This window comes from Quercus robur, chromosome 6 (genome assembly GCF_932294415.1).
Source record: "Quercus robur chromosome 6, dhQueRobu3.1, whole genome shotgun sequence".
In the NCBI taxonomy this organism is placed as follows: domain Eukaryota; kingdom Viridiplantae; phylum Streptophyta; class Magnoliopsida; order Fagales; family Fagaceae; genus Quercus; species Quercus robur.
Window position 1 is genome coordinate 43,560,654 of NC_065539.1, and position 69,098 is coordinate 43,629,751.

The 69,098-nt window shown below is 34.8% G+C and overlaps 4 protein-coding genes, 1 non-coding gene and 1 pseudogene across 7 annotated transcripts; 2 read left to right on the plus strand and 4 right to left on the minus strand.

Moving 5' to 3' along the window:
• The first annotated feature begins 1,209 nt into the window (after positions 1-1,209).
• LOC126690685 (U6 spliceosomal RNA) lies at positions 1,210-1,312 on the plus strand. Its single transcript, XR_007644722.1, has one exon. It is a non-coding gene; the product is annotated as a U6 spliceosomal RNA (small nuclear RNA).
• An 855-nt stretch (positions 1,313-2,167) lies between these two features.
• LOC126690237 (glycine-rich cell wall structural protein-like) lies at positions 2,168-2,860 on the minus strand. Its single transcript, XM_050385360.1, has one exon. It carries the CDS (start codon positions 2,858-2,860, stop codon positions 2,168-2,170), a length of 693 nt encoding a protein of 230 aa, XP_050241317.1.
• A 7,798-nt stretch (positions 2,861-10,658) lies between these two features.
• On the minus strand, positions 10,659-17,460 carry LOC126688899 (uncharacterized). 2 transcript variants are annotated; one of them, XM_050383825.1, is made up of 13 exons: positions 16,405-17,459; positions 15,374-15,782; positions 14,636-15,296; positions 14,330-14,370; positions 13,909-13,977; positions 13,575-13,675; positions 13,332-13,410; positions 12,949-13,047; positions 12,767-12,835; positions 12,590-12,639; positions 12,382-12,463; positions 11,953-12,047; positions 10,659-11,238 (listed from the first exon to the last, which is right to left on the minus strand). In XM_050383825.1, the coding sequence occupies exons 1-13, from the start codon at positions 16,878-16,880 to the stop codon at positions 11,121-11,123; spliced, it is 2,349 nt and encodes a 782-aa protein (XP_050239782.1). In that variant the 5' UTR covers positions 16,881-17,459; the 3' UTR covers positions 10,659-11,120. The 2 variants fall into 2 exon arrangements, 1 of the variants encoding a protein (XP_050239782.1); XR_007644365.1 differs by having other exon boundaries at positions 11,127-11,238; positions 11,953-12,058; positions 16,405-17,460.
• A 4,082-nt stretch (positions 17,461-21,542) lies between these two features.
• Positions 21,543-29,272, minus strand: LOC126688900 (phytochrome B). Its single transcript, XM_050383826.1, has 4 exons — positions 26,819-29,272; positions 25,110-25,917; positions 23,686-23,979; positions 21,543-22,410 (listed from the first exon to the last, which is right to left on the minus strand). Exons 1-4 carry the CDS (start codon positions 28,893-28,895, stop codon positions 22,191-22,193), a joined length of 3,399 nt encoding a protein of 1,132 aa, XP_050239783.1. The 5' UTR covers positions 28,896-29,272; the 3' UTR covers positions 21,543-22,190.
• A 2,218-nt stretch (positions 29,273-31,490) lies between these two features.
• Positions 31,491-38,420, minus strand: LOC126688901 (ATP-citrate synthase beta chain protein 1). 2 transcript variants are annotated; one of them, XM_050383828.1, is made up of 17 exons: positions 38,253-38,420; positions 37,244-37,372; positions 36,973-37,075; positions 36,230-36,295; positions 36,018-36,141; positions 35,808-35,942; positions 35,054-35,114; positions 34,870-34,946; positions 34,374-34,529; positions 34,132-34,260; positions 33,869-34,001; positions 33,646-33,773; positions 33,203-33,308; positions 33,022-33,098; positions 32,842-32,912; positions 32,421-32,705; positions 31,491-31,928 (listed from the first exon to the last, which is right to left on the minus strand). In XM_050383828.1, exons 2-17 carry the CDS (start codon positions 37,341-37,343, stop codon positions 31,853-31,855), a joined length of 1,827 nt encoding a protein of 608 aa, XP_050239785.1. In that variant the 5' UTR covers positions 37,344-37,372; positions 38,253-38,420; the 3' UTR covers positions 31,491-31,852. The 2 variants fall into 2 exon arrangements, with proteins under 2 accessions (XP_050239785.1, XP_050239786.1); XM_050383829.1 differs by having other exon boundaries at positions 37,244-37,390; positions 38,253-38,387.
• A 9,730-nt stretch (positions 38,421-48,150) lies between these two features.
• On the plus strand, positions 48,151-48,291 carry LOC126690672 (U2 spliceosomal RNA; annotated as a pseudogene).
• Positions 48,292-69,098: the final 20,807 nt, after the last annotated feature.

Genomic DNA, 69,098 nt, shown 5'->3' on the forward strand with positions numbered 1-69,098 from the left:
TTTTTTTTTTTGAGAACACAAACCATAATTTTCATTATTCAACAAAAACTTCTGTCACTGAGAACAAGTTGGGTTACATCACTTGGGATGTCATGAAACCAAATACGTGGGGAAGAGAAGAGCTTTGCTATCTTAGCAAGTTTGTCAGCTTCACCATTCGCTATCCGTCTTACATGAGAAAAAGAGATAGACTCAAAGTACAACGCCATGCTTTGTGAGTCTTCGATGATATGGCCAAAGGGTTTAAGGGTGCCAGGCACGGTGGGTCCATATTCATGGACTTTATGACCTTTTCAGAGTCTCCTTCCACTATCACGGACTTGATTCCTAGTTCCTTGGCAAAAGACACCGCTCTTCGACACGCCAGAGATTCAGCAACGTCTACAGTGGATGGCAGAGGTATTCTTTCCGATAACGCACGAACTGCCTTACCTGAATAGTCTCGTATCACCACGCCAATTCCAACCGTTTGAGAGTTGTGGAATATGGCGCAATCAAAGTTTACTTTGAGGGTGGGACTCCTAGGAGGTATCCAATGGGCCGGCTCTAGCAGCGGGACCGAGGTGGCTGGGAGGTCCTGGCCCGTTTGAAATTCTTGTAGTCTTTCTAGCATGTCTTGATATATCATTGATAGGGGTAAGTGGGTGTAGTTCGCTCGTGCCACGTTGCGATTGTACCAAATGCTCCAGGCTACATAGGCAAAACGTTCAGCTAGGTTGTGTTCTTTATAATTTAACGCACCTGTCCATAAGTCCCTGAAATCCACAAAATGAGTTGTTAGCTGACTCCTGAAACACTGTTCTTCCCACCAGATTTCTTTAAGCGGTTGGCAACCCCATATTGCGTGGACTGTATATCCTCTGTTTCACAATGGCATCTCTCACATAAAGTACTACTATAATATTTTAGAAAGGAAAATTAATCATATTTTAATAAACCATTTATAAGGTAGCGGCCCAGCGGGGAAAACAATATATGTACCAAGTTCAACATCAACCTTAAATTTGTCTCTGTATTTTCCAATAATGATTTCTCATTCAATGTTCAGCATTAACTTTATTTATTTTTTTTCTTCAACAATGCAGAATGAGGCCACCACTGGGATCGCTATACCTCACAAAATCAATCAGTGGCTGCGGTTGTTGCTGCGCTGACCAAATTGCATTTTACCATTGCACATTCTTCAGTACACATAACACTCTCTTTGACATCCCTTTGGGGACATCCGATGAAATTGAAACGATATAGAGAAGATTAGCTTGGCCTCTGCGTAAGGATGACATGTATAAATTGAGAAATTGTCCAAATTTTTATCAAAAACAACACTCTCTTTGATTACAAAGGCAGGCATTACTATGACAGTTGTTACATCCAAGGTTAAATTGACTTTATCTTTGGCCGTGGCAGATCTGTCTTCCATGTAATTCATTAAATTCACTTTCTTTTCGTTCTTTATATCATGAATTTTCGCTATGAGTGATTTCTGCAAAGACATACCCTCTAAAGACCATTGTACCACAAGGCTGGACCAACTGGAGTTATGATGACGCTGAGTAAGAAAGCTCAAGCTCCACTGGCCCCAATTGGATCTCCAATCATACTTGATTTATAAACAAGAACAAAGGAATTAGGATATCAAAAAAAAAACAACCAAACTAACATAGATGGTGTGGTCCAAGATAACACAATTTCAAGGGCGCTAATCTTCTTTTTTCTTTTCTGTGCAGCAAACTCTTTTTTGTGTGTGTGTGTGTATTCTAACATCGAGAATATTGTAAATTAAACAGGAATCTAAACATGTGGACTAATTTAAGTGCCATGGAAAGTCATAAGAGCGAGCTCCTTTGTTAAGAAAACTGGCTGAACAAAGAAGTTGCACCCTTCGTATCCATAGATTACATTGATGGCACCAAATGGGCAAATGGCTGCCAGTGTGGCTATGAAGTTGGTCACTATTAGCAAGTAGAAGAAACTGTTGGGGGTGTGCTTCACAATTTACGAATGATATGGAACTTAAGAATTATAATTTGCATGGACGAAGTGAAGGAAGCTATTGAGAAAGCTCTTGCTCTTCAATTTATTTCAATTGTTTTATCTTTAAATAAGCAACATCCATGCACTAGCACGGTACTACATTACATTACATTCCAAGATTTAAACTTTTGGTTTAAAATCCACCGCCAATACCCCCTCCAGCACCACCACCACCTCCAATGCCTCCACCTGCACCCCCACCAACACCACCACCACCAGACCCACCTCCAATGCCTCCACCTGCACCCCCGCCAGCACCACCTCCACCTCCGATGCCACCACCTGCACCCCCACCAACTCCTCCTCCAATTCCTACACCACCACCAGACCCACCTCCAATGCCTCCACCTGCACCACCACCAGCACCACCTCCACCTCCGATGCCACCACCAGCACCCCCACCAGCTCCACCTCCAATTCCTACACCACCACCAGACCCACCTCCAATGCCTCCACCTGCACCACCACCAGCACCACCTCCACCTCCGATGCCACCACCAGCACCCCCACCAGCTCCACCTCCAATTCCTACACCACCACCAGACCCACCTCCAATGCCTCCACCTGCACCGCCGCCAGCACCACCTCCACCTCCAATGCCACCACCTGCACCCCCACCCCCACCAACACCAACTCCAACTCCTCCCCCAGCACCACCACCTCCTCCAACTCCCCCTCCTCCACCACCCCCAACGCCTCCTCCACCTCCTATGCCATCAGAAAATGTATCTTTTTCAATTTTCCTACATTCTGTTGTCCCTACAGCTATCACTAACAATACCAACATCACACCAAACACACCACAGTACTTAGAAAGCTTCCCCATCTTCTTTTCTAGAATAAGAGGAAACAAATACTGGTACAAGAAAGAAAGGATATGTTTGCTGAGTTAACAGATTAGCAAAGAGTATTAGTAGCCTTTATAGTGTCAAATACGGAGGACGACATTAATGCACGTAGTTGAAGGGGTTCTCAGTTTTCTTCACATTTCTGTACGTTCGATTGTGGCCAACTAAGAAATGCTAAATCAAATGGCTGAATATTCAACTGGTTTGGGAAAATGAATGCTTATTGGCATATTGGCCGGTGAACTCATTAATATCGAAGTAGCCAATGGCCTCATATGCCAACTACTTCTGAATCGTACGTACATGACGCCCACTGTCACTGACCGGACCTAACAGACAGACTCTAAACAGTTGACTTTAAGCCGAGATTTCTATTCCCAAGCCCAAACTCTCCGAAGTTAGAAAAACCCATCCCAACTTTCCTGAAGCCTGTTGTTCACAAACAAATGGAATTAATTTTAGACTCTAAAGATTCATAGTACAGAAGGTATATATACATATAGGAATTATTAGAATGAATTGTCGTTGGTTTGATTGGGTTAATGAATATGAAATTGAAAACCCCGCTATGGCTATTAACTGCATTCTTAACAAAACTAAACCAAAATTTTCGAGTCAAAGTCAACTTATTTTGCTGAAATTGAAAACTGAAAACTGAAAACACTGTAACAAAATAATTTTTAAATGTGTGAATAGTACCGTGGGACCCATTTTTAATGAAAAAGTTGCTGAAAAGTGTAATTTGTGAGTCCGTGAACAGTGCACAAATGCACTGTTCACTGTGGAAAAGTCAATAAGTGCGGCTTCCAAAAAAAAAAAAAAAAAAGTCTGAAACGCGTTGAAGGCAAACGTGGACGCAAGATAAGCCGAATCCAAACTCCTCCTTAGTATTTTGAGTTTGTTAACTATATTTCTTTCTAAGCTCCAAGGCACTTGGCCTAAATTGTGAATAATCAAGCCTTAGTTATTCCAAAACTTTGGAATCACCTATAGATTTTCAATAGACTAATGAGAATTAGTCATATATAATTTTGTAGGCGATGCCCTAACTTGTATATGTTGTAGATCTATTCATGATAAAAATAACTAAAATTTTATGCTAGTCAACCTACCTACTTTCTTTTTTCAAGCTTTAAATCGACTGTGAAAAAAATATATGATACGGGTATGTTTGGGATCCGTTTATTTTGTTAAAATTGAAAACTTTTTGTTGAAAGTACCGCAAATAAAGTTAAAATTTAGTTGAAATAGTACAGTGGGACTTATGAATAATACCAATGAATAATACCAAAAAATGCAATAGGATCCATAAATAGTAACAAAAATAAATTGAATAGTAAAATAAATTGGTAAATTTCATCATGCCGCACACTAAGTAAAAACACAAGTAAAGGTTTTTATTTTTTTTTTGGGTAACGAAAGAGCTTCATAGATTAAATAAAAGCAATAACATGGAGATGTCCATAGACTGACTATCATAAACAGCAAAATCATGTGCTAAGTCTGGTCCTTTCCTGGCAAGGCAACACAAGTGGAGTTAGGATATATAAACCTTGCTTATGTGATTTGATATCTCGAGACACTTATAAGTTTGTGCGTACACATGCCACGTGTGTGTGTGTTTGACTACAACGGCCCCTTCTATTCTTTGTTAATGGAGTTTGTTCTCTGAGTAATTTTGAGTATTTGCTTTGCCTCACATGTTCATTTTTATGCATACTGTCAAAGTTGAGCTCTATAATTCCAATATCCTTCCGCGATTACATGTTAACATTTTTTAAACGTGTAATACAGGTCCAAATCGTAACATGGTCAGGGCATTCTTGATGTTACTTTAGCTTGACATGCTTGAATGGATATGATAATATCGATGTTTTATTAAATATTTTTATTTTTCTAAAGGAGTGTATGCTTGAATGGATATGAAAATATCAATGTTTTATTAATAAGTTTATTTATTAGAAGGGGGACACTGTAGAAGGAGTAATTAGACCATTAGTATTAGGTTCAATAGAGTTTTCGCGAAATCTAACATAAAAATTCCGCTTTTTCTATCATTATTCATATATATAGTATATTGACATCAACCTCCCTACTCAATCTCTATTTCATTTAAATATTATTTCAGTTTTCACTACACATTTACACTCCAAGACCCAAAATCACAACTCGAATTACACTAATTTGATTTTTCCATTCACCCCACATCAACTCAAAAAAAAAAAAAAAAAAATCCCAATCTTTCCCATACAACCTGCATCAATTCAATTTGATTTCCCTGCTCTACTTGCATCAATCCAGAAAATTCACAATTCACTCAATCACGTATGGTGTTGGGAACTGCTGTATGCGATGACGACATACATGAACAAAGACAGTGGGCTCACCGATGTAACGAGAGTCTTGAGAACGTCTACTAGGATCGCTAGTGGTTGAATTTTGTGGTGGTTGAAGGTGTTTCAAATTGAGGGTGGATTAATTGTGGTCTGTGGTAAGGGTGGATTGTGGTAGTCTAAGGTGTGAGAGAGAGAGAGAGAGAGAGAGAGAGAGAGAGAGAGAGAGAGAGAGAGAGAGAGAAATATAAAATTATTTGTTGGTGTTTTGTTGATGAACAATGTCTCAATACTTGTATTGAGATACTGTTCATAAATAAATTTGGCCTACAAATTGTTGAGTTTGATGCAAACTGGTTTTAGGTGAGTTTAGCCATGTTTATTGTAAAAGTTTTATTTGTTGAGCCTAATGCTAATGCTAATATTAGTGCATACTGCATACCATTTGTTTTCTTTTTCTTTTTCTTCTTCTTTTTCTTGAATAGCATTTACTTTTATTAAAAACAAAAAAAAACAAAAACAAATCTTCTGAAGTGTGTTCAATCACTAGGTAAACTTTTTAAGTTTTGCTTTAGTTACATATGGGCCAAACTATGGTGCAATTGTTGACTCTTGTCATAATCATAAGCACATGCTAAAGCCAATGTCATAAGCCCAATCACATTCTTGAGACCACCATATCTGTGTTCGCAAAAAATCAAAAATGGCATGTGCTTACATGCTGCTGTCTACAATTAAAATGGATGAACTCATGTTTGGCAAAAACCATCTTATGTGCCCACTTTATGAAGCAGAACCCACATGTTTGCGAGTGGCCCATTCCATAGAGAGTGGGCACGCAAGATACCTTCTCCATTTTTGGCCATATCATTTTGTTACAATCACAATATTGTTTTCCCATTCTTAAATAGACTTTTTTTTATTTTTTATTTTTTATTTTTCTTCAGGTCTGGAGATGGGATGTTTATTTCCACTGTGTTTGCCACGTTATCGTAGCTTTAAGTAATATCTTAGAATCGCCAATGAGCTCTAATTCAATTATTTTTTACTCTCCTTATAAATTTTAGATGAAGGGTGAGGTTATAAGTTCAAAATCCATTAAGATCGTGTGTGACTTAACAATAATAATAATTTTTTAAAAAAAATAATATAAAAAAAAGATTCATCATCCTGGAATTTTGGGCATGTTGATAATATGATTGTAAATTAAACCCTATTTGTTTCTAAACTCGTATTCACTACTTGATACAGGTCAAATCTGGAATTTTTATTTTTTTTACTTTGTTAATTGGGGATTGCAGCACGAAGTTTTATTTAAAATTTCGTTTCACTCTCTTCTATTTTATCAATTTTTTTGTGGCTGTATTTCAAGCAAAGATGGTATTTTATTTGTTGGAGGGAGAAAGAACTTGCTGCTGTTAAGATCAAGGCAGTTAATGTTGACATAATTGCAAATGAGCTAGAGGTTAGTGCCTCACTGCCTCTGCCTCCTATTTAAATCCATTCTCTAATATACATATGCCTTTGGCTTCCAAAGGCTTACAATATATTTATTTTTCAATATCTAGAACAGATAGACCCAAATTGGGCTGAGCTGCCATTCTACATTTGCTTCGATAGAGAGCCATTGGAGGATTTTACAGGAATTTGGGTTTTCAAATTTGGTTAGAAACATTTGCATGCTATTGCAATATGAAATGGTTAATGCTTACAGAGATAATTTAGTCAGTGGAAGCGTCTAAAACTACCAAAAAAAAAATGGTGTCCTATAGTTGCGTTTTTAAAACGCGGCTATAGCCCCTAAAAACACGACTATAGCCCCATTTGACCTATAGTTTCTATTGCCACATTTGAAGATGCAGCCTAAAGTCTGCAACTATAGGTCTGACATGGTTTCACTACAAAAAACGCGGCTATAACCCACGTTTTTTTTGTAGTGAAACTATGTTTCTATGTAATGAATCGTGTTTGCATAATTACATGCTATTTTTGTTTTGGTATTGATGAATCTTGTTTTACTCAATACCAAAAGAGAAGTAAAAATTCTAAAGTGGGATGCCAATATTTATCATTTCAGGCACTATACCCCGAGGGGCTTTGAAACAAATCTCATAGTGTTAACAAGGTTAATCTTGTTAGTATTGCCTAGTTTAAATTTGGTAGCAAAATGATTGGCCTACTTAGAATTTTTGGTGGCATAACCTGGTCTAGTCCCCCTTATGGATTTGAGATTGAACCCCACTGCCCCATTAATATCTTCTCTTTAGAAACCAAAATAAAGGCCCAATAAAACTTCCAGACAGTGCGTATCAAGATTGGCTGTTGTCATTTAGAAGCCCGAGGTGATGTTGGCTGTTCTCTCATTTTTGAAAACGTTCCATGTTCATTAAGCTAGACCATGAATGGGGTCCAAAAATATTTGTAATGTACAACTAAAAAGTCTTAAACTTACGTAGACACTCCATCCATTGAAGTTCAAGAGTGAAATTTTTCTAAAAATGGATTTGCCAAAGAAAATCAACTTCTCAACTAATATCAAAATTAACAATTTAATAGCTCTAAATACTTATCCTTCTTTCTTAATACTCTTGCAACCGCTCTCCCCCCTTCTTCTCTCTTATCAACATCGATGCCATCTCATTAGCAATAGTAAAATTTCTTCATTAGTCCCAGCTCAACCTAACTTGTGCCCACTTTGAATGGATTTTCTCTGCCCCAAGGAGGAGACAAGATGGGAAAGAGACCTTTATGATCCGATCCGGCACCACCATATTGGCATCTCTATCACTAATACCCCTACAAAATAGTGTACCATACAATTGTCCTTTAACATGAATTTTTGTTTTTTTTTTTTTTTTTGGTTAAAACAAAGATTCATTGAAAACTAAAAAACCACATCAAGTTCAGGACATAGCCTATTAAAGTACATTCTATTAAGATCTTGCTCAAAAACACTAAAAATGTCCACAGGTGGACTTTCAAAAGACACAAAATTTAGCTCCTAGCCAGCACTCTTCTTTGCGAGCACATCAGTGCACCTATTCGCCTGGTGGTAGTAGTGCTTAAATTGGATCCGATGAAACTGGGACGCCAGCAACCTACAATGATCCAAAATTGGGGAAACCACATTATTCACATAACCTGACCTATTTAAAATATCCACAATAGCTTTAGTGTCAAGTTCAACAAGAAGGAAAATGATATTTAGATTGTTGCACAGAATCAGCCCATCCCTTAAGCCCCACAATTCTTCCACAAGGCTATTAGTTATCCCTATATGCCTAGAAAACCTAAATACCCAACTTCCATGGCTATCTCTAACAAGGCCTCCACAACCAGCTTGTCCCAGACTACTAGCAGCACATCCATTAGTATTCTACTTCATCCAACCATCAGGGGGTTTCTCCTAGCGGATCCTTTTCACCCTATTTTGGACTGGATTTCTTGGGGGGTTGACACAACACATGAACTCCATTGTTTGATTCACAATCTCCGATGACAACTTGGATTTTGCACTTTCCTGGAAATCACAATCTGGTTTCTGCTCTTCCAAATCAGCCAAACAGTAAAGGAATATAGCACACTCCACAGCACTCCCCCATTGCTCATCCTGCTACCTGCTTTCCCATTTATACCCAACCAATCTTGAAGGTTGCTCCCCCAAAACACTTGATTCAACTCCTTAACACCCAACTGAAACCACACGGCCCTAACCCGAGGGCAATCTCGCAAGGCATGCACTATGGATTCCAGCTCACTTCGACATATGGAACACACATCCTCATCCCCTATTCCTCTTCTAGCAAGGCAAGTCTTCACCTTGATACTATTACGAACACACCTCTAAATAAAAGTTTTGATCTCGCTTCGACATATGGAACACACATCCTTGTCCCCTATTCCTCTTCTAGCAAGGCAAGCCTTCACCCCGATACTATTATGAACATGCCTCCAAATAAAATTTTTGTTCTTTTCTTTTTCTGTTTCTCTTTTTCGGTGTTTTTTTAATGTGCATTTGCTTCGGCTGTTTGCTAGGCTTCTTTAGTTGTTGCAATTGCACCTTGTGATCCTCAACATTTTAACTTGCTTTTGCTCTTCTTTTTTAGAATAGATAGTCAAGGAGTAGAAGGTGATTTTTGAACTATAAACATGAAGCACTACAGAAGATACCACAACACTATTCTTTTTTTAACTCACCTGACAAAAGAAAATAACTGCTTATTTTTTCACACCTTGCTCATTTCTACACCACTTTTAGCAAATTAGCAAAGTAAACCACCCAACAAAAGCAAATAAACAAGGGCTTTATTTTATTTTTTGTACTTCCAACTTATTTATACACCACTTTCAACAAACAGGCCAATTCAAATGCACATTAATGTAGGGAGGATTAATAGATTAATACCATATCATTTGCTACTTTGCTAGAGAATCTGTCTTCTTTCAACAAAGCACATTGCCACGTCCCAGCACCATTGTGCATTTAATGGTAACCATGATTGTCAAAATCCCGATCTGGATCCTACGATCTTACAATTTTACAATCCCACCTACCCAAAATGATCCTGATCTTTCAAGGATCTTTGCAATCGTTCAAGATCGGTAGGATTGTATGATTCTAATAATCTCAAACGACTTTGATTTCTTGTAATCTTTTTTAACATGATAGAAGGCTTAATTAGACCCAAATGAAAAATAAAATCTCAATAGACCAAGTTTTTTCACTCTAATGTAGAGAGAATGTCATTTAGGCCCAAATAAAAAATATCTCAATAGAGTGTCACATTTTGAGATTTTTGACCTCTTTAAATGGAATCCAAATCTTCTGTCTCACTTTTCCTGCTCCACTTTATACTCCACCAATGAAAGCTTGCTACGAGTTAACATAATTAATTAAATACTATCATTATTGACTTATTAATTTTATCATTATTAATTAATTGTAGTATTTAATTAATTAGGTGAATACGTGGCAAGCTTTTATTGGTGGAATATAGAGTGAAACAGGAAAAGTTAAACAGAAGATTTGGACCTTTAAATGATGCTTACAAATAGATATAGTGTTGTATGATAATTATATCAATTAATGTATAATTTATGTAATTATTTAGCATATCAATGTATATTTTTTGTTTTTTTTTTTTTTCAAATAATGTAAAATTATACAATTCACAATCCAATCTTATGATTGACAATATCACCTACCTCTCACAATCCTACATAAAATCCCGATTTTGACAACCTTAACTCAATTTAAAATACCAATGGTAAAATGTAAAAGCTGACTCTGGAAGGAAGCATGCGTGCCCATCTACTATTCCATCTGGCAAAAGCCAAAAGCTAGCTGCTGTTGATTCAAGACGACAAGGCAGCTAATTCACCCTTTAAACAGTGAGGTGGCAAATTAGAGACCCAACAAGATCTAAACTAGTAATCATAAAAGTGAAGAAAGTAATTGATGGCACTCTATCTACTAAAATGTAAAATTGTGTTTCTTTTGTACAGCTTTTGTTTAAGTGGTCCTGACATTTCTCCATATAAACACAAGTTGGGTGACATATAATACCAACCAACATGATTCCCACTACACAGCATTATGAAGATTTCTTTATAATGTCATGTAAATAAACAAGCATCACACAATCAAACCCATATCACCACCAAAATTAGGTAGCTCACATGGATGACAACCACTCTTTCTCCTTTTGTTTTCACCCTTCATCTGGCCTAGTGGTAAGCAAGGATGGATTTGACTCTCAACTATGTGGTTCGCAAGCCACGGGCTGGTCAAGGCAATCTGTGGTCACCACGCGCCAATAATGGGTGCAAATATTTGTGAAAAAATGCCACAGGTGTCAATATTGCACACGAAATCCAAAGCCACTATGAATTGGGTCTACAATTCCTACTGAGCGCCATCTCCAGCTGCAGAACGGGCTGCCTGGAATTGAAGGGCATATTGTCTCTGTAATTCTCTAAGCCTTTCCAACAGTTCCTGGAATGCTGGTCGGCTTGCTGGATCACTGATTTTGACAAAGTTTTAGATCAGCATGTTCCCCAGATTTGCAAGTTGATAATGATAAAAAATGTTTTAATAACTAAAAACTACAGAAAATGAGATTAAGAAGAAAACAATGCTTTGATCATTGTCACAATCATATTCCTATCATAATCCATAACATCCTAACCCGAACATGCCAAGCTACTTAAACATTGAAAAACCAAGCATCTGACATGACCTTCTAAAGTTGTATAGGATACATAAGATATGTAAACTCACTAGTAGAATCCCAATCCAAATATTTTGTGCTCCAGTTATATGAATCATTTATTTAGCTCTAAGGGTCATAGCTTCTTGTCATGCATGAACACATTCAGTGGCTATGAAGCAAATTTCAGCTAAAAAAGAAATCATCAAATAATATTAAGGGAATGGATAAAGTGGCATGTCCTGTAGTTGACATAAAAGTAGGCACAAGCATCTATTCAGACATTGATCTAAATGTCAATTTAATCCAAGTTATTCTTTTGAAGGGTACCATTGCTTATGATTAAAGTTTATTTATGGCTCTAGATAAAGGAATTAGCCTCTCCAAAATTGGGGATAAGGCTACCCTACCAATCACCTCACCTAGACCCCACAAAAGCAAGAAAGTCTTGTGCATTGGGTATGACCTTTTTTGTGGCTCTAGGTAATAAAAATCAGACAAAGTGACAAGCATAAAGAGAATAAACACCTGTGCCAGCAGCTTTCAATTATAGAAGCCCACTGTGGATCCACATCCGTAGGAATCTCTAGCCGTTGGTTCATGAACCCTACAGCTCCAATCACCTGCAAGTATCCTAAAGAAGTTGCTCATATGTGCAGCACATTCTTGTTGTTTAGAAATGCCATATAAAAAACCCAACAGAGAACACAATTTTCACTTATTGCCAGGAAATTTATCTACTTTTGAGTGCTGAGGAATTTAATTTGTCACAACAGTTTGGTCACGTGAAAAAAGATTCTTTCACAGATAAAACAGAGATGAATATACTATAAACACAATATTTATTGCCTAAGAATTTGAAAAGTGGTTTTTTCTTCTTCTTTTTTTTTTCTTATTTTTTTTTTTTTTAATTTTCTTGGATAGAATGTCCTGATATTTTCTAAATGAAAACAATACCTGCATTGAGTTGAGATTATCCCATGGGATCTTCTCAGTGGCAAGCTCCCACAATATAACCCCATAGCTGTACACGTCAGACCTAAATGTATCCAAAATTAAGGCATCAACGTTTAATTTTGGAGATTTAAGAGAAGAAAAGAAACATTTCAATTGCAAGATTCAAAGTCAAGTTAAATGTTGACCCAGCTTAGAGATCATAACATACTTCTCATCTGAAGGTTCATTACGAAGAACTTCAGGTGCCATCCATTGAGGCTACAAAACATGAAAAAAGTAGAATGCAGGTCAACAGAAAATTTCTATGGAGATTCATGCAAGATAGTTTAGAAGGACTAGATTGATATAACCCATAAAGAAAAATTTGCTCAGTGCTAGCTCATACCGTTCCCTTCCCAGTCTTAGTTGTGAGATATGTTTCATGCTTGAGACGCGACAGACCAAAATCACCAACCTGTTCAGATGACAAACAATGAGATTATGCTTTGCCTTGATAGGGAAAGAAAAAAATATATATATATACATATATATATATATATATTATATACACCATAATAAAAGGCAGACCTTCACAGTCCAGTTCTTATCAACTAAAAGATTTGAAGACTTCAAATCTCGATGAATGATTGGTGGGTTGCAATGATGAAGATAATTCATGCCACGAGCCTGTAGAAGGATTGGACAATGTAACAGTCAATAAATCACTAAGGAGAAGATAATACAAGACCATAGACCAGCTTGTGCACACAAATTCATGCAACCCAAATCTAGAATAAAAGTAACAATGCAAACAGAATGCTTGAGAACACCACAAATGGGATCACTGAAAAATTAAAGCAATTGCACAAAACAGACGCAAACCAACACATCCACTATGCCCAACATACGTAGAGATCTTCACTATTTAAAAATAAGAAAAATGAAAAACCAAGAAAGTACTCAAAACTCACTATATCCAAAGCCATATGAACACGCCGTCTCCAATCTAGTTTGGATGTATTCCTTTGTAGTAATCGAAATAAACTTCCACTGCATTGATAGAATATATATATATACAAGAAATATCCTTCAGCACATACAACATTCTTGAAAACTTCCAAATCAATATGGATATAGTTACATGGATGAACATGAGAAATATGAATTAGAAGATTTGTAATATAGTATTTTGAAAGGAGAAGTTGAGGATGAACCGCGGGAGAAACTCTGTAACAATGCAGAGACGTTGAGCAGAGGTTACTGCTCCCATAAAGAGTAAAACGTTTGGATGTCTAAGTCTTTTCATAAGAGATACCTTGAGAGCAAAAAACCATACCTTGACATCAGTCTTCAACAAAAAATGTACTCACCAAAAATGGAAAAAATGTGACATGCATATGGGTGGGTGTGTAAAAGTTACAAACCAAAGAAGAATCCAGATATGGAGCATGCTCTATATATGAACAAGAGTCCAGAAAATATGTCATTTATGACTTTATGTCCCAATTACATGAGCAACTATGATAACAAGATAACTAGAAAACCAACCTCTTGTCTAAAGGAAACCAATATCTCATCTGAATATTCTTGCTTGGAGAATACCTTGACTGCAACATCCTGCAATAACATGGATACAATTTCAACCACACAAAGATGACAAGTCACAACTGTGCTTCTTGTTTTTGTAATTAAAACAGGAAAAAATATCTGAGTTCATGCAACAGCATCATCAGTTTATAGGAGTAGAATAGTGGCGTCTAGTAACCCACATTTAATGTAACACTGTATCCTCATGTGCATGACATGCAGAGATGAAATCTCAATGCGTAGCCTATGGACACAGGCCCCAGACTTGCCTATTTAGAAGTCAATGCTGCAGCATCTCATCTCAAATAATTGGAATCATGTTTTGTATTTATGCATCCACATGAAATTGAAGTTAACTAAAGCTAGAGAACAAGGAACATACTGATCCATACCACAGACCATGATATACAGTTCCACAAGAACCTGCAGAAGAAGAAAATTCAGTAAAAAAATAAAAAATCAGATTGGTATGGGACCAAGCAATATATCATGGTACATATTTTATGGACAAAGAAGCATGAATTCAAAGGAAAAATAGGAAAGATCAATAATGGGTAACTGCTTACACTCATTGACATTCTTGCCATTCAGTCACATGCTTTACCATCATTAACTTAAATGGCAGAATTTGAAGAGGGGGGGAATCCATATTTCACAAACACATACTGTTCACTTAATATAAAATTACCTTGCCCAATTTGTTCTCCAATTGTCAAGTCCTCCCATAGGATTTCATAGTCAAAGCAGTCAGTATCCAAGTCGACCTTATTTACAGTACTGCTGGTACTTCCGCAGCTGCTGGCACTGCTTGTACTGTTAACATTAAATGAGGACCAGGACCCTGATGCCTCGTTATTGCCAGGCCGGTTACTTTCACTTGCCTGGCATTCTGGTTTTGGCCCAGAAGAGGAAGTCTTCTGATGAACTGATTCATTCTCTTGATCATTACGCAACCAGGGCCAGGCAAAACGGGCAGTCCTTGCATCTGAACCTTCTCGCTCATTCCCTTTCCATGGCCATGATATCCCTTTCTTACCCATCCACGCTTCTGCCTTTGAGGTTATGATCTTGTGAATGGTAGGTTTCCCTTCACTCTCATCACCAGAATCTCTGGAGGGTTTTCCGGGCCACTTCTCATCACCATGAGAAAATACACCAAAGGGAGATGGAGGTACATCTCCTCTGGGTGTGCTAGCTCCACTTGAAGTTGCATCCTCCCTATGGTCAGAGAGAACTGTGTCTGAGAAAGCATGATCAGAATGATGACTATCGCCACTCCCACCTTCATGATCAATGTTATTCTCTCCTGTCCGAATTCTTGACTTAACTTTGTTGCTCACCTTGGATGCCTATTTTGGTGGTTTAACATTCAAGAAATGCCACACTACAATAAAACACAGGAAAATGAGAAAACAAAAACACTAACCAGATTTGAAATTTTTGATGCAATTGCAGATTGCAGAGGCTGCTGAGGATCAAGACCAAGTTTATTTGTGATTGAGACACCACTTCTGGGACGACCATAACTAGAATCTGGTTCCGGGTGCTTCACACTTGTCATTTCTTGAAAGGGCCGTGAATCACTTGATACACAAATAATCCCAACCAAAGTACCATCATCGTCATAGAACGGAGTGTTGGTTGCAACAGCTAAAATAGTCTCCCCCGTCTTATTCTTGAGAGGAATCTGCCCAGTCCAGCTCTCTCCCATGGAGACCCGATATACTATATTATTTGCTACGGCATAGTTCTGGGGATCAATTAGAAGTTCAACGGCATCCTGGCCAAGGGCTTCCGCTGCAGAATAACCATATAGATTCTCAGCAGTTCGGTTCCTGCCAAAATTGAACATTCCCAAAAAGACCAAATTGGAAAATTAAGTAAACCAAGCTGTTACCCATATAGTCAATAAGACAAATAACATATCAATGTAAAAATACATTCATTAAGTAGCTAAAATGCAATTTCAAGTTCAGAGTTTGTCATTGGTACCAACCCAATTTCAGAATCACAACCCAGAGTCAATCCCAAATTCTCAATTCCAATAAACACACCATCAATCTACAGTTCCAGCAAGCATTGCAATCAAACAACCACCCAATAAAAACTCAAAACAACATAAAACCAATCATACACTGAAACACAAGTAAAAGAAAATGGCAAAACTTAGGTAGAGTTCCTTAGGTGCTCTAACTTTGGTTCCCTAATTTTATTCAACCAATGCTTAAATTCAACAGTGTAGTTCATTGGTCAATGCAACCGCATAATTGAATTTAAATTGAGGAATCTAAGAAACAGTACTTAAGTTTTGCTAACATTCTCAAAACTAGCAATACCCAAACGAATAAATACCATTAAAATCTGCAAAAACAAAGCATTACCCAAATGACCAAAAGACCAATAAAAGAACATGCAATAGAGAATTTAATTAACCAAAAAAGTACTAAAACCACTGACCAGTAAATGATACGACCATTAAGATCGAATATATGTACAGACTGTCCCATTGACTGCAATATATTCAAGTACTGCCTATCAGTGAAATTCACAGCTGATGGCCCACCACCGCCAGCGCCGCCGCCGCCACCACCACTCACATTCACATCCACATCCACATTCGTAGGCTCACGGCTCCGGCTCTCTCTCTGTAACGGCGACGAATGCCGAAACGACGTTGAAGCAGCCTTCTTCCACACTCCTCCAGCTCCACTGTCCAATCCTGAAGCACCAGCTCGCCTACGCTGTGGACCAGAGCGCTGTGGGGACACAGAGTGCGACCTCTGCTGATTGTGGTTGTGGTGGTGGTGATGGTGGTGGTGTTGTTGTTCATTCCCTGAGAGAACGAGCTTTGACATCTCTTGTTTGAGATTGGCATGACCTGCTTCTAGCTCCTCTATCTTCCTTAGGAGCTCCTCTGCTGGTGGGGTACCCATGTTGTGATTTTGTGATAAAAATGCAATCTTTTCGTTTTCTCTGTTTCTGTCTTTAGACCATGAAATACCCACTTAGGAATAACACAGTATCTAGAAGATTCATGTGCCTCTCTCTTTCTCTCACACTCTTTTTTCTGAACAAGACCCAGTTGATAAAATTTCAAGAAATAGTGAAATACTTCATACCCACTATGGAAAATGATACCATATCTAGAAGATTCATGTGCCTATCTCTCTCTCTCTTCTGAAAATGACCCAGTTGATAAATTTCAGAGATTTGAACAAGTATGGGGTTGGAATTAATAAGATATGGAGATTTATGAATATCTTTCTCTCTCTATAAAAGTCTAATCTCTGACTCTCACTCACCCACTCTCTCTCTAATCTGTGTTGGTCAATTGCTAAAATTGTAGAGATGGGGTCAAGGAGTTCTCTACTTTAGCTCTCTATCTCTCTCTCTCTTTTCCTTTTTATCTTTCAAAAGCTTCCTTCTTCGTTAGGTTATGGTTTTGCTCATTCTACATCTCTCTCTCTCTCTCTGTCTTTGTGTCTCTCTTTCTATGTCATCATTATCATCTGAATCTAAACTATTTAGACCAGATGTTATTATTTATATTCTAAAGACGGATTGGGAATGGTTTTAGCCACGTGATAAAGGAGCGCGTGGAAAATCGTAGCCAATATTGCTCCATGATTCTTTTCTATAGTTCCAATACTTGAGGCGCGTTTAAGCCACAGGAACTGTTGTGAGAGTTGGGAGTTTCTTGTTTTTATACTTTCTCTTAAGTAAGAATCTCTTCCTATTGGTTCATTTCCGCTCCTCTTTCTTTTACACTTCCACTCCATCTCTATCTGTCCGGTCTTATACTATTCATCCCCTTCTTTTGGGCTGCAAATTCTGGATTTTGTTTTACATTTTTTTTTTTTAACTATTTGTTATTGTTATTATGTGTACGCTCTGATTAATTTTGTTAATTTATTTTATTATTTATCTTATTTTTGTTACTATTTATAAGTTTTTTTATACGTTTTGATACTATTCATAGGTTATTATACTATTTCAGCAAACTTTTACTTTTATCTATAACACTTTCAACAAAAAAAATTTTCATTTCCCCTAAAAAGAGAATAGAATATAATAGCTCAATAACTATGAAAATATTTATATCACTTAGCATATTGTTATGTAGTAACTATTCCAAATTTATAAAACTGTGACTTTCATCTCTACTAATAGTTATTTGATAATATTGTGGTCATACCACTACAGTCTCATTCGATCCATCGCTATCTTTTCAATCACTTATTTGATTATTTATTTATATCTTTCTTTCTTTCTTTCTTTCTTTCTCAAAAATTATAATGAATAAAACGAAATAAAACAATAATGTAAGGGGAAAAAAAACACAACTGTAAGGCGAATCTTACATATGATCCACACACCAGTGCAAGAGTTTCTCAAAGCACTCCCCAATTTATGGATAGAATGACATTTTCATCTCCCTTAGTGAATGTTTTTAAGAAAAATATTATTTATCTATAACTCAAGAGAATGTCATTCTCCCTGTTCCTCATAGTTTGAGCAAAGAATATTTCTTTTAAAGTAGAATATTCCATTAGAAAGTGTCAATCATGGACTTATCTATCATATTTATACAAATATAAACCTAAAAGTGGAGCATCATTTTGTCCATAGTTTGGTATAGTTACATTTCATGAAACCTTATGTAATTTACCCAAAAAATTTATCTGAATTTTGTTTAATTTTAGGCTTAAATTACTTAATTCTCGTGTTCCTTGGACTGACTTAGGCCACCCCTATTTGGTTTCAATACAGGTCTTCTAGTTTTATGTATAGCTGGAAATACGATTAGTTTTGCTAGATAATGGATGTAATTAGGCATGAGAAGTTAATACGCATGAAGGTTCATGCATGTCAGAAAGAATTGCAAATTGCTTGTCTCTAGAAGCTGTCTAGATCATGTTCATCTGGCTTTGTTGACATTTTAATTTTAGGTATAAGTAAACACTGGGAGAACCACGACAAAAGAAATTGTTTGTTACCTCTCTTCACCCAGACGCCAAAGTTCAATACACAGAGGCTTTATTAATGCAAGTGAAAACAAACAAAATAGAAAACATATAATATATGACTTCGTTTATCTTTTTTGTGTTCTTAACCTTGGACTCTCTATTAATTGTCCCCCTAACTCCTAAGAACAGTGTCTTCTCTTTCTTTCTTTTTTTTTCTTTTTTTTTTTGGTACTCAATTTCCCTTCCTTTTCTAGTAATAAGTCTACTGGCCCAGAGACAAAGTTTTTTTACAACTGCATTTGTCATAATAAAAATAATATTAATAGAAGACAAAGATAAAAGTAATGTTCCAATCACAATATACTATATTAACAATTGTGCAAATTTTAATATACCTTGTACTACTAATTGGGTTTTACTAACGTATGCGCTTAGGGCATACATTAGTAAACTATTTTATGAAATATTTTATGAGAAATTGAAAAAGTTGTCAAATTTTTTTATAGCTTTTTCAGTTTCTCATAATTTTTTTTTAAAAAAAATGAATGATTAATAAATACCAAGGATGGAGGCATTAATTGACCGGGGGGCAATGGCCCCCCCTAAATTTTTTTTTTTTATAAATATATTAGTATATATATATGCATTAATTTTAACAATTTTGTTCTATAAAATTACATTTTGGTCCCTTAACAATATCATTTATTCTTTTTTGAGTAACGTTACAGTTACAAATTTATCTATAATATTTTTATAAACTGTTGAGGTACAAATTCTTATTGGTTCGCATCTGGTCCTATCACTTACATCATTTTTTTTACTTATTAATAATCACTCACTATATTAGCAATATATCTCTAGCACTTTCCTCATTTTAAAGACCATTAAAAAAATTTATAGATCTAAAATCTAAAACAACATATACTAGCCCAAAAACATTTGTGCAACAACAAAAATCACCAATAACAAAGCTAAAAAAAATTAAGTCCAATTAACGAATTTTACTCAAACAAACAACTGGTCCTTTAAAAAGTTTTAAACAGAATAATTTTGTCTTTACTTAGCAAATGCACACATAAAAATAAAAAATAAAAATAAATAAAAATAAAAATAAAAATATCTGTAACTAAGAAGCCGTTGAACTAGAGGTTAGAGACACCTCCCTTGAGTCAAACTCCTGGCTCCATCTTTAATAAATACCTAAAGGTATAGGTTAACCGAACTTTACTAATTTACTCTCGATTTCACGGTTGAATCTTGAAAGCAAGACACAAGTTTCTCTCTCTCTCTCTCAAACTTTGTTATTCTCGCTGGAACTTTGTTTGCGTGCACAGCATAATTAAGGGCGTGCACGCACAGTAGAATTGTGAGTGTGATAGAGACAACTAGAGGTAGCATCAAATCTTCAAATTTCTCTTTCCCAACTTAGAGGATAACTTTTGCCATTAATAAGGGAAACAAGTGACACTTCCATTACGGCTGAGCTTTTATCATTTTTTAAGGAAAAGCCCTTAATACGCTCTATAATATGGCATTGCGATGCATCCTTATCTCCACCATATACACAAAAACAAATAAATAAATAAATAATATAAACCCATGATCTTGACCTTAAAAGTTCATCCCCCATTCAAGTTCTGAAATTGCTTCAGCCAGTCACATCCAATTCCCAATTTTAAAAGGTACATTATCTTCAATTAATTATACAGTTTGTGCTTCAGCATATTTTTAAAATGTTTTATTGAAACTGATATCTCCGGGGTGCACTTTATCCCAATGAACCAAACTTTTTTGGCAGCTTGGACAACAGTCCAAAAAATAATTGCAAAACCATCTCAGCTAACTCTAAACTTTATATAGGTCAACTTTTAATATGATAGAGCTACCATATCCATACCATAATGTTAAAGGACAGCGGAACATCCCCATCTAAAGAGATGGGGAAATCGGTGGTGATCATTCATTGTCCCTTTTCACATGTCCTACTACACTATGGAATAATCTCTCTAGGTTTACCCTTGGAAAGGGCTTTTTTCCTTCCACCCTTTTTTTTTTAGAATGGCTTTAGGGGGGGGGGGGGGGGGGGGGGGGGGGGGGCGGAATGACTGCAGAATATCAACAGCAAACTGAATGTTCCACCCACATGCTCAAAGACGTTCTCGACACCAAATCTCACATATCCCTTAGCATCCGTCGCTGCTATACACCAAAAACACAACAAAATGAAACAATACAATATCTCATGTATTTGATATGTGCATCATTATTTTTATAATGTGTAGACTCCATAGCCATGTGAGATTTACACATTGTGAGAGGAATGATACACGATGCATGAAATACAAATAAAAATTCTCTATCCCATTTTTAATAATTTACTTTATGTTCCATTTATCATAGTCTGTCATATGTCTGATTTTTTTTTTTTTTCTTTTTAAACTTCAACTGATTTTTTTTCTTAGAAAAAAAAAAAAAAAAAAAAAAAAAGATATGACAAGTTGTGATTAATGAAATGTAAATTAGAACACTAGTGGTGATATACGGGATTTTTATTCATGAGATGAGACAAAGGAATTTTATTCATAAGATGCCTTCGCCAAACCGTGACTCATAAAGTAGACAAGACCATGAGTTAAAAATAAACTTGTATACCGAATGGACCAAAAACATATACATACATTAATCAGATTCACACAACTTGTAACATAAAAATTTAACAACTATAGCAGGACTATTGACTTTATTACACAGATAGAAAGGATATACAACAAACTATATTTAGGAGGAGTAACCCAAAAGCAGTAGAATATGGCAGTAGAAAGAAGCTAGTCAATCTTGCCGTAATTCCATGAAAGCACTGCTTCTCACAATGGAATCCTCAATACCAATCTCGAATGGCACCCGCTTGCACTCGCTCACGTGATAAATACACATGGTGGCACACCATGCAACAAAGGTTGGCACATAACTATATCTGAGAGATCTTCTTAAGACTACACTTAAGCTAGAAATCAATCAGCTATCTTATATAAGTAGAAACTGTGTTTGGAAGTTGAGACTGGTGTTTGCCTAAAAGCAATGTGAATAACATGTCAAGTGGGTAGAAGGACATGTTCTTAATCTTATTCAATACTCAGCTGAATGAACTTTGGTGCAAGTTTAATCCTTGTAACCAACCAGGTTATGGAAGCCATCCAAAGGGTATATGCCAGAAGAAGTATCTCAGGTTGAAACTAAAAGGCTTTGATTTTGGGGCCTCTTTTTAATGCTAATAATTTAGTCAATACTCTTTAAGCCTCTCCGAGGCACAGGAAGTTCTAGAATAACTAAGAAGTAACTTCTTTCTGACTCTCTGATATATTGGACTTCACCATTCATGAGCTTTAGAATCTTTCTACACATGCTCAGCCCTAGGCCTTCTTGAGTCAACCATCGACTGCTATGAAACATGTCCTGAACCAGTTCAGGAGGAAGACCTTCACCAGGGCTTACCATCCTTCATAAATAAGATCAATATTAGTTGAATCAATATCAAAGAAATTAATAATAAGATCCATGTCCACATACACACATATATATACATAAAGATAAAACAAGTTGCAACTTGCAAGTGATCAAAAATTACTTCCATATAATCTTTTTTTACAAAATAAGTTGGCTAAAATAAGACAAGGAATCCACAATTGAAATTAAATCGAAAGCACATATCAGTAAGACCATGCCAACATAACGCACAGGGGAATCATAAGTATGGTAACACAAGTTTATTCACCAAATATCAAGCAACTAACTTTGCTTAAAGCGCATGATTGTAAAATTGCTGCTCTAAGAGATTTACATGATAAATTTTACCCCAAAAAAATAAATTATCATATATTAGGGATGCAACTCTGACTGGTTAGTCTAACCCCAAAATTTTTAATTATTATAAAAAAAATAATAATAAATAAATAAATAAATAAATAACCCAAACATTTAACAGTATTTAGCAGGATTTCAATGTTGGTGAACAAATCAACAAGGTGTTGATGGATTAGCATAAATCTAAAAAATTGATGATGCAAGCAAGTCTAAGAGGGCATCTCTAAGTTTCATAGGACCTCAAGATTATGTTAGAGAACCTCACATGACAGCTCAAAGTGTAGTCAACCTTCTAGACCTCAAGAATACTGTAAGGATATGTCATATATCTACAGAACCCAAGTCACAAGCCTCTTTGGCACTGATAAGGACAACTAAGGAAAAGCCTCAGCATGTTATAGGTAAGAGGAATACTAACAACTTTAAACCATCATATTGTGAAACTTTACAGAGATAGTACAAACAACAATCCATTCTAGGACCAATAGTTGCCACCATAAAACACCTACATGATAAGTGTTAGTCAAATGACTTTGTTAAACTCACACGATGACTCAACTACTTCAGATCTGATTGAATGCTTAACTTGTTTGAATCAGTCCAATATGACACTTGCTCTCTTTTTTTTTAAAGAACACAAAATATTATTGAGAACTGAGTATACTGATGGTTAGGAGTGTTGAAGGACAAAATGAGATGAAAGCAGCAATCAAAATTAAGACAACCATTAATTAAAACTAACCAGCAAAATTATGTTTGTGCACACACAGACAAAACATATACATTATTGAGACCAGCTCAACTTTATGGGAAAAATAAAATGAAGGAATTATTCCTTTCTAATAAATAGGTAATAATCCATCATGGTATAACTAGAAAAAAGGTAAAAATGAATTGGAATCCAACATACCTGAATTCTGTACGCACAAGAGTGTGTACATCAGAAATTTGCTTCAAGCTTGGACGAACATGAATCTCTACCCAACCTTCTGGTGATGGTGCATAACGCACCATATTCAACAAAAAATCAGCTAGGACCTGTTGAATTCTTATTTGATCACCATAAACGGCCAATGATTTGATTTCTTCCGGAATATCACGAATCAGTTGCAAATTTTTTTCCCTCAGCAGCATCATTACTTGGCTAACAACAGAATTTATGACACTCCCAAGAAAGAATTCTCCCTTCTCAAGCTCCAATGAACTGATTCCAAATAAAATAAAATTAGAAACCCAAGTCATATCTTTCTCATTAACAAAATAGCATTGAAGTTCAGATGAGATGTTAAGACAAACATGAATTTAAACATGGTAGCAATGAATTAAGACATGATAAAAATAAAAGGCATCATGTTCAATCAAAGGGCAAAAATATGGAATTCGCCAAAAACACAAAGCAAATTTAAAATAAAAGAACTGATTATTTATTCTATCAGCATGAACATTGTGCGGATTTCCCTCTTTTAACATATCCTAGCAGGAAAGCTTATAATTAACACCAGTAATAATACTTGTGTTTGTGTGAAATGATAATTCAGAAAATCCACATAGCCAGTCAAAATAGTTTTGATAAGCTAACAGCAATCAAGTGATATTCGAAGTCAATAGATTTGGATCAATAACAACATCATAGCACACTATCACATCAATCAAGGACCTTTTAAACGAAGTCATGAACCAAAATGAGACTCTAAAAGCATGACTCTGGGATGCAGCATTTCAAAATCATTTCTATAGAGCTAAATATGAGAAATGGAAAAGGAAATGAAAAGGAGAAGCAAGGCGATAAAATCATTATTATCAGAATTACAAATTGAGCATGTGTTGGCAATTCTTAGAGCCATTATACATTTTACCAGATAGGAATTATGATGTTTCTTCTCCTTAAACAGGGTTATGGACCACAATCTGTGGAACCAGCGGGGAAAATAATCAAGTTAATTGGATAAAATCACACTTCTTTAGCCTGGATCCGCATTGGTAGATTTGTTGAGATCCCCAAAACTTTTTAAGTACATTTACAGTACTATGAAGGATATCACCATCTATATAGTCATATATTTTTGGCTTATCTAGAACAAAAGCTACTGTTGAAGGGAAGGACATGATATCAATCTGGCTGTCTATATCATATAATTAGCAGAAACACGCATTAGATTTAGATTCCCTGTAAAGCCAATACAGAGATGTTGATAACTTACAACTAGTATACATTGCATATGAAAGAAATTTGTAAGACTTTAGTAGGCAATTGACAAAAAATATTGCTACATGCATCACATTTTCTTTTGCATAAACTGATAGTTTTAAGTGATTTGTTTAAGAAAAACTCACCCATCTTCAATACTCTCCAGATCAACATCCTTTATAATCCTCAACATCTGCTTCTCACAAGCAGCACTAGTCTCAAGAAATTGCCTTTGATCTTCGGTCATGTCTGTAGCCTCCAAAAGTGAGTTAGTAAAGCGAATACCACTCAAAGGATTCTTTACTTCCTGGCAAATGTAAGCCAACTCTTTCATTCTTGCAAAGCATTTCTTCTCCTGTTGCCTCTGAACTTTCAGAGCTTGCTGCAATTCAGGACTAGCAATCTGCAAGAAGCAGAAGGCTCCAATAACCTGGCCATCCATATTTACCCTCTTGTTTGCAGTCAAAAGAGCCTGTACATATCTCCCATTTTGATCAAAGAAAGAAAATGGGAATTTATCTGTGTCTTGCCCTCCAATTGCATTGTGCAAGACAATCATGAATTTTGTCAAAGCATCTGGACCCTTGAGTCGACAGCAACTGCCAAAAATCTCTCCAACTAACATTTTTCCTATGATGTCCCCTGGGGCCCACCCAGTGAGCTTTTCCATAGCAGTGTTCCACTCAGAGCAACACGTATTATCATCTGAAGCAAATATGGGAGGGATCAAAGGATTGGGACTATGAACAATAGCCTTGTAATCACCTTGAATGTTGATAAACTTGTCCATCACCACTTTTTGACCAGTAACATCCTGACCAACAAAACAAACTCCTACTATATTATTTGTGTAATCCTTGCTAGAGCAAGCATTGACTACCACAAATACAGCCTTCTTATGATGCACAGGGCCAAATGTCCTCAGTTTTATCTCTACATTCTTATCTTCTTCACCTGCATTGATTAAACTAAAGTGATATACAAAATGTTATCAAAACCAACTCCCATCCAAGGCAAATACTAAATATTATGTATCAACAGATAGAAGGTTGCTTCTAAACTCGGATACTAATCAATATATTGTAAACCAATAGTAAGAATAAGATTCTAACATTCCAACCCATAAAACATGGAGATTAATGGTTTTCTCTTCCTCTTTTTGGCACAAGAATCCATTTTTGAACACCAACATCATGTTCAGGTCTATTTTAGTTTTGTCTCTGTGTTGGCATTTCTTATGTATATTGGACATCATGCCACTCTCCATGTCAGGATGCTAGCAACATGATCAGCAACCGCATGATAGGGCATCCATTAGGTTTTTTAAGGAGAACATAGTGGAAACTTCAACTTTTTAGTAGAACCTACTTATAGTAAGGGATGGTTTCAAATGTCCTAATATCTTGCAGATATAATGCAAATATATTGACACAGCACAAGCAACAACTAAACTTTTGGCAGATTACAAATTTACTCCGCCAAATGGGAAGAATAATTTAAGAGGCAAGCTAACATATAATGGTCAACTGATGGAGTTTAGGACATCCCATTCAAACGAAGCCATCACAACATACGTAGAGAAAGTGAGCAACTTCTTGCTTTAAATCTAATCCACAACATGCACTTCAGATTCAAAAAAAAAAAAAAATCAAAATTAATGCAACATACTTGCAGCTTTTATTGTCAGAAAAGAACTCATTTTTTGTAATTATTTTAAGATCAATGGTTTTCTTTGTGCCTTTTAATGCAATACAGAATGAACTGGACCAAAACATTTCTACAGGATGCCAATAAAACCCTCTTATTAAACTTTTAAAATTGGCAGGAACAAAGACATTATGTGTGAATCAACTACCTCTTAAAGCTCGAGAAAGAAGCTTGTCTACTGTTTCTTCATATTCTTTATAAATAAGATCACGAACCAAAGACTTCCCCATAGCTTCTTCAACTGAGAGCCCTGTCAACTCTGCAACCTTTGCATTCCACCCATTTATACAGCCATCAACATCTACAGCAAATATAGGAGCAGTTGCAGTCTCTATCAACCTGACCATTTCTCTTGCAACCGAACTGAGTTCATCCATACCTTGCAACTCCATGTCGCCAAGCTGGGCATGTACAACAGCCTTAGAATTGCTTGGCTCAGCATCTCTAAATGAGTCTCGCAAAATAAGCTGCAGAGAGTGGATTGCATCCATTTCTGCATTCTCCCATGGCAAGCTGCGGCTTTTTACCACTTCCAGAAATGCCTTGAAAGAAGAACGCGGATGCATCTTATGCCCATCATCCTTGTCCTCAGGGTGATGCTTTGCGCCACCCCATTTGACTTCTTTTGCAGTGTGGGACCGGAACCAGAACAGGAAATCCCTTTTTGTGATATAAGCAACAGCCATTCCACAAACTTCATCTCCAAGTGAGGCTGCTCCATCGTACCCAGCATCACCCAAACTGTCTGTGCTCAAACCTGTGGAATCTCCATGGAAAGCCAACAACCACTCTACTATGTCCTTTATCTGGGCCTCAGTTGGGGTCACACCCAGAGGGTAGTACTTCCCTTGATAGTAGAGGGCTGCCCCATCACACTTCACAAGGTCCATAATACTAGGGCTTTGAGTAACAATCCCAGTAGGTGAGTCACGAAGAAGCATATCACACAAGAGGGTCTGCGTCCTTAAAACATGTTTCTCCAACATCTGTGATGACAATTGCAACTCCATATTCAATTGGAGTCCAAAAGCCTGCATTAAGAACTCACAAGCATAGCGAAGAGGGAATGGAATGCACCTAGCAGAAGTGTGATGACAAACCACCAAACCCCATAACCTCATTGCACTCCGCCCACCAACTCCTTCCTCATCATTTCCATTGATAATAACCGCCATTGCCAATGAGGCAATTGAGCCCATATTAGCCATATACCGAGCATGACAGCCATGGGGAGCACGAAGCGTTGAACCAACCAAGCACAAAGGCTGCATAAGCCTATCATCCTGAATCACCCTAACCGGCATGGCATTACAATCCACAATCATCCTAACCCTATTCTGCTTAAACAAAAACCTCGATGCCTGAGGTATATCCGTGGCCGGATAATGCAACCCAATATACGGCTCCAAATCCGGCCTCTTACTCTCTGCCACAACCTCACCATGCTCATCCTCATGGAACTTATACACCATAACCCTATCATACCCAGTAAGCTCCCTCACACTCTCCACCACAGAATCACACAACAACTTAATATCCCCACCAGGTAATGACTGCAACTGCGAGATCGCCCGGACAGCTAGCTTCTGTGACTGAACCGCCCCGGCAATCGACAGAGCTGGGTCCTCAGTCTTTGCAGGTTCCAAATCAATCACAATCCCAACATCTATCCTATGCAAAATCGCGTAAAAGGGCCTCCCCGAATTCTTGGAATGAATCCAAACCGGGTTCAACAACGTGATTTCCCTAGCTCTAAACGCCTTCTCAAGCAAAACAGAGCTGGAGGGCGTGAAGAGCGTCCTCACATCGGTCCCAATTGTCAAAATCTCAGGCTTTTCTAAACTGGGAACTGACTGAGGCAAAAGAGCAAGCATGTCGCGTGCGTTTTCACTAAAACTAATCATACTGAAAGAAACTTCGTCTACAGCAATCATACAACCAAAAGGTTGGATATGACCACCCCTTTGGATTTTAGACAAGTAAGCTGTGATCTGTTCCTCAGGAACTGAGTCTGTTGCGGTTCTAATGGACTGAGAGTAATCAAAGGACTTACCTGACTCACCAGACTGTTCAAACACAGCGTGAAGACGAGCATCCACTGTGTACTGTGCAATGGCTTTGGGGATTGTGGACTCACTTTGTTGAAGCCTCATGTTTTGAGCTTGGCTATTGCTGGTGTTGGGTTTGGTGCTGTGTGAGTGTGTAGCTCTGCTACTTGAAGCCATTGATGAGTTTGGTCTCTCTCTCTTTTTTCCCAGTTGATTTCAGAGTTTGTTAGATTTGGTGATGAAAAATAAATAACCTCAAACCTTAAAATACTCAAAAACCCACATGAGCATGGAAAAATTCTCACTTTCTCAGTGATGATTAGAGAGTTGTTAAGGTATGGTTAAGGTTTTTTTAAGTGAAAAAGTGTTTGCTTCAAGGTTTGCTAAATTTGGTGATGTTGGTGTTTGGTGTTTGGCGTTGCTATTTTTGTAGTCGTTGCTGCATTATGTGATGCCCTTTGAGAAGTGGGAAAGGGCAAAGAAAAAAAAAATTATTTGGGGTTTGATTGAGGTCTTTCTTTGCCTTTTTGATTTTGAGGGTTCTTGTTTTTTTTTTTTTATTTGGTTGCTGCTATTTTATTCCTGTTGTTTGTATTTTTATTTTTTTGTTTTCTTTTTCATTTTGCTGTGCTGGAAATACTTGTGGGTATAAGAAAAGCTAACGCTGGTGGGAATATGAGGCCATTTGGATCATGTTCTTTTGTTTGGGAAGTGGGGCCATGCCCATGCATGAAAAAAACTGCAGATTTTTTATTTTACTTTCTGTTGCGGGGACACCTCTGTCATCTTCATCTTTTACCTTCGCACTTCTGTTTTTAAAAGATCAAGTAAGTGCCACAACAATTTTTTTTTATACGATGGGTTATAAGCGGTAAAAATAAAATAATAGGGTTATGTGGGTCCTTAATTTTATTACTCATGAGTTATCATGTGGCAAAGGGAGGGAGATGCATTTGATTTTGGAGTTAATGGTTCTTTTACTTGCAATTTTAAAAAAAAAAAAAAAATTCTTTTATAAAATTGTGTTTGTTTTGTTGGAAAATGTTTTTCATATTTTCAAGTATTTATTTGGTATAAAATTTTGATTAATTCAAAAATATTTTCAGTTGACTAAGAAAATGTTTTTTGCCGCATCTCATCAACTCCTTTAACACAAAACAAAACTATCTCTTACTTGTATGAATAATCAGCATAGTAATAAGGATGTACCTTATATGAGAGAGATGTTATATATCTTTGTTACTAAACATAAAAATTCTTATATCATCTACTCAATTTGCATACATTATATTAGAATCAACTTAATTTGAATCAAGTCAAGATGACCAAGCATGATTTCAACTTGACTCACTCAAAGGCTGGTCAATTTAAACATGACAGTAATAAACACGTTCTTTAAAATCTTGCATCCATAATATGCCATCAAGAATCATTATAAAAGGAATCTTCTTATTATGATTAAAGAACTTATTTATTATGAGATTTTTTTTTTTCTTTTCAAAAGAGAGAAATTTATTAATTTAAATATCTAAGACCTTGTGATCAACACCACAACAGTATCCTTTTGATCACCTCTCTTAGCTCTCTATATATGTCCATGATCCACATTAAGCATACAAATAATCATTTTTTAATTTCACATAAACTCATCATTGATACTATTTTCCTATGAATCGATTATAATAGACTACATTAACAACTGTGAATTTTTTTTTTTTTTTTAATTGTGCCACTAAACTTATTGATTACACTATGAATTAGGATCATGTGTGTTAGGATTTTAGTGTTGGTCCATTCCATAACATTTTATGGTAATAAATTCAAATTTAATGATGTAATTTTATCCGTTTGAAAATCTAGTTAGTTTTTTAGTTTATATTTAGAGCTACTCAAAGAAATGCTTACTAAAGAGGTTCACTTGAGCAAAGGTCGAGATCGATTAAGTGCGATGTGAGGTGTGCTCAAGCAAGATGGTAAGTTTGCTTAAGTGGAACATTAAAGGTCCGAGAGTTTTGCATGTCTCTCGCTTGAGTGAGGTCGTAAAAATCTATTTTCCTAATCTATTTACAAATAAGTTTTATGTCGTCTTTTTAAACCCTAATTGTGCAACTATATAAACTATGCCTTGCACAAGTTTTCAATAAAGGGGAAAAAAATGCCATGGCCTATGCTATTCAGAGAGAAAACTTTGTGCCTTTTTTTGCTTTGTGCTTCATTAAAAAACAACATTTGTTTACTGCCTCTTCTTGCAATTCCAAAGTGAAGCTTGTGAGTTTGAAACCATTGTCTTTTTTTAATGAGATTCACTACAACAAAATCTTTAAAGATGTTCGTTGGAGTGCAGGATATTTGCACATGTTACAAAAAGGGTCTAGTTGTACAAAACTCTTTTTAGTATATCGTTGTAACTACTCTTCTCATCTCAGTGAATTTTCTTCTAGATTGTTTGTATCCCCGAAGTGGTTTCTCCATTAAAGACATTCTTTTTGATTTTCCACTTCGTCACCAAATGTTATGTCATGCTTAATTGTGCTTTTTATATTACTTATTGATTTGTTAATTGCTTAACTATAGTGAAAAATTAATTGTCTGAGTGGATCACTTCACCAATATAATTTGATAATTTAGCTAATTAATCACTGGGGTCTAAACAGATATTTCAATGTTCAATCTTATTTAATTATATGAAATTTTTAAGGAAGACATTATTTTCATGCTCGGGAACTTTCAAGCTCTCTCAAATGATCCGTCTCATATGTGGACGAGAAAGGATATAGAAATGGTATTATTCATATTAAAATAACTAACATAACCCAAAATGGGAAGAATATAATGACCTGCATGCTCTGCACAATTTCACTTACATGCCATTATATCTTCTTGATACAAAACAGAAAGCAGGATTTCTTAATGGAAATGTAACTTCGTTGAACAAGGTGGTTTGAGAGTTCACTCTTATGAATTTTGATACAGCTTACAAATGAAGATACTTAACCTGACATTAGTGGTACAAAGTACAAACACTAGTCTAACGACAGACGATCATTTCAGCCAATTGTAGAAACTTGAACAATAAATTGCTACTTAAAAGCAGGTTGGACCGTTGGAGCTGTTCCAGCAAATTGAAAATGCTTTCACTTGGTGTAGAGAACATCCTCCCATGGGTGGCGGTATAGCGGCTGTTTCAATCTCTTCTGGTCAAAGGTGTGCCTGTTTTTGAACAAGGAGCAATCAGTGAGATAGAACTATAAGGCCTTTAAAAGAAAATCCACGTGTGGGAAGCACATGCTACCCCCCCCCCCCCCCCTCCCCACCCTTGCGTAGTCATCTGAATCAGCACTATATTTTGTACCATAGTGCTGGTGTTTTTTTATTTTTTTCTTCTCCCCTTTGCTCACCTTTTGTTTTTGGTCCTAGTAGGCCACATTCAGGTGCATAATGGAAACTAGATACTCAAAATTTTGGAAGTATACATTCTAGTCACTAACAAGTCATGTATGTATTAGTAAAAATAGGACCATCTTGTCTCTTATGGGACCATATAATGTTGGACGATATCACCCTTGTGGATAAAAAGGCTAGATGGGTCAGTATTCCAACTGCCAGTGTGTCAATATCAAGGATTTGATTGTACCTTAATAACCAACACAAAACATAACCCAAAGGACTGGATAAGAAAATATTTAGCGTAATCTAACTCACCCAATCAGACCAATGGAGCGTGCCAGCACAAAGAGTCCATTCAGATAGCCAATCTCGACAATCTCATCAATCTCTTGCTTGGTGAACATTCCACTGCCTGCAAGGAGATCCAAGAAAAGGGACCCAATTGCACCATCTACATTGAGCACCAGGTTGTTTGCCTTGGAGAGAGTGTAGGTTTCAACTTGCACAGCATATTCCATGTACTTCACAGAAGGAAAATTTGTGCGTGCAAACAGTTGTAGCAGCTCTACTCTCTTATCTCTGTTGTCACCTCTCTTAATCCTTTCCACAGCAAACAAGAGTTTCAAATAGTCAGATTTGCAATATAGCCATTAAAATCATAATTTTTATAAAAATTTCCAGGGTTTCTAGTCTTGCATAATCTGAAAACATACTGACAATAAAAATCTCTCCATACCTGTGCCCAATTCCTGGTACACGAATGCCCTTCTTTTTCATGCTTTCAACGAACTCATAAGGTGTCAAATTCTGGCAAACACAGCAGGGGTATAGCATATCAAAATCTCCAAATCATCATAGTATTTGCAAACCATCTAATAAAAAAAAGAGTTTCCCTCATAGTGCCATCAAGTCTCACCCTGTCATAAGCATCCTTGAAGTATCGAGCAGCATCATCGATGGCACCACCAAATCGGGGACCAATTGTAAGCAAACCTGTTTAACAAGTTCATCATTCACTATTCCATAATCAGTTCAGCTCACAGGAGCAAGTCCATTCAACAATTTTAAGTAATAAGTTCAGATGGCAAACTATATACCTGAGACTAGGCTCGAAACAAGGTCCTTTCCAGCTCTTGCTGTTACTATAGTGTTGTGAGCACCAGAGACACAAGGACCATGGTCGGCACATAACATGATACATATCTGACCAATTCCATATGTATTAGAGAAAGGACAAGTAAACGCATGTTCTTTCAGAAGAAGTTTTTATTTAAATGGAAAACAAGCAGGACACTCAGCTAAATCAAGTAAAAACTTTAAACAAATACAAGTTTACAAACAAAAACAATCTTGTTGGAGTTACTCTTGTTATTTTATATTAGCGTGGAGATATTTATGTAATCTTGCCATATCACTCTGATATAAATATGTGCTACAGTAAGGAACTAACCGATCAAGCCCTAAACCTTTCTTCTCTTCTCTCTCTCTTAACCCTAATTTTTCATATTCCCACTAATCTCTATGGTCATTAGCAACCTACCTCAATAAATTTTGTGCAGTAACGGGGAAGGCTGCGTTTGAACCACAAAAGAGAGATAACATCACCAACACCATAACCTTGTTCAACAATGGAAGACATAGGTACACCAGCATAGCATGGCTCCTCACCTGCAAATTGATTGAAAAAAGAATTTAGTGCAAATGATATCTAAGCTATAAAACACATGAATGCTAAATTAGAATATTATGGGTTTGAAAGGTACCCCTGTCATCAGAGATTGTGGAAATAATATGAGTTGGAGCACGAACTTTCCCACTCTTAATGGCTGTGTTAAGATCCTCAGGGATTTGTGGAGGTGTAACTTCCTTTACTGCTGTAATATTCCCCCCTTCAACCTATCAGGGAAAAAAAATACAATTACAGTTAGTTTTTCTTTTTTTTAGAAGCCAATTACAGCTAGTTGAAGAGCCCAAGAGAATTCATGTAAACCTTTTTCCTTTGGTTTTATTATACAAATAAACTAACCAGTTTCTCAAAAGTTTCCTTAATCGCAGCTTCTAAAGCTTCATATGACGTGGGAACAACAGCTCCAGCTTCTCGTAGTGCTTGATTTTTGCCTTGTGCAGACTCCATGTCACCACCACTTTTAGCACCCTGAATTTAAACAATACCAAAAATATTTTCATTTAGAAATGATGCCCCTCTTATGCTACAGAATACTTGCATTAATCAAATATTAGTAAAAGACAGTTGAGGTAGTTGCTTACAGCATGACCAAATTGTACTTCAGATTTGAAGAGTCGTGCACAAGTTCCACTAACCCAAGCAACCACTGGTTTAGTTACTTTTCCCTGCTTCAGGGCTTCAACTAAGGAATATTCATCTTGCCCACCAAGCTCCCCAAGTACAACTATCATTTTAATCTAAGGAAGCCATAGCCCCAAAAACTCAGATAGATGTACAACAAAAAATGTAAATTGTCCAACATAAGAAAACTTGGTTACAGTGTCATAAATTTTGTCAGCTTTCATGCTAGTCAAAGTACAGAATCTACAAATTTTCACAATAGAAAATTGCATACACGTGATATTGAGAACATAAATTTTTGGTCCAAAAAATATGGACTTATCCTGCAGAATGTGAATAGCAAGACAATTCAAATATGTAGATGGTTTCATTGCTTGTCACAAAGGAAAACTGCACATACAGTGGGAAACAGTTGGCAGGGCACCAAGAAGAAAATAAATAAAAGCAATAACATACCTGTGGAATGTTGTTAAACCGCAAAACATGATCAGATAGAGTGGAGCCTGGGAACACATCTCCTCCAATTGCAATACCTGAAGCAGTTCCAATAACACATTCAAGTTTAAATTACAACTTAAATCCACAGAGATTAAAGCCAAAATTAAGAAAAAATTAAACAATATAGCTAGCATATGTATACCTTCATAAATTCCATCAGTAACACGGGCAATAGTATTGTATAATTCATTAGACATCCCACCCTGTAATTGTAAGAAATTGTTTAAGCATCAACACCCACATGACATTCTAGGCAAACGCAACAGTGTTCAGTGCTAGAAAACCAAATTGAACAAGTCCAGAGGAAGTTTTAGCCATGTAAAAATGACATTAAATCTCACTTTGCATTCAAAGATTAAATAAAATTTCAGCAAATTTAAAGATTACACAAGTGGAAGCTTTGTGCACTGGGACAACCTTTTTAAAGATTGCACAAGTCCATCTGCCAAATAAAGTAGTAAATTGTGCTTCATAGATTAGAGTCTGTTCAAGACCTAGCTATAAAAACTGCTCAACCCTATATTTCCTACAGAATCCTTGTTCTATACTATTTTTTACATCTCTACTAACATCTGAATTAAGAGGATAAAGTGCATAAATGAGGTTAAAGTATTGTATTTTAAGTTGATGGGTACACAACAGATATGAACAAACCTCATCAGACACAGGATTCAGAAGGTGAAGAATGAACTTGAGAATTAATTTAACCCATCATGCAACTGGTTTAACACATAAAAGCACATTATGCTGTTCTAGATTTCTTATAAGAAAACCATGGAGCAGTCTGAAAGTTGTACTTATTACTAGGAAGTTTCTAAGGAGTTCAGGGCAGAGTTGTCCATAATGTGAGAACTATACATGCTAGGAAGAGACAAAAGGTTGGATTGACTACATACAGATTTGGAGACAAAACCAACGGATCCAGGCCTGTACAGCTTGCATTGAATTATGTTATCAATAGTTCCAGCAGTGTCACCTATCTTAAAAGCTCCGGCTTGAATTCCTCCAACAGTTGCTGGGCCAATAACAACCTGCAGCAGCAGCATTAAAATTAGCACTGCTTAGTTATTCTCTTTATCTGGTTAAATATGCAACATTCCTCTCACCTTATTGTTTGCCCGTGCATATGAAATCAATTGCTTAGTGTCTGACTCAGGAACACCTTCAGCAATGATAGCCACAACTCGAATGGTTGGTTGCTTCAGAGCAGCCATAGATGAAGCAGCGGCACTGCATATTCATCAATATATGATTAATTATAAAATACAATTAAAGAAGTCTGGCACTTCAAAATATAGTTAATCCAATAAGTGCTAACCTTCTAAATGATGCGAAGTTGATAAAGACATCAGCAGTGGGATGTGCAGCACAAGCTGCGTCAATGCTGTGAAAGAAATTGACATGAAGGTCAGAGAATTTAACTCAGAAATTCAAGTTCATTGTTCAGAAACCACAATTAAGCTGCTTTGTATTCTCTAACATGTAATGAAAATGTGATGGATATAAACAGCAGTATCAAGTATGTTCATTGTATCGAAAGTTCTTTTTTGATAAGTAATAAGATTTATTGATTTCAAAAAAGGACACCCTAGTACACAGGGAGTGTAAATTACAAGAATCAAGAAAATCAAAGATAGAAGAGAATGATTGGTTTCGCGAGGCAAACAACCAATCCAAAAAAGTTCTAAAGAAAAATAACTTGAGGTCAAGAATGGATCTCTCAGAATCTTCAAAACTCCCATTGTATTGAAAGTTTAGTTTGCATACTGCAATTTTGTGATTTATGGTCAACATTTTAGGCATTTTGCATGCAACATCAATACTTAGGACTAATACAAGTAAAACTCCGTTTGCGTCCCATATGTGTAGATAAAAATGTACTCCATTATTTATAATGAGTCATATCTATGCATAAATTATCAATACCAAGTAGTTCCTTACATCGATTATTTTATGTGAGCAATATGTTATGCATAAGTAGTCACCTATCCTAAATCCAAAATTTGATAATAATTGAAAAATGATTTAACATAGAAACAGAAAGCAAGAAACATGACATACGCTGAGTGCACAGGGATAGCAATTTCCTCTTGACCAAAAAAAAGTTTCTGAAATCCATCGCCACCAGGGTTAATGATTCCAGCAACTGATGGTGTTTCCCTCCCTAAAGATACAAGTATGAACACTCTATTAACACCAAAATCCAATAATACCAACAAAGATGGAAAACTAATCCATGACGCTAACGAAAATTCAATCTCTATATCATTATATCGTCATTAAAATAAATAAACATTTGCAAAACGAAAGAGAGAAGGGATTTTATGCATACCGCAAAGGAAGTCAAAATCAAGCATCCGCTGAATCGGAAGTTGCTTGTAATTGTAAAATAAAGCTTGTGTGGTGCGGGAAAATAGCTGTCCAGTGGCCATGGTGTAGAGTCAAAGAGGCCTTTACACACCTAAGAACAAGATATATACTTTAGGAAAGTCAATCAAATATAGAAGGAGCATTCGAAGTTACCACAATTATATCTAAAATTGCTGCAAACACTTTAGATCACACTTGTATTTAACTCTTTATCAACTCCAATCTTCATTTGGTGTATGAAACATTATTTAAATTGCTCCAGGATATTCATAGGCTAGCACTTTATTATCCATCTCTAATCCATTGACCATATTCTCGAATAAAGACCAACCAGATTCGAATAAGTTCTGTTACTAAACAACAATATAGTATAGAACTTTGTAACAATAAATTTTTTTTTAAAAAGCCTGCATCAAATAAATCTATAAGGCAGATCCAAAGTTAGCTCAACTGGTAAAGTCTATTGTCCTTGAATAGGTTCAAATCTCATCGTATCTATCCAAAAAAAATACAAAAATACAAATGGGAAAGAAAGTAGTGCACCTAATTTTAAACTATAACCAACCCAGATCCCAGTTTTTGATTCAATAAGCGAAACACACAATGTGTGTTAACAAAACCCAATATAGAATCCAACAACCTTAGCTCATACGAAACACAATTAGAAACAATTCCAAAACAACGACCAGATCTCGCGCTTTTATAAGTAAATACTAAATGGTACCAAACTTTTGAAACCTCCAAACAGCCCACTAACAAAGAAAACAGAGCATTTTTGCTCTCAACCTCGAAAAAGTCGAATAATCTAAGTTATTGGAGTTGAAATACAAACAGGAATTGGAATCCACGAGAGAATGGAAAAGAAAGAAAAAAAAACCCAGATCCGGAAAAGAATTGCGGTAGTTAAAGTTGGGTCAACGAAAACAAAAACCATGAAAAGAAAGAAAGAAGGTTTGGGAAATGGGATGTACCTGGCGGAGAAGAAAAGGGGGGCGGGGGGTTGAGTGAAAGGCCTCGTTGGAATTGGTTTGGTAAGGCGGTGGCGGTTGAATCAATGAGATGGGTAATTGTGATGCTGGAAAAAAGGAGGGTGGATGAGTTTATATAGAAAATGAGAGTTAAGAGAGAGAGAGTGGAGCTACCCCAACACGAGCTACACATTGAACATACTGACTCGTATAGAGGTGTGTTACGCACGTGGCACTTGTTAGTTAGCTCATGACTACGATTGAATTTTTATTACAACAACCCTTTTGTTTTATTATTATCAAATTACAACAACTGGTATATATACTAAATTAGTATTTAAGGAGTTTTTCCTATCTGTATTTATACTTTCTGATATTTAAAATATCCTAAAATTCAAATGTTAAAAAGTTTAAATGATAGAATTAGACATGTAAAATCATTAATTTTAAAACTCCTAAATTTTGGATAAATTATTAATAAATAAATAAATAAAACAGATTTATCATCCACGCTTCCCCTCTCCACATTTTAAATTTAAAACTCCTAAATTTGAGCCTCTTTTATTTCTCCCCTTTTTAATATTGAAATTTACATTTTTTTTTAATAATATCCTTAAAGAATGTGTTCTTTAAAAAAAAAATATAAACAGTTAGAAACAAGCCAATATCTACCATTTGACACATTTTCTAAAAAATAAAAATAAAAAAACTACGTTTGACACATCTTTTTACTAAAAATTAAAACACACTGTCTCTATTAGATATATCTCACACATCTCTTTTTTAGTTTCTTTGCACTAGCTTTTGGATTGCCTTAATTTTTTACTCACTTCATCACTATCTCTAATTTCAAAAAGGTTTGTTTCCTTTTATATTGTTGATATCATTATTTTTTAAGTTTGTGTATTTTTGTTTTTGTAATTTTTTACTAATCTTTTATTTTAATCTCTTATTCTTTATGTCTTTCCCAAGTCTCTTTCCACAATTCCTTTGATCTTCACAATTTTTTTTTCTCACTTCATCACCAATTTTCTTTTCCAAGAGGTATGTAATATTAGTAGAAAAACGTGTAAACCTCAAATTGGAATAATAGAAAAATTATGGCATTAAACCCAAAATAAATAAATAAAGCCTCAAAGTGAAGAGGCTAGTGTGTGTGTGTGTATCAGGCTTTAAGATAAGGTGTTTTTTTCTCTCTCCCAAATTGCCCTTAAGACATTTGTTAACAAACTACTATTTTAAGAAAATTTTGATACCACTTTTTTTTCATAAAAACTTTTTTAAAATTGTTCACTAACAAATTCCTTTACAACATCCGTTAACAAAATCTTTAAAAGAATATTTCATATCTTGTGTGTAATCAATAGTTTGGTGTCACATGTTCAATCTTTTTATTTTAAAAATAATTCTCAAATGCTAAAAATAATGCCACTAGATAATAACATGTGCAATGCATGGAAAAATTAATAATATAAGATTTTTTTTTTCTCTTTTATTTTTTGTTTACATATGAAATTTAATAATTATGATAATTATTCATAGGTATTATGTATTTATTATGATTTTTTATATAATTTGGTAAGGTTTTAATTGATTATTTAAATATTGAATATAATTTAAAATTAATTACAAAAATAAATAGAATAGAATAATTATAGTTAAAGCTTATATGACAAAATCTTATAAATAGAACAAAAGTTAAACGCTTTTTATTATATATTATTATGGATTATAGGTATCATATTCATATTCATTAAGATTTCAGTTTATAAGTCAAGTTTATTAAAAAAAAAAAAAAAAAAAAAAAGAAGTAACGTTCTGACTATACATTCAAGAGTAATATTATAGATACATGAAAATATATAGAATTATGAAATAAAATTGTGCATTTTTATATGTCTCTATCATTATTCTATATTGAAAGTTGCTTTTTTCTTCTTAAAAAAAAAAGAAAAAAGAAAAAAAAAGAGAAGTTTGCTTTTTGGTTGTAACGGTTTCATTTGAGAGAGAGAATTGAGAAACGAGGACTGGGCCCAGTGGGGTTGTCTGGTGTGTGTGTGTGAGTGGTAGGTAGACGGGGATCGAAAGGTTGGCTTGACCCAAAAAAAATGTTTGGCTTTTTTCTTTTTCTTTTTTATACGTATTGTCAATTTTGGAAGAGAAGGTATGAATGCCAACTAGTGAATGGCCCTTGAATGAAGCGTAAACTACTAACCTGCCATTAAAACTAGAAAATTCGAATGACCCATCCATGTACGTTGTTTGTCGACTTCTTACTTTTCTCATGCTCCTTTTTTTCTCACTTGTCGGCTTCACTCATGAATTATTATGAATATACGAAATAAACATTTATAGACATTAATAGTGATTAGTGGATACATACACAATTTTTTTTTAATTTTATCTAGTAAATTATTATGATAAATATTGTTAACAAATGTCCTAAAAACATTAGTTTAAAAATTATTTTTAAAAACATTTTATGAAAAAATGATAAAATAATTAATTTTGTTGACAATTTTTTATATTTCCCATGAAAATGGTGTTAAAACTTTTTAAATATGGTTTATTAACAATTGTCTTAAGTGCACCCTTTAATATGACCCAATTATTATTAATTTTAATTTGAGTCTCATTATTGAAATTATTTTTTTACATGTTAGTCATCATTAATAATAAATTGTCACCTAAAATTTATAGTGAAATTTTTATAAAAATATTACGTATATAGCATTTTTCCAGACAAGATACCACAGATTTTACTACATTTATCGAAAAGAATTCTTGCCCACGTTATGTTGCATGAATTGTGTAACTCTTCGGTAAAAGCTAGATTGGTTTGCTTAGAGTAATGGCAGAATTATATGTTCTTGGCTAGGATTTAAATACTAGCCAGTTTATAGTAGAGATGGATAAAGAGTTACTATTTTTTAATCTTAGTGCATATGGTATCTTTCTCTTTAACTATGGTATATATAGTATAGTTACTGATATCAAAATATATATATATATATATATTTACAATATTTTCCTAACTCTTTTAGTAATATTCACCTAATAAACGCTTTGTTACTACCGTTAAAATTTTCATCAAATTTAACGAAAAACTTATATTATAGTAGTCTTGTTTTTTTTTTTTAATTTAATTAAATTTAACAAAAATCATAAGGCAAAGTGTTTATTATCAATAATTAATAAGGAACAATGCTTAGTTTTAAAGTTTATGAGAATGTTAGTTAAAGAGGAAAAGTTTAACTAACCTTTAACCTAATAAATGGTCATGAAACCCCCCCCCCCCCCCCTCTCCTTAATGTTTTGTCCCACCAATTTGAAAGAGCCGTTCCCTTTTGTACCAAAAACGTTCAAAAAACTCTCTGAAATTTGGATTGGATTTCTTCTTTAAAGGATGGTATTTTTTTGTCACGTCACATAGCCTTAAATGTAACAATTTCCATGGTAGCCCAATAGCTTGCTATGGGTGCTTATAGATTCAAAAGCAATTTGAGCTTAATTTTTCACGTGGAGTGGCTTGGATTTTCTGATTCAGACATTATTGTGACACTATTATTAATGTTTTATGTGGTCTCATTTCCTACCAGCTAGTTATTTTAAAAAAGGATGATTTATTTGCAAAATAATGATGCATTTATTACTTATGATTTTTGTACATTTTGTTAAGATGGTGTGACACATGTCCAAAAATAAATATATGTCATTATCTCAACGAATCCAATGCAACTGGGTACGTACTAGACCCAAACCTTACCCTAGAAAATAATGTCAACACTCAATAATAATAATAACAACTATTATTATTATTATTATTGATTTAAGTGGAAGTTCTTTCAAGTTTAATAAAGAAACATATTGCATGTGTCCACGTTGTTACATTATTAAGTTATAGGCAAAAATACTATTTTACAAACCTATTATAAATGTTACACTTTTTGTCAATCCATCCACCATATTTAACTTTTCTTATATATATATATATATATATATGAAAAGTGGGAAATTCAAATATTAATTCTCTTTATAAGGGAGACTATGCAATGCCATTTAGCTACAATACTCTTGACTATCCTATGTGCCTAACTAGGTGACACTATTATTGGCATTAGAGAATTTGACATGTCTATTCTGACCATGAGGTAAAAAAATAAAGAAAGAACACATATGTGGTGAATGAATGGTACAAAATTATTGGCCACACGCACAATATGAAAATGTTATTTAAGCTTAAATACAAAAAAGATAAGTTTTTTTTTTCTATAGTTAAGTATGATTTTGAAATTTTAAATTTTTTTTTAAAAACAATAGTAACTGAAAATGTAATATTTTCAATAGTTTAGGGCAAAAAAAAAAAAACTTTTTAAAGTTTAGAGACGAAAAATAAACTTCATGTAAAATTTAGAGGTAAAAACAATATATTTGATTAAATTTTAAGAAACTAGTGCAAGATTTGTTTATATGGATTGCTCTTTGTCTAACTCTATTGTTTGAAGTTTTGAAGAAAGGGATGAGAGGATAATGTCTGGCCTAGGAAAAAGAAAAAAAAAAATGATTAGAAAATTTATCTCGTATTAATTGGGTATTTAGAAGAGAAAAAAAGAGAAAATGGAATTGATTTTACCAATATATCATAGCTTTTTTCTCCCTTTTTTATTGATTTTTTTTAACTGGTTAGAAATATTACTATGCAAATATCTCACCCCTCTCTATGTGACCCCTATGTTCCCATTGCACTTAAGGCATGGGGAGGTACCATCTGACTAGACCGACTCAACTCACAAGTGGTTTTTTTTTTTTTTTTTTTTTTTTGAGTTTAAAGATAAAATATGTTATGTGCACAATTCATAACAATTTAACATTATACTGAGTATGTTAGAATATTCAAGTGTGAGATGATTGATTGATTATAAGGCAAAATTTTATATTGAATAATAATAATAATAATGAGTCAAGTGATATTTTAATGTCAAAAACCTTATAACTCAACTAACATTACTTGCCCTCAAATATTTGAATCAAAGACACCCCCACATCCACATCCACATCCACTCCCTCTTCTTTTCTAATTTTTTAATTTATTTTTATTACTATTATTTCTATAAAAAGGGTAAAATCATTAGAAGAAATTCCCTTGACAAGCGATATAATGCTATAGTTGAATAGGTAATTGCCATTTGCATGTCGTCTATGACTGAATTCAATTTAAAAAATTAATAATCCAAAGCAATGTGCATCTTCACCCTAATTAATATACCTTGTGCAAAGTCAAAGTAATTGACCTCTTCTTTTTCCGAACAAAGAAATAGAATGATTTGCTGCAAGTATATACTATAACTTCCCAAAAAAAGAAAAAGAAAAAAACCTTCATAGTCAACTGCCATCAGTCAATTACATGGAGCAACGTTATTTTATTTATTTTTTGAGGCCTAAAGTATAAACTATAAACTAATGCATGTAAGTTGTAGGAAAAAAAAATCTAAATATATCTGCAAATTAATATAAGTTGTAGAAATTAAAAATAAATAAATATCAACAGCTTTAAATTTCTTTCAATTGTTCATCAAAATTTTCTGACAGATAAACAAAACTCAGAAACCAATTTGTACATCCAATTAAGTGGAAGGGCATATTGGTCCAACAGCCGGGTAACTAACATTGGGGGACATTGTACCTGACACTTTTTTGGTAATTATATAATTTATATATATATGTCACTTTCACTTTTGTCAAATGTAATTTATGTAAGTCACTTCAACCAAATTAGCACCTCAAATTTACAATTATTGAAACTTCCTTCCGATCTATTCCCGATTTTTATCACTATAATTGTTAGAGGATCTTCTGAAATTTCACTAAAACAAGCAAACAACACTAGTAGTCATGAAGTCAAATCTAAATTTGTTATGTTATTTTTCAAAAAATTTAAAATATTTATAGACACGATAAGTTTTCTTTTTTCATAACAATGATGTCTAGACTTATTCGAGTATTTGACTATTCTCTTAAGTATCTGTAATCCTCTCATCTCACACATATCGAGTAATTACAAAGAAGAATCTCTGGAAGATGGCCCTATAAACATTATAAGTTATTATTAAACTAATGACACTTTTACATTTCTACCAATAATATATATATATATATATATATCACTTTTACATAGCTACATCATTAAGATCATTTTTATTAGTATCAATTACTATATATCACCTCAATAATTGTAGGAAAAAATTGTTGTGTTCTTGAAGATGTTCCTTCACATTTTAGTACTGTAATTATAGTGGATTTGACTAGTTTACCTTAACAAATCCTGCAACATTCTTTTCAAAAAAAAAAAGAAGTTTTATTATTATTATTTTATAATCTGTCTTTTTCATTTATATAGAATTCATTTTATTTATGCGTCATACCTAAATTACATGGAGGATAGTGGTGCTTTCAAAATGTGCTTGACACTCACGTTTATAAATTATAATCACTTCATCCACTCTTCTTTCTTAATTTATATATTAGCACATGAAAAAAAAAAAAAAAAATATATATATATATATATATATATATATGAAAGAACAGTCTGACAAATACTTTTGGTTTATGGCCATAGATTGGATAACCCTATCTGTAGTATATTAAATAATGAGCTCTTTAAGATTAAGACTCCTCCCCTGTGTGTGTTTCTCAAAAAAAAAAAAAAAAAAAAAAGACATTTTGATAATTCATGACATTGATGATGAGTCTTAATCTTAAAGAGCTCATTATTTAATATAGTATAGATAAAGTTATTTTTAGGTTTTACTGGTTTTTATTATTATTCTTATCGTATGTCATATTAGGTTAAAATAATTCATTGCAGTTATTATTATTTTTTTTTCTGAGGTATAGTTTTTTGGATTTATTTATTGACAAACAAACACACATACAATGAAGCAGGGACAGAATTAGGATTCGAAATCAAGAGGGGCAAATATAATTTTCTTGAGAGGGCAAATATAATTTTCATGGACTTATTTTCTAAAATCTTAAATATATACCTATTATTTAATATTTTAAAAAATTTTGAGGGGTTCCAACCCCCCTCTGCTTGTACATGGTTCCATCCCTACAATGAAAGAAGAAAGAGATTTTAATATAAAAACACATCACAAAATATAAATTTTTGGACTTAAAAGTTCATGGTAAAAAAGTGTCACCTTCTATGATATATAATATTGCAATCAATTTTCACATCCTTGTTTAGATATAGGTTTTTTCTAATTTTTAGAAAATATAATGAAATAAAAATGTTTTACACGCACCACGGCACCAGTCCACACTCCGCAAACCCGACGGGCGACGAGTACGTTGTCAATTGTGGGGGCTACAAATATAAAAAACGTGAACATGGATGTGAATGTGAATAAATAAATAAATAGAGGCTGTAGGTGTAAGATCTTGAATGGTTTAAGTGGCTTAGCGTAGAGGAATGGGTACCAATGATTCGGTAGAAAATCAAAGCGTGAACCAACTCAAGAGAAACCTTTTAGACTACGAAAGTAATGGTCCTTAATTTATTAAATTTATATATATTGCAATAATTCTTTTCTATAAATTATATATATGCAATATTTCTTTTCTTGTATCTGTAGTAAAAGGCTTGAGGTTACCAATATATCCTTCGATTGATTAAAAAAAGACAAAAGAAAAACGTTAGTTGATAGATATAGATTATTAGATTAAATAAGCTAGGTGAGTTTACATCAAATAAATAATGTGAGGTCTCATAGTCAATTTGTTCCTAACTCAAATAAATAAAATCCTGTTTTTTTAGGTATAAAATCAACTTTTTTTTCTTAGGTATAAAATCAACTTAGTACTGCTCCAGCAATTTCCCCAGTATAGCTCGCCACTATGATGGTCCGGTCAATACAGCAAAAGAGTCAATTTCAATATCATAATAGAATAAGTCATGGACTTGAATTGTTTGTTGGTGCTTGTGATAGAGGTTGGAAAATGACCTAAAAAAATAAAATTAAAAAAGATACAGATTAGTAAAATCCCAATTTGAAAACTGGGTTTATAATTAACAATTGGCTGAAGAGATTCTTTGGCAAGTTGCCCAGTCAGTCACAGACCTTACAGTGCTCATCACCAGCACTGGGAATAAAAAGGTCAAGCAAAGCCCACGACTCACTTTTTTCTGTAATTACATTTTAGTTAATTGGGGCTGAATCATTAACACCATTAAATCGTATGAGAGATGCAGCTGCAACTGTACACAATAGACAGGTGCTGAAACGTTCAACATAAATTATACTAGGCATTTTTCTTCATTTGGCCCCACCACCACCAGCAACGTCATGTTGGTACAAGTTGTCAAGTACAACCAACAACCATCTATTCAATTACTCAAACATGTGACATCTCATGATTTTTTTTTTTTTTTGAGAAACGACATCTCATGAATTTGAGTCTCAACTCTCAAGAGTCAAGAGTGCCACAAGAAATTAATCAGAAGCTATCAAGATCTACAGCTATACTCTATATCGACAATATTCACTTTGTTCAAGCGTGTAAAAGGAGAATTAAATATGTATTGTATTAAGCAAAATAAACTATACAAAAAGAGATTTATATATCACCTGAGTGCATGGTCTAGTGGTAGGAAACTCTTGTGACTCATCACACTTGTAGGTTTAGAAGTTATGGATTCGAGTAATAACAAGCATCGCTATTGCTCGAGCAACTCCATGCTATACACGAGTTTGGTTTAAGTGGGTAGAGGACAATTACTACATGCACAAGCTCGCCTCTTTTTCAGGTTATAAAAAGAAAAGAAGAGAGAGGTTATATACATGAAATTCTAGCTAAAATTAGTCTAATTTCAGCTAACACTATTCTACTCCTCTCCACTCTCCCTCTATTCCCCCTCAATCCAAATAAGCCATAAAAGTCCACACATGAAATTGAGCCAATATAACAAGACATAATGAAAAACGGAAACTTTTTTAATGCATGCAAAAGGGGAAAGCATTTAAGAAATATGTAAACAATCCGTTTAGAGATACAATAATTTCTATAATCTTTTGCACAATTGTTCTAAGATATCATGATGTGATTGATACTAATAAAATTTGTGTTAGTTTTAGTCATTTATCTAAAAATGATATTAATTCAATCACAACTTACAATGTCAACATTTTTATTTATTTATGAGCCTAGCAATGCTGGAATTAGGCGTTCAATATAATATATAGCGTTAATTGAAGGTATCATAGTTTGACCATTGTGAATGCTGATGCCGGGTCAATGGCTTGCCTGCCTCAGTGCATCGCAATTGCCAATTTGTTCATTCAGTTTATTTTGTAGCTTAACGGGACTGCTGTCCATCCAATTTTTCCATTCAATTTATCATGGGTTGACCATTGTGAATGCTGATTGACATTATTATTTTCAAATTAAGACTGCGCCTATAATTTCAAACCAGCATGACATGAAGTAAATTCAAGACAGCGCTCTTTTATTTGATCAAATATGCTTGCCATAGTAGACCTTTTTCATACATCAATTTTAAACATTTTTTTTTTTGGGTGAGGCATCCATCACTTCAATTCAACATATCAATTCATATGAGTCCCTTTTTTAGAGTTTAGATCGAATATTTAAAGGAATGTATAGGAACAAAAAGAGAAAAAGAATTGTACATGTCCACATCTCTATGTACCTTACATGTTTAAGAGGAAAAAAAAAGAAGAAGATAAAAGATACCATTTTAGCGATTGAAAAGTTCAACTTTACATTCAGTGAGGTGGGAGATTTGCAAAGTGGTTTTTATCTCACACGGCTAGGCAAAGAAAATAAACAAGGAGAGAGGAATGTGAGATAAATAATGCCGCAAAGCACATTCCTAAGCATACTTTTCTCGGCCTTTTGGCTAAGATCAAGTGTAGCATCTGTTCTTATACTGGGGGAGGGCCTGTTTCGGTAGCTTGGTACTGTGGTTCTTAAGCGCTGCCCTTGTGCTGCACTACAACTCAGGCCTGGCGCACCCTACCAAGTAGGGGTGTCAATGTTTGACCCAACCCGCGAACACGACACGAACCCAACACGGGTTTTTTCGGGTTAGGGTTGGGCCTTAATGGGTTTAGGTCATAAACGGGTCAACCCGAAAGCGACACGATAAGAAACGTGTCATAAGCGGGTCAACCCGTATAACCCGCAATAGACACGTTTGACACGCCAATTTATTTGTGTCAACCCGAAATGACCCACTTAACACAACCCGTTTAAGTCGTATAACAAATAAATATTTATTTTATTTTAGATTTGTCAAATACCATTTATATCCAACATATATTTTAAATTTAAAAAGCAAAGTGAGTAATTATAAAAATTTACAAGGGATATAATTAGAAATTGAAACTTTCAGATCCTAGAACTACTAATACTTTTTTTTTTTTTTTTTGGCATAGAACTTGCACAAATAAAATTGGATGAGCTTGTGGAAGATGTTATGAATTTTGACATCAACAAAGAATTTATGAATGATAATCGTGGTCATAGTCAGGATTAGTCTACTGTTTGCTCAAATTCTTTTAATATTGATACTTAGCATCTAGTGAGTTCCAAGGATATTATATTTTTGTTGAACTATGTTATTTTATTTTTGTTAAACTTTGTTATTTTGAATTTGGGTTGAAGTGTATGCACTTCTTTTGGAGTGTAAAGAACTTATTTCTAGATGAATGTTATATTTTTGTTGAACTATATTATTTTGAATGTGGGTTGAACACTTGAAGTGTATGCACTGCTTTTTGGGATGTAAAAAAAAAAAAAAAAAAATTTCTAGATGGATGTTATATTTAATATTATGTAGGTTGAAATGGGTTGTGTTACATTCGTGTCAACCCAACACGACTCGTTTATTAAGCGTGTCAAATGGGTTGGGTCAGGTCAACCCGCCTTATTAATAGGTCGGGTTAGGGTTGAAGGATCATGACACGATTATTAAATGGGTCGGGTTAGGGTTGAGTCATTTAGTCGAATACCCCTACCTCGACACGACACGAACCCGACACGCTAACCCGAATTGACACCCCTACTACCAAGCAAGTCACAAAGCTAGCTTTGCTGTGCACATTTTTAGAGTCTAACACCGACTTCCAAAGTTAGTGCAACTTTGGATGAGCAATGTTTTGAAAGGTGTAATTGTAAAAAAAAAAAAGGCCACAAGGCTGTATTTTCTGGTTTGAAAATCGTGAACCAAAGTATCCGAATGGTTTGGTTCAAAATACCGAACATACGATGACATTTTACTCATTAGTTATATTTGGAGATTTAAATAATTTTGTTATACTCTAGGATTTAATGATTAAACTAAAAATTTATTTTAAATTTCTATTAGATATGTTGTTTCAAGACTTTTGAACTATATAACTTGTTTATTGGATGATTTACGTGAATGATGTGTGTGTGTGTGTTTTTTTTTACTCTTTAACTTTATGTCATACTAGTTTATAACTTCGTGCATATACATGAGTACAATTAAAAATAATCACAATTATACGGTTTAAATTATACATGGTACTATTAGTTTACACTTTTTTTAAACCATACATTTCTAAAATATGTAATGGTTTCTCATATATATATATATATATATGATTTAGAATTTAATTGATTTTATACTCTTCGGTTTGTGTATCCAATAATTCACTTGTCACAAAAATTAAAAACTTAGACGGACACGTGGTGAAAAATTGGACTTCAATTTAAAATCTAATTGGATTTGGACTCTTCGATTTTTACACTCAATAATTAACTTGGCACAAAATTAAAAATTAAATGGAACACGTGATACAAAATTGAGAATCTAATTAAAATCTAATTAGATTTTCTCTAAATTTTGGCTATATACATAGAGAGAGATATATATATATATATATATATAGATAATGTAATTTTTTTTTTGTTATAATTTTTTTTTGTTAGAGCGGGATACAATTGTTATAATTTATTAATTTACTTAAATGGAGTATTTTTATTTTATTTTAATTGTCTTTTATAATTATAAAATATATTATTTAATTAATTAATAAACTTACAATTTAACTAATGAACCACTTATTGAACCAATAAATTAGTGAACCAATCGGGTCAATCTTTAGTATGGTTTTTATGACTATGCTTAAGAGGCATTTTTTGCTCTTCCTCACATAAGATACAGTGGTAACTGGTAAGGTTGCCTAGATAGGGGGGTGATTTTTTTTTGCCCCTAATACCTTGGACTCTAAACAGAGAGAGAGACCTTTTCCTACGAGGTTGTGTCACGTCAGGCAGTTGGGGCGTGACATGTTATCCAAAAAGGCAATTTAAATTTTGGTCAATGAAACCAAAAAACATTTGCGTAAATTACCTCTTCAAAAATTCACTTTTTGTACTTTAATTATTGCACTACATGTCTCATTCTTTATTTTATAATACATCCTATTAATAAATTCTAAAATAGTATTTATTTATATATTTTGTCATAGCCCAATGCCTAATTATCCATGGTCATGCACAAACATAAATACGGGTACAACATGGTGACATGGTAATTTTAAAAAAATTAGGACACGAGTATAATGGGGATACGTATATTAATTATATATATATATATATATATTTTTTTTTTTTCCAAAGCTTATAGTTTTTTTATAACATTTTTTTTAAAATAATTTTTAAAAATTCTTTTAGAAGCATTCTCAAAAAAAAAAAAAAAAAAAAAAAAAAATTTCTTTTAGAAACATATTAAAGCATAGCCACTAATAATATATACACATGTCTACTGTCTACATAGATAATGAAAAAACAATGGTAAAAAGTAAACTACCTGGCTTGATAGGTGGTGAACTTTAACTCATAAAAGACAAAAAAATTGAAAAGAAGTACCCATTTACGCATATTTTGTTAACGTGTGTGGCTGGAGATAAAAAAGCTCTTCATGTGTGACACTACGAGGAAGACAAAACAAGGAAAAAGGGCAAAGAGGAAAAATTGTAAAAGAGAAATAGATCTAAGAGCTAAAGAAGAAGAAGAGATCCACGTGGGAGGAGAACAGGAAGAAGAAGACCAGTGGGGGAGGAGAGTGTTGTGAGAGGTAGTGCATTTTTGTTTTTGTTTTTTTGGGCACAGGCTGTGTCCCCGCCATGTCACCACCCTGTTCGTCATTTTTCAAAAAAATAAAATAAAAAAGAAGCTAGGGCACATGTGACGTCCAACGTGTTTCTTGTGTCCTGTACATGTTGGACGTGGGCACGACAGCCCAAATGTAGGGGTGGCAATTTTTATCCATATCCATTAACCCGCCCATTACCCACCTTATTTGGATAAATCTTAACCCAACTCATTTGAGTATTTGGATTAAATGGATAAAACTCATTTGGTTATTTAATTAGATGGGTCTAAATGGATAAATCCACTAATACCCACTAAACTCATCTAAAATTTAAAATTAAATAAACCCACTAATAACCACTAAACCCTTCTAAAATTTAAAACTTAAATAAACCTCAGTCACTCTTTCTCAGATTTTCTCAATAACCAAACACTTTAACTTCTAGATTCTAAGCCCAAACACTTTCCCTCAGATTTTCTCAGTAACCAAACAAAAGAAAATTCTAGAGAGAGAATTGGGATGGAATCGGAGTTCACCATTCCACTCTTTTCCTTGTCATTCGATTTCCCAAAGAAACATTAGTGGTGCAACAGGACTCGTTGGGTACGACTCTGATGGATTTGATAACGGTAGACCCGACTCCGGCTCCGGCTCTGGCGTCGGCGACTTCAGTACCGTCTTTGATGGCAGCGACTCAGGTGTTGGCGGCTTCAGCACCGTCTTTGATGGCAGCGACTCAGGCTCCGACGACACTAGGAAAGCTGTCTGGGGAGAAGAGGTCGAAGCAATCGGCACTGATGCAGATCCATAGCGACACTGTTTCGGCTGCTAAGGCTGCTCTCCATCCAGTCCATACCAATATCATGCCTCAAAAGCATCAAAGAAAGAAGGTAACTCTTTCATGGTTTCTGTTTGATGGTTGAGAAAGTGTGAGAGAATTGGAAATGATGTTTAGTTTATGACCTTTAGTGTGCTTGATACTCTGTTTCTTTGTCGAGAAAGAAAAAAAAAAAAAAAAAAACAGAGAAGAAAAGTCTTTTTTTTTTTCTCTTTCTGTGGCTTTGTTTGGTTGCTGATAAATGAATTTTGGAAAAGGAAAATGAAAGGAAAGTACTGGAAAAGTAATTTTTGTTTTTAAAGTTTTTAACAAGTTATTTATTTATTTGGATTATATTGGGTTAAATGGGCGGGTTACTAATTAAATGGGTTGGGCGGGTAATGGATAATTAATTTGTATATAAACGGGTCATAAATGGATAAATGGGTAATTACACACCCAATTATTATCCAACCCATTTATGACCCAACCCGCCCATTTGCCACCCCTACCCAGATGCCATGTTCATGCTTTCCAACTAATACCCAATTACCCATGACCCACCACCGTTGAGCGACCTATGGCCCCAATGCCCAAAAAGCAACACCCACAACTACCCGCAGTGAAATCAACCACTACAAATGACACTCAAATTAAACTATAGTGAAAAAAGAAAAATATAGCTATAATTTCTTAGGAGATATAAATTAAGTTTATTAAATAAATTCAAACACATGATTGTATTAACCATGTTGGATAAAAATTGTTATATAGTATAATCCACCAAACATAATTTCAGCCATAAACGTTTGGGCATATGGGTTTTTATTGATGTAAGTAGTGCTCATTGAAGATAACCTATCTCTTAATTACAATCCCTTGTTTCAAGGGAAGACCTTTTGATTCCAACCACATAGCCTTTGAACATAAGTTTATTTATTTTTGTATTTGAGGGGATATGTGTTTCTATTTATTTGTGGTTGCACCTAATAATGTATTTAGGTTGCCTACGTACCCTTGGTGGTGATCAAGCCAATTCGTAATTCTTTAATTGAGGTTTTAGATTTAAAATCCTCAAATATGATTTTGTCCACTCTAAATGATAGACATTTAAGTCAAATACTAGGCATTTAATTAAGCATTGACTTAATTTTGTTTTTGGGTGAGATAATTCATTTTAATCTCAAGGATAAACTCATATTTTTATAGAAATTGAACCAAAGACTCTCTTTTTGAGAAATTGAAGGTCCAAACAAATTTTCCTTTCTTTCATTTGCTTCTTTGTAGGAATTTAAACAAGTAATGATATTTTGAGTAAAGTCCCCAAAATTAATTGAGGTATTGAAAATTCCTTTGAAGCAATTTTTTTTTTTTTTTTTTTTTATGAACATTTTTAGAGATTGGGAATTGGAAATTTTTCTCAAAACAATTTTATGATCATTTTATTTTAGGAAGCAGCAACTCCAATTAATCATGTTGGAAGTAAATACTTCATTGAATTAATTCGAAGGAATTAGAAGTTCCACTCCATTAAAAATAATTTGAAGAATCAAGGATTCCATTGGATCATATCATTCTAAATTGGTGAAGTGAAGAACTCCAAATTATTTAGTTGGTGGAGTTAAATATTCCAATCCATTAAAATTAATTCATAATGTTAGAGTCAAGGACTCCTTTAATTTGTTTAATTGGTAGAGTCAAGGACTCCATTAATTCATAATGGTGGAATCAAGGATTCCATTTATTCATGATGGTAAAGTCAATGACTCTAATATTTAAATTGGTAGAGTCGGACTCTATTTATTTAATTCATAATGGTGGAATCAAGGATTCCATTTTAAATTGGTAGAATCAAGGACTCTAATGAATTAATTCATAAGGTAGAATCAAGGATTCCATCTGTTCATGATGGTAGAGTCAAGGACTCTAATATTAAAATTGGTAGAGTCAAGGACTCCATTAATTCTTTTTTTTTTTTTCTTTTTTGAGAAACAAACACACACACACACAAGGGAGAGAGAAAGGGGTTCTAACACAAACGCACAACACTAATTCATAATAATAGAGTCAAGGACTTCATTTGTTTATTTTGGTAGAGTCAAGGACTCTAATAAATTCATTCTTAATGGTAGAGTCAAGGACTCTAATTGAGAAAACACTGGACAAAAAGCTTGAGAGAATTTTTATTTGTTAATCCTCAAATAGGATCTGCGAGTCAGGAACTCATACTCCAAGTTTCATTTATGGAGTTAGGAACTACTCATGAACCCAACCCTATTTGTTTTACCAAACAAAAATTTAGTTTTGAGAAAGAGGGAGAGAGAGAGATTTAGAGAAAAGGGGACTGGTGAAATCCCACATACAAACCTATTGCTGAAACTTTTCCAAGCCTCTACGTCCTTTTCTTTTTCTTTTCACTTGCTCTCACTTTCTCCTTTGCTATTTCCTCTTTGTTGCTCTATCTGTGTGTGCTTCTCTCTATTATTTTTTTTTTTTTTCAGTCTTCCCCTCCTTTTGCTTGTTGAAGCCTTCTCTAATTTATAGAGAAATTGAAGAAACCGAGTACCTCATTCTTTTTCTCAACTGACCATTTAGGGTGATGAGGCTAGTACTACTATTTAAAGAGCTTCTCTTGTTTGTACCACTATTTAAGGGACTTCTCCTGTTTGGGATCTCGATTTTGATACCTAATGTTAAGGGCCATTTGTGAGAATCCAGGTAAAAAAAAAAAAAAAAAAAGCCCAATAACAAGGGCAACAAAGAATTGACAAAGCAAACAGCAAAACCATTAGGCCCAAGCGGCAGGAATAATGGATCACAGGCCCAAGAAATAAACAAATGGGTCTTAAAGAGGCAAGTGGGCTCAAAGAAGCCTGGAAAGAGAAAAATAGCATCCCATGGGCAGTGTATGAGGTAGAAAAGTGAGAAAGGGCCACCGCAGACTCAAAGTAATGCAAACTAAGAAAGTAAGGGGTTTATGGAAGACCCATAAACCCCAAGGATGAGAATAAGGTTATTGGATCAGGGAAGCCCAATGAAGTTAGTAAAAAGTCCATGGGAATGTAGAATTAGCAAAAGAGCTGAGGAAGCCCAAAGAAAGCAAACGGGCTGAGGATGCCCAAAGGAAAGCCAAAAGGGACATAGGAGCCCATAAAAGCAAACCAGTGGCCATGCCAAGCCACTGAGAGAAGGAATAAAGGGCTGGCCTAAAAGAGGCCCAGCAGGATTAAGTTATTACAGCAGGAATGACAGAACGACATTGCAAGAAATAAAGGAAATCAAGGAATGAGCCAAAGAAATGTAAGGCCCATCATCAAATAAAGCCCAGCTCCTGAAAGGAGCGGAAAAACAAAAAGCAACCCATATAAGAGGTAAAAAAACATGGACGATGAGCCTCCAGACCACGGCAGACAAATGGGCAGCAGGCAAGTTTTGGACACATATGGAATGAAGGCACGCGCAAGGCCCAGGCACTACCAGCCTGTACCCAACCAATACAGAGCATGGTGAGGTCGGGGGGCCAGAGGATTAGAGGGTATGGTTTGGTGGTGGGGAGAGGGGAAAAATCTATTTTTATGATTTCGGCTCAGGCTCTTTCGGGGAGGTGTCCTGCTGGGATAACTTACTACCCAAAAGAGGTAAGCTGAGTTGGAACCATTAGGTGCATGCCATAAGAGATAGGATGAGAGAAATAACCCAGACCGTAGTAGGAAAGGGTGCCACGGCAGACTAGCAAACAAAATACTCTTCCTTGTCTAACGATGGGAGGACGCCACATAGATGGAACAGTAATGGTCGGCCAGTACACTCAGACCAGACAAAGGGAGTTAAGGGTTAAAACAGTAAAATCAGGTCACGGCAGGCACTATAAAAGGAGGGTCTTGCCGTGAACAGAAATGGGAGAAGAGGAACAACGGAACTTTGATTGAAAAATAGAAAACTTAAAAGAAATAGCAAAAGAAAACGAGGTGAGAAGAAAGAAAGAAATAGTGAGAATTAGAAAGGTGGGCATGCACCGGTAGATTAGTCTCCTCTCTCCCTCATAAAATCCGGCCCTCTGTAAGAAAAACTCGAAAGCACCTACGCAGAAAACCACTTAGGCCCGTTTCCCTCAAGGCTGTTAACCATTACGGCAGGACTCTTTCCTGAGAGATTGACTGCTTTGAGGAGGGACGTTCTCCACTTTGTGGTTCTACTCCCGTGGATTGAATTTCTGGTCGATTTCCTCTAGTATTCCGGTTAAACCATGCTTATAAACATTTGATGTTCTCTGTTATTCTTTTTCTTTCTTTTCCGTAAAAAGAAAACAAATAGTATTGTTATTGTAATTGATGTTAGGGGCTATTTGGTTAATTCCCCATTAAAGTGGCTAGATATTTTCTGTTTATTTTATTATTATTATGTCTGCCTATCACGATTTGTCTGAAACAGTTTCGCCTGTCATGAACATGTCTCTGGCAGATTTAGCCTAGTTTGCGCACAAGCCGGACCAACTTAAACTGAAGTTGGGCCGGTCCTAACTCTCTTATCCAGAAAATTTGGGTTTAGTGCAGCAGGAGGCAGCCCAACACCACTAGCACAACCCACCCCCTTACACCTAAAATACCTTTAAATTTATCAGTTTATAAAGCTTAAATAATAGGGTTATATATGTAAATTTGCTAATTTAAAAACTCAATAAATTTTAGTTAAATTAAAAAAAGTAGTTTACAAACTACTTGGTCCTATATTTTAGTTCCAACTCTCTAATATATCTCTACCATTGTTATGAATACTGTTTCGGTACTCATTTCGGTTTGTCTATTGGAATGGAATATTTTGGTACCAGATTGGTATCGGGTTGTTTTGGCATACTGTTTCGGAGTTACCTTTTTTTATACTTTTTATTTATTTATAATTTTATATACTTATATTTCCTTATATATTATTGGTCAAAATCCATATAATTTATTGAGTCTTAAAACTATAATTCCATATTTCAGCTAATATATCAATTTCAAGTATAAAAATCTACCCAATAATTATAATAGTACTATTGATTCACACAAAAATAAAATAAAATAAAATACTATTAAAACAATTTTACTATTAAAATATTCTCACAAAAAATTACTATTAAAAAACCGAAATATAAAAGTAAAGTTAAATATTAAAATAGCTTTATTATTTATATATTAAGGGTGCGTTTGTTTTGGGGGAAAATGATTTCAGGAAATCATTTTCCCCCAAACCCGCGTGTTTGGCAGCAACGGAAAATCATTTCCTGTTGACCAAAATTTACTCCTTTGACCCGGAAATGATTTTACACTTTCATTTTCCCTTCAAATCATTTTTGGGTCACGTGCAAAAGAGAGAGAGAGAGTGAGAGAAAGAACGAGAGCTCCGATCCAGCCAAATGCTTGACTTCACCGGCAAACCCAGAGAGAGATCGAACCCAGAGCCCAGATCGCAATCCAAAGCCCACTTCGCTGTTCGACTTCGCCGGCGAACCCAGAGAAGGATCGAACCCAGAGCCTACTTCACTGTTCGACTTCGCCGACGAACCCAGAGCCCTTCGACTTCGAATCGCACCCAGATCGCAACCTTCAACTTCGCCGGCGAACCCAAAGCCCTTCGACTTCGCACCCTTCGACTTCGCCATTCGACTTCAACTTCAAATCGCAATTGAGAAAATGGTTGGGTTTTGATGAATTTGACAGGATTTGATGAATTTTTTTTGGTTGGGTTTTGTTTCGGTGTTTATCAATTGAGAAATGAGATTATATATTCATTTGGCAACCGAGAAAATGTGAGAAAATATGAGCAACAAGTAGAAAATGTGTTTTCTATGGTATTTTCAAGAACACAACCAAACACCAGAAAATATTTTCGAAAAATTATTTGAAATGCAACCAAACACATGAAAACATTTTCTTTTTCGGAAAATAGCATTTCCGGAAAATGGAATATTTTCCGGAAATGCTTTTACACGAACCAAACACAGCCTAAGTGTGAACCCACAAAAACAAAGCCTAAAACTTGTTGTCAGGTCTCTTTGTCATTTCCAACACCTAGTCACGTGCTAGGTTCACAAAACAAGAAAGAAAACACAAAAAGTAGGCCAAGAAAATTCAAAATAGAATTGAAGGATCAGTGGAAGAAAAGAAAGAAGAAGAAGAAGAAAAATAAGAAAGAAGAAAAAGAAGATGAAGCAGCAGCAGCTGCCTCTGCCATGGCCTGGGTACATTCCGGCAATCGTCGACGTGGTGGAAACCTGCTGTAAAGGGATGAGTACGTGAGCCATTCAACTTGTAAGATGAGCTGCGATGAGTTCAGGTAATAGCCATTAAAACTTGAAAAGGAAAAATTTTCTGCATTTATTAGTTGATTCAGTATCGGCCGAAATATGTCTACCGGCCGAAATTCATTGAAACAGGCCGAAATGGCTGAAACGGGCCGGTACAAACCGAAATTTGGTCCGAGGTGGAACAAGAGGGTGATTCATAACGGTTTAAGGATTGGTACAAAATTTTCTGACCGTTCCGGCCAGAAAGGAACAGTATTAATAACAATGATCTATACTACTATTTAAGGGGTTTTTCCTATTTAGACCAAATTTTTTTGTGTTCCAAAATACCCCTACAGCCTATGTTTAAGTAGGGGGCAAAACTTGAGGGTAACAAAGTAAAAATATATCTTTAACTCTTATCTAAAACATTTCTTACAAAATAGGATCACTCTCCCACTAATCCACTTCTTCCAAGCAACTATACGTTTGTTATTTTTTTTTTTTCCTTTTAAAAAAAGTTATCTTCGAATCAATTTTTTTATTTTAAACATCCTCAAGTTTATCGAAAAAAATAAAATAAAGATATATATATATATATATATATTACAATTTATTCAAACTATTTTCTTAACTTCTTTTTAAAAATTAAAAATAGAAAACCTAATGAAAAAAATAATAATAAAAACCCCCACGTTTCTATCAAAAAAGTTATCTACCCTATTATTAAGGTTTATCCTTTTTTTTTTTTCTCCCTGTTATCTATTTCTTTTTTTTTAAACCCATATCTAACTTCCCCTAAGATTTTTTTTCTCTCTCTCTCTCTCTCTTTTGAATTTACGTTTCCCTTATTCATTCTCCCTTCACGTTTTTTTTTTTCAAATCAATTCTTCTTTATCTATTAATTATTATTTTTATAACAATTTTTTTTTAATTATAAAAGTTCTTCTTTATTTTTCATACAATAAAACTATCACTATAACTTTTCATCCATATCCCTTAAATTTAGATACTACTACTTTCTTGTTGGTTTTCAAATTGCTAACCGTATCACCACAATTTGGTTGGATCATTTTTCTAAATGAAAACTCCCACGTAAAACACTATCTACAAAATAGGACCACCCTCCGATACACTCACGTTGATTTTCAAACTCAAATTGCTTCTTCTTTAGTTCTCCAATTCTCTCAGTTCTGTTAATCTTCTTTTCACCATCATCATCATTTTTTCTATTTGCTCCTACTCAACAGTATGTGTATGTCAATATACTTTGGTCTTTTCTATTTTGATTTTCTAATTCATGAACAACTTCTTATTTTCTAGAAACAAATCAAATATTTATGTAAAATAACCCTTATATTTCAACCTCACCATTAATTTCTTTTACATATTTCTTCAAGGAATGTGCACTGGGGTGCCTATCTTTAAGATTTTAGTATTTAAACTTCAAGGAACATGCACTAGGGTGTTTATCTTCAAGATTTTGGTATAACTTCAAGGAACTTGCACTAGGGTGTTGATCTTCAAGATTTTCATGTGTTCTATCCTCCATCTCCAATGAACTATTTGGACTTTAGACTTGAAGTGTAGTCAACAACAAAAATGTAAGTATCTTTTATGACCTCTGTTTAGAATGCCTTATGCATATTGAATTCTCTCTATTACATTTGCTTTTATGAGTTGTCATTTAGTATTTGCTTTCCTATATTTGGTTTCATTACTTTATTATCATTATCCTTTCCATATCAATATCTTATCTTTAAAAAAAAAAAAAAAATTCACATCACGTTTTCTAATATTCCTATTGTTTTGTTCAAATGTAACTTCTTATTTTCACCTTTTGAAGTCATATAACTCATATTAGCATGAAAACGTTTTGAACTAATATTAGAACTCATATTGAAAATGTGAATATAAAACATGAGATCTATTTGATTTCTATTTGGACTAAAATTTTTAAATATGAGTTCATATTTTTAAACATGAATTTTCTTATATTTCTAAAAGCGAATTTTCTATTCGAACTCATATTTCTAAACGTGAATATTTCAAAGAAAAAATATGAGTTCTATTTGAACTCAAATTACTTTTTGTTATTTTCTTTTTCAACAAAATATTTAGTTGAACACTAACTTAGAGTTAAAACAAAAAAAAAAACCTTATTCTTTTATGTAATTTAGAGTTTGAAAGGAAAAAAAAAATCTTTTAACTCCCACGAAAATACTATGTATAAAATATGACCACACTTTTTTTTTTTTAATCTTTTCTTTTATTTGGTCAGTTTGGTAATTGTTTAATATTTTCTCTAATTAATGACTCTTTTTTAAAGAGTGGGAATGCTATATATTTTTGTCTTTTTTTTGTCTTTTTTTTTTGTGGTTATTGGGTTTGATTAATTATTTTATTATATGTGTTTTAAGTGGTGCTTTGTCTTCCTCCTATTGTTTTTGTTTGTTGTTTTTCTTACATTTAAGCCTTACTCTCTATTTTTTTTTTTTTGTATTTTTTTAGGGTGATATATCAACAATTTTGTTAAATTGCATGGCAAGCACATTGGATGAATTCAAAGGAGCGAAGTGTTAGTCAATCTATCAAGTAGTTGTTAATGAACATTTTTTGTAAATATCCTATTATATGAAATTTAATATTGTCCTTTTTTTAATGTGAAAAGTTTATGTCTTAGCATAATGATAAAAGAATAACTAGCCTCAGAGGCTCTTCAATTTTTTGGTAAAAGTTAATAATTTGCATTCATTATAATTTAGAGCATTTATTGTAATTTGGGATTACTTCATTTTCCAATCACAGAAAAAAAAACCTAGGGGTGTGATGAGTATTATGTGTGGTGAAATAATTTTTTCATCACACCCCTAGGTTTTTTTTTTTTTTAATTGGAAAATATAGTAATCCCAAATTATAATTGTGGGGCCAGAGAATTTATGATCCCGGCCCACTTTACATTAGGGCCCAAGGCCCGCGCCGAGGAGAGACGTTGCCGAGGACATGCAACGAAAGTCCCAATGGCCTAGAGATGTAGCCGAAGAAGATCCTGTCCTCGGCATCCCAAAATTTAGAAGGAAAGAACGGCACGCCATCAAAGGTAGCCCCTAGAGCGCTCCCAGAAGAAAGGGCAAGTACAGTGTAGGAGGGGTTCAAGGAAAAGATGCCACCTCTATATTGAATGCGCCAACAAACGTCCTGGCCGCATTAATGGGGAAAGGACCCCTGAACAGTGTGGTGACAAAGAATAAGGTAAAGGCTGCCATTACTACAATTAAGTACTCTACGCCTGACAAAGTCATGCTCTTCAGCTTTTACAACCACTCCCAATCACTTTGGGTATGGGCTGATAAGACAAGTATCAGCCCTATAAAACTGAACCTACACGTGGACGTTCGAGAGGGGGGAAAAGCTAGTATAAAAGGAGAGAAGGGGAGGAGCATGGGAGAGAGGTCTCCAGGACCATTGAAACCTAGCGTAAAAGGAATGAGAAGAACATTAAGCTCCTCGAACGAGGTCCAAGGACCGGAGCCACCCAGGCCGTGCCGAGGAGCAAGTCTTCTTAAATACACTCAATTCACCTCTGTGCAATCATCATGAACACCATGACTAACGACTGTTCGTTCACCAAGACCTAGCCTTTTAGCCCACTCTCTACAAATTTATTGTTTGGGCCTTAACGTTCGAACCCAATACCAATTTGGGATCATTACAAATTGAGTCCTTACAATAATAAATGCTCTAAATTACTATAATAAATGTTCTAAATTATAATTTACCAACTATTTGTTCCAAAATTTTAGTTCCAACTCTCTAATATATATCACTTTTTATTCTTTTAACTCTATACCAGCTCATCAATTATCATTCAAATTAAAACCTCCCACTAAATTCACATTCTTAACCGTTTACAATCTCCTCATCTCTTATATTAGAGAGTTCAGTTTTTGCAAGGAAAAAAAGTACATTTTTTAATCGCAAAACACAATGGATGGACCATACACCGTAGGTATGATCTACTACTTGGATTACGTATATATAACAAGCAAAAGAATTGAATCTTAGTTTTGGAAGTGTTGTGTTTAGGAACTGTCTTTGGATTCTTTATAAACGTATCGATTCCTTCTATTTCTTTGTCCAAGGTACATTGCCCTGGATCCATTTCTTCCTTCTTCTTCTTCTTCTTCTTCTTCTTATTATTATTATTATTATTATTATTATTATTATTTTGATAAACACACTGAAAACTATTATTATAACAACATTACAATCCAAATACATCCTGGATAAGAGCTTGCTGAATACAGCAAGGAATCTCTTCAATCCAAATTACATCATTGACAAGGTTTTGAGCTTGTCTTGCTAGAATGTGGGCTGGCTTATTGCCAGTCCTGCGCACATGAGAAAAATTAACAACACCAATTCCAGCGCCTAACTCATGAATGCCTTCCACAAAAGTAGCAACAAAAGTGGGTAGCTATGTAAGTCGCCTGAGAGCATTAGAAATTGTCAAGGAATCACCTTCCAACACCCCATCTCGCAGCCCCAAATGTCTTGCTAGCAACATACCAGCTTCATAGGCCTTAGCTTCAACTTCAAGTGCCATCAAAGGGGCTTTGATTTTTTTGCATAAAGTTGCCAGTAATCTGCCTTCACCATCTCTTATTACAACACCAATGCCTGCCTGCTTCCGTGATGTAAAAAGAGCCCCATCTACATTAATTTTACATAAACCCACTGAAGGAGGCAACCAAGCAGAGAACAAGGGCTGTTGTTGTGCGTTAGGTAAGTGCAGAACCGAATCTAATGCAGCTTCAACACATGAATCCATTGCAAACTAGTACTCTTGAAGATAACTTGCTGCCCAAAGAGCCAAAGCTGGACCTAATTTGCCTTCACCTCCATGATAAATTTCGTTCCTGTTATTCCAGAATGCCCAAGCAATCGTTACAAGTTGTGAACACTTCTCCTCTACAGCTGCATTAATCATCATGACCAACCATAATAGTTCCTGAAAAGAATCAAAATGAACTTCCAAAGGCAGTAGCTGTAATTTTGAAGCAGCCCAAGTTTCTTGTGCTTTCGGACATCCCCAAAAAATGTGACCATTCATCTCAGCCTTTTCATGACAACAAACACACATGTCTTCAGTAATTACATTACGCCTCCTTAACTTGACTTTGGTCGATAAAGCGTCACGACAAGCACGCCAACAAAAATGTTGTACCTTATTAGGAATGGGCAAAGACCAAATTTTCTTCCAAAACTTCCTCAATAAACTACCATCAGAAGTAGTTTCATAGGTTGTATATTTGAACAAACTAACCTGCAATTTATAAGCACTCCTAACCGTGAAGTTTCCATTGGTAGTTTCAGCCCAAACAATTTTATCCGCTGGTAGAGTAGCACTCAAAGGAATTCTCTTGATTAATTCGGCTTCATGAGGAATAAAGAGACTGTCAATCACCTTAGTTTTCCACTTGGCTCTTCCTGAGTCTATCAAATCAACACTCATATTAGCACTCAAAAACATCCTTGGCGAAAGTACTCTATGAGATGAAACCCCTGGCAGTCACTTATCTTGCCAAATTTTGATATTTGCTCCATTACCAACTCTCCAACGCATCCCTTTAATGACTAAGCTTTGGGCAGAAATAAACTCCTCCATGTATAAGAAGGGTTGTGTCCAATCGAAGTATGAACAAAATCATCCATTGGGAAATATTTAGCCTTAAGGACCCTATAAACAAGAGAATCACATCCCATTTAAAGATGCCACCCCTACTTCACAAGCAAAACCATATTAAACCATTTTAAATTCTTGAACCCCAATCCTCCATCACATTTAGGCTCACACATTTTTTGCCAACTAAGCCATGCAATTTTCCTTTCCTCCTTTTTTTGACCCCACCAAAATTCTGAATCATCCCCATCATTTCATCACAAAGCGAGTCTGGAAGTTTGAAAAAACTTTTAGTGTAAGTCGGAATTGCTTGAGCCACAGCTTTTATTAGAACTTTTTTCCCCGCCTTGGACAATAATTTTTCTTTCCAACCTACCAACACTTTCCCCAATTTCTCCTTGATGGAATTGAAAGTAATTCTTTATTTTTTCCCTACCGAAGAAGGTAAGCCAAGATATTTCTCATGTTGCTAAATTATTTGGGCACCAAACCGATTTTTTTATCTCCTCTTGAACATCTCTTGAGGTATTGCTACTGAAGAACAAAGATGTTTTTGCATGGTTTAATTGTTGACCGGAAGCTTTCTCATACACAGCTAGCAATCGTTGTAGTTCATCACATTCCTTTAATGTTGCCTTGCAAAAAATCACACTATCATCTGCAAAAAACAAATGAGACAATCTCAGACCACCCCTACAAATTTTCACCCCCTCCATATGACCCCTATCCACTACTAATTGAATCAAAGCAGACAAGCCTTCTACACACAAAAGGAAGAGGTAAGATGACAAAGGGTCTCCTTGACGGATCCCCCTAGATGGAATAATGTGCCCCCTCAGAGTCCCATTAATTTTAATTGAATAAGTAACTATAGAAACACATCTCATGATCAAATCCCTTATCCGGTCAGCAAAGCCTAATTTCTCCATAACTTTTTCAAGCCAAACCCACTCTACCCTATCATAAGCTTTACTCATGTCTAATTTAAGAGCCATTTCCCCAATATTACCCTTTTTTTTTGGGCTAATATGATGCATATTTTCAAAAGCCACCAACACATTATCAGTAATCAACCTTTCATGGACAAAAGCACTCTGTGTATCACTAATAATTGAAGGTAAGATTTGCTTCAACCTATTTGCAATAGCTTTTGAAGCAATTTTGTAAACAACATTGCATAAGCTAATAGGCCTATAATCCGTTATCTTCTTTGGCTCTTTAATTTTTGGGATAAGAGTTATGTGAGTTTCATTAAAATTGGGTGGAAAAATACTAGAGTTTAGAAAATCAAGTACCATTTTGGTGGCCACCGCCCCACTAGTGCTCCAAAAATGTTGAAAAAACAGATGAGGCATCACATTAGGAACTGGTGCCTTAAGAGGGTACATTTGTTTCAAAGCACTACTCACTTCACACTCCACAAAAGGCCTAACCAGCCACTCATTCATTGCTTGAGTCACCTTATGTTGCATGGCCAAAAGCAAATCATAAAATTCTAGTGGGTTGCTAGTAGAGAAAAGATCCCCAAAATACCCAATTGCTATCTTCTCCATTTTATCCTCTTCAATTTGCCATACCCCATCATCATCTAGCAAACCCTCCATGAAATTCTTTTTATGTCTAGCTGAAGCCTTGGCATGAAAGAAACTTGTATTCCTATCACCATTTTGGAACCAATTAATCCTTGATCGTTGTCTCCACATGTCATCTTCTCTATCCAACCAACAATTCAATTCAATTCATGTATGTCTCAATGCTTCCACTACTTCCTTTGACGTGGGCTACAACTCTAGCCACTCTAGTTTTGCTTGAAGCTTCTTTATATTTTTTCCCACATGACCAAATTCAGTAGCATTCCAAGTAGACGACTTAGCCTTACACCTCTTCAAACAGTTTTGAAGAACCCAATCTGATTCAACGAGTTGACCACTCACCCATGCATCCTTGACAACCTTTTCACACCTCAAATCCTTCAACCACATTGATTCAAACCTAAAAGTTTTTCGAAGTCTTTTTTTCTTTTGTTGTTGAAACAAGTGAAGGGATAGTGGAGAGTGATCTAAAACCGAAGAAGACAAATGGTGAAGCTTAGCTGTTGGATAAGAGACATCCATTCCAAAGTAGCCAAAGCTCTATCCAATCTTTCTCTTATTTGAACCCCACTAGTTGTTTGATAAATCCAAGTGAACTTAGAGCCAATGAAACCCAAATCACACAAACCACAATGATCAATAGTAGACACAAAATCTACCGTCTACTTTTTAGGACGTATACATCCACCCTCCTTCTCTGAGAGACCTATAATCTCATTAAAATAACCCATAACCAGCCATGGTAAAGAAGATGTGAGTTTCAAATGTTTCAATTTTGCCCAAGATTCATGCCTCTTAGCTGTATCCGAATGACCATAGAAACCCGTAAAATGCCACCAACCAATTTCCCCACCATTTACCCATGCATCAATATGACTTTGCGAAAATGTCTTAACATCTACCCTTAACTCTTCTTTCCACAACAACATAAGACCACCACTATTCCCAATACTAGGAACAACAAAACAATTTTTCATATTACATTTCTCCTTAATCAAATCTATCCAATCTTTTTTCAGCTTTGTCTATATAAGGAAAACAATAATGGGCTCTTCTTTATGAATTACCTTTGCTAAGGCATTGACTGTTCAGAGGTTCCCAAGCCCCCAATAATTCCAACTTAAAAGACTCATTGTGCTCGGAGGGGTTTTTGAGCAACCTCCGCCGTTAGAATAGTTGAACAAACCTCCATTTTCTTCCTCTTCTCCCCTTCAAAAGAATGAACTTCCTTTCTACTTGTATTAGCAGCCTTTCTCTTTTCACTAGGGTCGGGACTTGCCACTTTCTCCTCTGTAGAAATATTTCTGGTATCAACATTTCGTTTCCTTGTCTATTTGGGAGTATGAGTTTCCTGAGAAAAGCAACCAGAGAATGATGGACTTGTGTTTTCATTAGAAGATAAGACTCCCTTGAATGATTTCCTAGGCCTTCCACATACACCTTTCTTTTCCTTAGGAGTAGTATTTCGGCCCACATTAAATTGTTCAATCTGGATCACCTCCAAAGAGTCCACATTAAATTACATTAACATATATTTTACACTCATTTGATAGGGCTTTTTTTATGGTATTTTTTTTTTTTAATACCAATTTCAAGGTTCATAAATTCTTTAGCCAATTAAGGTACGTAGCAAAAACCTGGCTTTCATAATTCAAAGGGAATTTTCAACTGATGCTAAATTAATCCTCAGCACGGTTGCAATTTCTTGCATCGTCCGATCATAACCAGATGTCAGGTCTAGCTTTCTTTTATGGATTTAATAAATGGATAGATGAAGACATGAAATTTGAAATGTTTTGGTTTTTTTTTTTTTTTTTTTTTTTTTTTTTTTCTATACCACTTGAAAACATGAATATGATATGTTTTGAAATTTTATTTTCTATCTTTAATTTTTTAATATTTTTTCTACTTTGTAAATTAATTGGTAAATGGAACTAATATCTTGTTTACGAAGCAAGGACTATCCAGTGCAGGCATCCTCAAGAACTCTCAATTCTCTTTACTTTAACAATTCATCAGTGTATTCAAAGCCGCAATCTCAAACTGGTAAGAAAAGGATCAAAAGGCTGAGAAAAACAACAAACCAGTGAAGCTAGGAGTGGAATTTTTTTTTGTGGTAAAGGTAAGATGTGGTTTAGTTTTTCAAAAATGTAATTTTTTTTTTGGTCTTGGGGTTGTTGGGCTAATTTATTGATCAATTAATGAATGTAAATGTTAGTAGAATGGAAGTATGGTAAATGGTTTTGGAATAAGCAGGTTGTATTTTTTTTTTTTTTTGGAGAAAAAAAAAATGATGCATTTGTCAAGTTGTGGTACCACACTTGGTTTGACTTTTCTATTCTCTCATATGATCGTGAGCTATTTTGATTGATTAATCTATTTGGTCAAGTAATCCTATTCCATGTGTACCATTAGGCTTTGATTGGGCTAACATTGTCGGCACAACACATTCGTTAAATCGTCACTACTCTAATTGCTTAATTCTTGTCAAACATTATGTAAAACGATACGAGAACTCCTACCACCAAGCCACATCCCATGTTGGTGGACATTTGACTTCTTGATATTGACCAAAATGGCCAAATACTACTGTTTTTGAAAATATTTTGCAATCTACCACTATTTCTGAAATATGTAGAAATCTACCACTAATTGAGAACTCGAGCTTTTTTCATGGTACTTGAGTTCCATGGTACTCGAGTTCATGGAACTCAAGTACCATGAAAAAATAGCACGGCAAATTTGAAGACTATTTTTTTAAAGAACTCGAATTTCAAAAATGTGGTAGATTGCTAAATATTTCGCAAACAGTGGTAGATCCATACATATTTTCCCAAACAGTGTTATTTGACAATTTGCCCTCTTGATATTAATGTTGTCAAATCTGGATATTATGGAGGGATAGTGCAGAGCGTTGACAGTGTTTATAATGGATGTTGATATAATGCATGGTGTTGAGACAGTGAGTGAGTCAGTGATAGTTTGTAGTATGTTACTCAAATTAATACTTGGACCTGTCTTTTTCATTTGAAATTTCAAATATAAAACTTTTTTTTTTTTTTTTTATAAAAGGTTAGAAATAAAATAAAATACATCTTAAACTTTATAAGAAACAGTAATGAATTTTTTACACACCTATAAAGACTCTTACATAAAAACATTTTGTGCTCCTATAATTTTATGAAATGCGTTTGTGGGTTTTTTTTTTTTTTTTTGGTACTACATCTCATCACAAGCCTAGATATTTATAACTTCATTATACATTTTCACATAGGGGTGTTCACGGTGCGGTGCGGTTTTGGGCCATTTTTAGCACAGCACTTTGCGATGCGGTTTAGCTAAAAC

Coding starts and splice junctions, on each gene's coding strand:
- LOC126690237 (XM_050385360.1), bottom strand. CDS start 2,860: ATGGGGAAGCTTTCTAAGTACTGTGGTGTGTTTGGTGTGATGTTGGTA.
- LOC126688899 (XM_050383825.1), bottom strand. CDS start 16,880: ATGGGTACCCCACCAGCAGAGGAGCTCCTAAGGAAGATAGAGGAGCTA. Junction 15,783..16,404: donor AATGGTCGTATCATTTACTG/GTCAGTGGTTTT, acceptor CAATTTTGGCAG/GAACCGAACTGCTGAGAATC. Junction 13,676..13,908: donor TGGTTTCCTTTAGACAAGAG/GTTGGTTTTCTA, acceptor TTTGCTCTCAAG/GTATCTCTTATGAAAAGACT.
- LOC126688900 (XM_050383826.1), bottom strand. CDS start 28,895: ATGGCTTCAAGTAGCAGAGCTACACACTCACACAGCACCAAACCCAAC. Junction 25,918..26,818: donor TCTTTCTCGAGCTTTAAGAG/GTAGTTGATTCA, acceptor TAATCAATGCAG/GTGAAGAAGATAAGAATGTA. Junction 23,980..25,109: donor CTGGAGAGTATTGAAGATGG/GTGAGTTTTTCT, acceptor ATTTGGAATCAG/TTCATTGGAGCTTGAGAAGG.
- LOC126688901 (XM_050383828.1), bottom strand. CDS start 37,343: ATGGCCACTGGACAGCTATTTTCCCGCACCACACAAGCTTTATTTTAC. Junction 36,296..36,972: donor GCTATCCCTGTGCACTCAGC/GTATGTCATGTT, acceptor TTTCTTTCACAG/CATTGACGCAGCTTGTGCTG. Junction 33,309..33,645: donor ACTGCACAAAATTTATTGAG/GTAGGTTGCTAA, acceptor GGAATTGGTCAG/ATATGTATCATGTTATGTGC.